This window comes from Arachis ipaensis, chromosome B5, assembly GCF_059453495.1.
Source record: "Arachis ipaensis isolate K30076 ecotype BB chromosome B5, ASM5945349v1, whole genome shotgun sequence".
NCBI classification, from domain to species: Eukaryota; Viridiplantae; Streptophyta; class Magnoliopsida; order Fabales; family Fabaceae; genus Arachis; species Arachis ipaensis.
Genome location: NC_142440.1, coordinates 130,985,386 through 131,057,474, shown reverse-complemented (window position 1 = coordinate 131,057,474; position 72,089 = coordinate 130,985,386). Strand labels below are relative to the sequence as shown.

Below are 72,089 nucleotides of genomic sequence, written 5' to 3'. Positions count from 1 at the left end.
AACGGCGCCATTTTGATAGTGAGAATTTTTGTTGATGGTATAGAATTTCACAAATGAAATCTCGTTGCAAGTATAGTTCTACACCAACAAACAATCCTCCCATTCAAAAATTTGGTTGTCACAAGTAACAAACTCCAAATAAGAATTAACTGAAGTATTTAAACTCCGGGTCATCTCACAAGGAATTGCAATGAAGTGATCAATTATTAGCTATGAAGAATAAGGGGGTTTGATTGGTAAAAGGCAAGAAAATAAATGGACAAGAAAGTAGATGGCAAGAAAAATAAATCAAGTAAGCAATTTAAAGAAAGCAATTAATAAAGAAGACTTTCATGGCAAGGATCAAGAACATAGGCTTTCTATCCTAGTCATACAATGATTAATTCCTCATATTTAGTCAGCTTTGGCAAATGAAAGAAGGTATCATGTTATCTTCACATAGGGAGAATGTCAAACAAGACTAATCAATCATATCAAAATAATAAACAAGAATTTATATTATTACGTCATCCCCGACGATGGAGGAAGGTATCATGTTATTCTCATACTCGAAAAAAGTCTAATAAGACTAGCTAATCTCAATCCAAATATCCTAATCACCTACTAATTGAATTAGCAAAAGATTAGAGTCAATGGAAACAATATTAGCTAACAATTCTAGATCACCAACATAAGTTGGGTTTTCATGACTCAAGATTGCCTAATTACTCTTTCCAAGCCAAGAATGCTCAAGGTCTACTCTAAAGCCCAACCAAGCATTTTGTCAAACACTTGGTGGGTATAAATGGAAAGCATGGTAAAGGTGCAAGAATAATAAAATCTAACAACTACCAATTGCAAGGAAAGTAAAATCCACAACTCAATTCAACAATAAAGGAACATCAAATATCAAAATTCATTAAAAGAGATCCAAATCCATCAAGAGTTCATCATCATAAAAGAGAGCAAAAAGGAAAATTAACGAAAGAGCAAGAGAGTTATATCACTAGAGCATAAAAATGTAGAAGAAACAAGATGAAAGCAAAGAATTAAACATGGATCTATGATGCAATTAACCCTAGGAACCCTAATTCTAGAGAGAATAGGGAGCTTCTCTCTCTAGAAACTAAGCTACATGATGCAAAAACACAAAACCATTGCTCTCCTCTTGCCCAAGCTTGAATTCTGCATGAAATAGTATCAGAAATGAGTTGGATTGGGCCCAAAATGCTTCAGAAATCGCTGGCCACGAGTTGCCTTTAATGAGTCACGTGTAGCAACCCACGCGTACGCATGATGCATGCGTACGCATCTCTCAACGCCAGGAAACTATGGAAAATTTTATATCATTTTGAAGCCCCAAATGTTAGCTTTCCAACGCAACTGAAACCGTCTCATTTGGACCTCTGTAGCTCAAGTTATGATCAATTGAGTGCAAAGAGGTCAGGGTTGACAGCTTTGCAGTTCCTTCATTTCTTCATGAGTTCTCTCACTTTGCATGCTTTTCCTTCATTCCTTCAATCCAATCTTTGCCTTCTAAACCTGAAATCACTTAACAAACATATCAAGACATCGAATGGATATTAAAGTGAATTAAATTTAGCTATTTTAAGGCCTAAAAAGCATGTTTTCACACTTAAGCACAAATTAAGGGAGAATTACAAAACCATGATATTTCATTGAATAAATATGGGAAAGGGTGATAAAACCCCCAAAAATAAGCACAAGATAAACCAGAAAATTGGGGTTTATCAGACATGCTTTGTTGAGATCGGTGAAATCAACACACATGCGCCATTTACCGTTATCTTTTTTCACCATGACGACATTCGCTAGCCATGTTGTGAATCTGATTTCCTGGATGAAGCCGGCGTTGATGAGCTTCTTGGTTTCTTCCAGAGAGGCTTGTTTGCGGTCATGGCCGAGGTTCCGCTTTTTCTGTGCTATAGGTCGGACAGACGGATCTAATGCCAGCTTGTGGGATATGATGGATGGATCAATGCCTGGCATATTAGCTAGGGTCCAAGCTAACAGGTCGGCATTTTGTTGTAAAAATGCTCAGAATAAGGCCTTTTCTTCTGAGCTTAATGTGGAACCGACGTAAGTGAATTTGTCCGAGCTATCTGTGAAATAGAATTTATGCAAGTCTTCTGTCGGGGTTGGTCATTCAAGGGTTCCTGCCCTGGGATCAAGGTCGGCCAGGGCTAGTAGGTCGTCTTGGTTGCCGATGTTGTGCACATGAGCTTGTATGTTTTGGTTAGGTCTTTTAAAACTGTTGTTGTAGCATTCTCTGGCCTCTCGGGCATCACTGTGAATAGTTGCAATTGTGTTATCCTGCGAAGGGAACTTAACACATAGATGAGTTGTAGAAACTATGGCGCCGAACCTATTTAAGAAAGGTCGGCCAAGTATCAAATTGTAAGGACTAAAATAGTCAACAACTAAATATTGAATATCTGAAGTTTTTGATAAAGGGACCTCACCGAGTGTGGTTTGTAACCACACAGAGCCCATAACCGAGACTCTCTCACCTGAGAAACCAACCAGGTCTCCATTGGAAGGTTGGAGGATGTTACTGCTCAGTTTCATCTTTTGGAATGTGGAGTAAAAGAGAACATTGGCACTACTCCCAGGGTCCAGTAAAACCTTTTTGACTAGGAGATGTCCGAGCTGCAGGAAAATCATGACCGGGTCGTCTAGATTTGTTACGTTGGTGTTATGGTCGGATGTCTGGAATGTTATCTGAGGAAAGTGTGGAGGTGTCTGCTGTTGATGTTGATCAATTTCTATGGAAAGCATAGCTCGGTAAAACCACTTTCTTGCCGAGCTTGTGGCCCCTCCACCTACAAAACCTCTAGAAATACAGTTAATAATACGTCTTGGTTGGTTGGAAGGATTGGTGTTCGGTCGATCTTTATCTCGGCCATGCTGGGTTGTCGAGCTTTGGTCACCAGGGGGAGGTGCGCGTCGTTGTATGTGGCCACCGATATACTTATCGAGATAACCTTGTCAAGCTAACCGCTCCAAAAGGTCTTTGGCGATGACACACTCATCAGTAGTGTGTCCGTGCTTTTGATGAAAAGAACAGTATTTTGATCTGTTTGCGCTTTTTGAATCTGGGTAGCTGCCGGCTTTTCTTGGTGGCTTGATCAACTTTGAATTCAAGATCTCCTTGATGATGTCGTCGCGCTTGGTATTAAACTGAGTATAAGAATCATATTGAGGAGTTGGTTTGAAGTTTTTCTTGTTATCTCGTGTTTTGTCGTCGTCTCTGTATTGTGGTTTCTTGGCTTTCCGAGCTTGTCAGAGCTCTTCGATGTCAATCTGACCTTTCGCCTTTTCACGGAACTCGGCCATAGTTTTAGGCTTGGCTACGGCAATAGTCTCCTGGAATTTTCCTGGTCGGAGTCTGCTTTTTATTGCGTGCAATTCCACCTCGGGATGGAGGTCAGGTATACTCATGGCTATCTTTGTGAAGCGCGTCATGTAGTCTCTAAGGCTTTCATGCTGGCCCTGTTTGATTGTGTTCAGGTAATCGGAGACATGTAGATAGATGGATGATCTAGCAAAATTCTCCTCAAAGGGTTTTGATAGGTCTCGAAATCGAGAAATAAAACCTGCAGGCAAAGAACAAAACCAATCAAGTGCAAGACCGTCTAAGTAAGATGGAAAACAACGACATAAAACTTTATCAAATGCACCGTTTACTATCATTATGGAGGTGAACTTTTTTATATATTTCTTTAGATCACCAAGCCCATCATAGGGCGTTAGTGTGGTCGGCAAAGTGAACCTTCTAGGCAACACGAAATTCATCACCTCGGCTGTGAATGGCCCAGGAGAGCTTTCTAGGTTGTCGTCCTCGTTTTCTGGCCGAGCTTCTTTATCGTGCTCGGGTTGCTCTTCTTTGTGCTGAGCAGTTTCAGAGACATGCGTCGGCCCTGGCTGATTCTCGGCTTCTTCCATTCGTTCTTGTCGGTTATTATTGTTTTCAATTCAGGTGTTATTCAAATTGGCAATCTGATTTGCCATTCTTTGGTTCTCTTCCGCCATTCGCTGGTTGGCTTGCCATAACTCGGTCACGATCTGAAGAAGTTCAGATGGTGTGGGTGGAAATTGCTCAGCCATGGCTTCAGGCGAGAACATCGAGGCCGATGATATAGAGAAAGAATTATATTCTCGGCCCCACGGTGGGCACCAATTGTTCCTGTGTGGATACCTGGAAGGGAGCTCGGCTTCTGGGAGTCGGCGCCGAGTCGTTATCTTTGGTGCCGATCTATGAGCCTTGAGAAAGTCCGAGCTTCACACGTTGGGGGATGTCCAATCGTGCAGAGTGTGAACAAGAAACAAGGGGGGAGTGTACCTGCAAAGGCACTCCGAAGTTTAAGTTAGTATTGAAAATTCAATATATCCTTTAAGGGTCAGATATCATACCTTTATAGGTGGGATAGGATAGGTCCAGGGACGGACATAAGGGGGGGCGAGTGGCGGCCTCGGCCCCCCAACTTTTTTTAATAGTAATAAGTTATCATGTATAATTTAATTTTTTTAAAAAAAATATTTAGTATTTAGTCTAATATAAATAAAAGTTCAGTCTAATTTAAATATTAATAATTTTTAATATCTAAAAAATAAGTAACAATATAAAAAAATCTAAAAAAGATATTATTACTAATATTTTTTAATTAAATAAAAATTTTTAAATCTCATAAAGTGAATTCTTTTTCTTCTTGTGGCCTTTTTTTATTCGTTTGGTATTAATTCTCTCTGTTTCAACTGCTACAATTAAGAGATCTTTTTCAACTATGAATATTGTGAAAAATAACTTAGAAACAAAATAAAAGATGAATTTCTTGCTAATTGTCTTTTAATTATATTGAAAAGAAAATTGTTGAAAATTTTGACACAAATTCTATTATCGGTGAATTTTATGATACAAAGAATCGACCACTTTGTTAGTAAAAAGTATACACATATTTTTTTTACTTTAAAATATATTCTCTATCCGTATATTTTTATAATACATCTTATATTATATAATTTTTTTACATAATTTTTAATATTATATGTGTTATTGGCCCCCCCATAATATCATTTCTGGATCCGTCCCTAGATAGGTCGGTTATGCTTGCTGCTAGTCATCTGTATTGAAGAGTGGTTATTAAAGTTTAATGCATGATCGGACGTTTTTATTCCAAAAATGTAGTCTGTTGTATTTGATCATAACGTACGTCGCCGAGTTATGAGGTGTGGAGCCGAGTTAATGACCATAATGCCGAGTTATGAGGTTGGATTGGTAACGGCCGGATCAAAAGTTATAAAAGAGTAAATTAAAGAAAAACCAAACAAAAGTAATTAAACAAAACTTTGTAATTTTCCGTGCAAATAAATAACTACTATATATCAGGGTTAAAGATCGGAAGAATATTGCTTTCTTGTTCATCATGCATTGAGCAAGCACACGCACCGAATAAAATCTTGGAGAAATATTTACCAGAAGGAAAAGCGACAAACAAAAAAAATGTTGATAAAAGAACTGCGACGAAGACCGTCAAAGATGCTGCTGCGGCAACGAAAGCAGGTCGGAGGCAGCGATGTTCAAGACGAGGGAAGATGACGACGATTCTGATATTAAGATGGGGCTGGTAAGTTTCATTCTCTAAAGAATAAGAGAAAATTATTCTCTATCTTCGTTCTATATATATCAATAAATCTAGTTTAATTTTATATGTACATTTTAAAATGTAGCTTCAATTTTAGATGTGTTCATAATTTATTTTGTGTACAATTATATTATTTTAGGTGCGCTGCGAAGATTTAATGTAGTATTTTAAATGTGTTTACGATACATCCAAAATAACAATAAATAATAAAATTAATTTATCAACTAAATAATATCACTTTTTCTCTTCCGTATCCAATTATATTTTAGTTCTATATGAATATGTTTGAACATTATTTTTTCTTTTTTCCTTGAGTGATTATTTTTTGTGGTAGTTTTTTAATTATTTTATATATATTCATCATTACACATGTAACACCCTACCACACAAAGCTTTACGCTTAAGTCGTAAAACAGAGGTGATGTGGTATTACGACCTCTAAAATAAAATAAGTACATATAATAGCAGAAGAGTTATAATATACTAGGAGCCTTGAAGGATAGGGGAAATAAAAATCGCGAGATAAAAGCGCAACGCTCAAGGAACGAGTTAACTTGCATGCTAAGAAAACCGTAACTGTCAAACATAAGATAACAGAAGTAGGAATAGAGTGCCAAAGATACAAAATAACAAGCTCCTAACTCAGCCTGCGAAGTCAAGACTGGCCGGAGAATATTTACACATATATACATACATATCCAAAACCCAAAAGTACATACACACAATCCTGCCTCTCCATAAACCTCTAAGAGGATCAAAAAGAATAAGTCATGCGGAGAGAAATCTAAGTACATATATATACATCATAACATAACAAAATATCCCAGTAACCACTCCGCTTCAAGAGTCCAGACGCCTAACGAGATGCCTCTCGACCTGCATCTGAAAAATAACAACATAGTATGGAATGAGAACCGGAGGTTCTCAGTATGGTAAAGGTGCCACACACATAATATATAAGGTCCTGGGAATGCCAGAGGCAATCCTAGAACGCCGACACTCAGATTGTAGAGCTTAAAGTATTAAACAGAAGCCTTAAAAGGTGGTTTCCTAAAAATATTTAATCCTAACTTAACTTAACCTTAAATCTAAGTCCTATACTGCCATTCCTCCATACCTCCAATTCCATCATGCATTTTCACAGACAAATAAACAGATAAAGGCAAACACAAGAAAGTTACAATTACTGCAGGTAACAAATACACATTTAGCATGGCAAATACAGATAGGCACACCCAATTAGAGCATAAGCAAGTAATTCAAGTAATATGCATATGATGCATGCCTGTCCTATGGCTGATGAGGCTCATCTGTCGGTTATCCAGCCAACCCGACAAGTCTGAATTGTCCTTAGACGGTCCCCCGACGTGCATCCCCAAGAGTCTATGCATAGATTTTTCTCAAATAATCAATATTGCTCAATGGGGGTAACATTCCCGGGAATTTATATAGTGCCCGGTCACACTTACGTCGTAGGGTCAACAGAGTATCGAGTTTTCAACCTGGTACACGTGGTGGCAAGCCACGGCACTTAATCCAGGGAATCTCGTATCTCAGATTATTCAAATTCACAAGCCATATAAATAATTCAATTAAAATTCATCAACATCCACATCATTCTCAATCACATCTCATTCATCATTATATGTCAATCATATTCAATCATTATCCTTCATTATCACACCTCTCATTCCGTCCATCAATAGTTCCAATTCAAAACATAATTCATTCTTTTCCAAATGAACTAAACTTAAAACATGCTCATTTTCTTAATAACTCAAAATCAAACCTTTAAATCTAAATCTTTTTAGATAATCATATAAACAAAATCTCTAATTTTTATAAAATTTCGGCAGCATCTCCTCTAAAAGTCGGACTTTGCCACCCTGTTCGGGTCCAAACCTGTATTCTTTTCAATTCAACATACCCTTTCTCATCATCATAACAACCACCACAATAAATCTACCTCAAATCAACAATTAAACTCATACAACATTCAAATCCAACAACCAAAATTCAACTAAGGATCATAGTTCACAAATCCTAGGCTTTTAACACAAAATACCTCAAATCAATAATTCACCAAATCATTAGTTAATCAACAATAACATTCAACCATAATTCTCTCCAAATTAACATAACAACATTCACCATCCAAAATTAAAAACTAATTATCCAATAAACTTCAACCAAATATATTCATCGATAAATTACTAAACATTAAACATACACCTGCATTCCAACTTATCCAATGGTCATCTAGCCTAAGTTTTCACAGAACATTATATATTAAATGCAAGAAACCTAAACCATACCTTAGCCGATTTCCACGTAACGACCAAAGCTATTTATTCAAAACCAAAACAGCCCCTCAAAACTCAACTAATCCGCTTCCTCCAAGTTCCAGTATTCACAATTTCAAGCTCCAATTATTTATTTTCAACCTAATACACATTCATAATACATATATACCCAATTTAATACTCAAAGCTCAAATTTAATGAAAATAAAATAGAATTATCGTATCCTCACCTTACCCAAGCTTCACATAAGCAAGAGTGAACGTTTTTCTCAAGCTAATTGGATCCTAAAACATCAAATATCAAAGAAATTCAACATTCCCACTTAAAATTCCAAAATTGGGGGAAATGAGAGGCTGAAGTGGAATATCAAGTTACCTATGAAATTGTTCCGGTAGAAACGTAGAGCTCGACGCGGTGAACGCGTGGCCGCAAACGGTGCGACGATTGGAGCTCGAACGGAGGAATTACGGGATTTGGAACTTTGCCGTGAAGGTTCGGCGTTCCTTTCCTCTCCCTGGAGCTCAGCTGCGTCCTTGAGGAAATGAGGGAAAAAGAGCCCGTGGCTCTTTTTAATGGGCTGGTCCGGTTGGACCGATAGCCCGGTTCGGATTCGGTTCAACCGGTTCGGTCCTTTCGGTCCAATTTTGGACCGTTTTCTTCGAAATTAGTGTCAAAATTCTCGTTTCGATGAGCTCTACCCTAATTTAATATAGCATTCACATTTCTAATCCTCCTTATTAAAAACTAATTTATTGACTAATTATCTACTAATTTAACCGGGGTTTACATCCTACCCACCTAATAAAGAATTTTGCCCTCAAAATTCAAATCTAGTTACCTGAAAAGAGATGTGGATAGTCCTTTCGCATATCTGATTTGAGCTCCCAGGTATGTTCCTCGATACCAGCTCGACTCCAAGCCACTTTTACCAATGATACTTCCTTTCCGCGTAATCGTTTAATATTAGTATCATCAATTCTCACTGGAATCACTGGAAGTGTTAGATCTTCTCTCACTTGGATTGGTTCTGGTTCTAGAATATGACTTGCGTCAGGAGTATACTTCCGAAGCTGTGATACATGAAATACATCGTGCAAATTCGAAAGGTACGGCGGTAAGGCAATTCTATAAGCCACTGGTCCAATTCTCTTCAGAATCTCAAACGGTCCAATATAACGGGGATTCAGTTTCTTGGTCTTAATAGCTCTTCCCACTCCAGTGGTTGGTGTTACTTTCAGAAAAACATGTTCTCCTTCCTCAAATTCCAAAGGCTTTCGCCTCTGATCAGCATAACTTTTCTGGCGGCTCTGGGCTATAAGCATTCGATTACGAATCTTCTTTATCTGCTCAGTCGTTTCAACTATCATCTCAGGCCCTAATAAACTCTTTTCTCCAGTTTCATACCAACACAACGGAGACTGACATTTCCTGCCATACAGAGCCTCATATGGAGCCATTCCGATGCTCGCATGATAGCTATTATTATAAGCAAACTCTACTAATGGCATATACCGGTCCCAGCTTACCGGCTGGTCCAAAACACAAGCCCTTAGCATATCCTCCAAGGTCTGAATAGTTCTTTCTGACTGACCATCTGTCTGAGGGTGATACGCGGTACTCAAGCTTAACTGAGTCCCAAATGCACGCTGAAAAGCTCCCCAGAACCTTGATGTAAAACGGGGATCTCTATCAGATATAATAGTAGAGGGCACACCATGTAATCTGACAATCTCTTTGATATACATTCGAGCCAATTCCTCCATTGTGCAACTTATTCGGATAGGAAGAAAGTGAGCTGATTTCGTCAATCGATCTACAACCACCCAAATAGCGTCATAACCTGATCGGGTTCTAGGCAACCCTATCACAAAATCCATTGCGATACTCTCCCATTTCCATTGTGGAATCTCTAAAGGCTGAAGGGTCCCTGATGGTCTCTGATGCTCAATCTTAACCTTCTGACACGTTAAACATTTAGATACATGCAATGCCACATCATTCTTCATACCTGGCCACCAGAACATCGCTTTCAGATCCTGATACATTTTAGTGCTCCCTGGGTGAATTGAAAACCCGCTCTTGTGAGCTTCCTTCAAGATACTTTGTCGTAGGTCTCCAACATCAGGCACAATAATCCGGTTCTTGAACCTCCATAAACCATCATGACCTTCTGACATTCTCCACTGTTTTCCCTGTTCAACTGCTGGTAATACCTTACGTAACGCTTCACTATCTTGATGAGCCTTCAGAAGTTCTGATTTAAAATCACTTGAAATCTGTAACTGACTCAAACATAAAATTCCAGATTCTTCTCTAACTCCCAAATTCAAACCTTGAAATGCCTTCAGTAACTCTTCCTCCCGTAGCATCATCCAAGCTGCATATAAAGACTTCCGACTCAAAGCGTCCGCTACAACATTCGCTTTTCCTGGATGATAATTCAATTCAAAATCATAATCTTTCAGAAGTTCCATCCATCTCCTCTGATGCATATTCAATTCTTTCTGCTCAAAAAGATACTTCAAACTCTTATGGTCTGAGAAAACATGAAACTTAACACCATAGAGATAGTGCCTCCAAATCTTTAAAGCAAACACAACAGCGGCAAGTTCTAAATCATGTGTCGGGTAGTTCATCTCATGCGGCCTTAACTGCCGTGAGGCGTATGCTACAACATTCTGGTGCTGCATCAGAACACACCCCAACCCTTTCAGAGATGCATCACAATACACTTCAAACGATTCACTTGGTTCAGGTAATACCAATACAGGTGCAGTAGTCAACTTGTGCTTCAATGCCTGGAAGCTCTCTTCACATTCCGGAGTCCAGATAAAAGGCGTATCCTTCCTAGTCAACTTAGTTAAAGGTAAGGCGAGTTGTGAAAATCCCTTAATGAATCTGCGATAATACCCTGCCAAACCTAAGAAACTCCTGATCTCTGTCACTGAAGTTGGTCGCTCCCAATTCATCACTGCTTCCACCTTAGCAGGATCCACAGCTATCCCCTGCTTACTCACCACGTGGCCGAGAAACTTCACTTCACTCTTCCAGAACTCACATTTAGATAACTTAGCATATAACTTCCTATCTCTCAGAATTTGAAGCACAATCCGCAAGTGATCAGCATGTTCCTCTTCAGTCTTAGAATAAACAAGAATGTCATCAATGAAGACAATAACAAACTTGTCCAGATACGGTCGAAAAATCCTGTTCATATAATCCATAAATACTGTCGGGGCATTAGTTAACCCAAAAGACATCACTGTATACTCATAATGACCATAACGGGTCCTGAAAGCAGTTTTCGGAATATCCTCGTCTCTAACCCTTATCTGATGATATCCGGATCGCAGGTCAATCTTAGAAAACACACTGGCACCCTGTAGCTGATCCATTAGATCATCGATTCTAGGCAACGGATATTTATTCTTCACAGTGATCTTATTCAATTGCCGATAATCGACACACAGCCGCATACTCCCATCCTTCTTCTTTACCAGTAACACTGGCGCTCCCCACGGAGAAACACTTGGTCGGATAAAATGCTTACCCAACAGATCTTCCAGCTGAGCTTTCAGTTCAGCCATTTCTAAAGGCGACATCCTATAAGGAGTAATTGAAATTGGACCGGATCCAGGTACCAACTCAATTGCAAATTCAACCTCTCGGTTAGGTGGGAATTCATTAATATCATCCGAAAACACATCTGGAAATTCACATACAACCGGAATTTGCTCTAAACTCTGATCATCACCTGATACTCCCGCAGTTAATAACATAGTACCCTGACATTTGGTTCAAGAACAGTTTACTATCATAGAATTCAAATAGTAACTATTCACCACAACCGGTGCTTCTGACCCTTCCGGCATAAACTGTACTGACTTTTCAGAACAATCAAGTAAAACATGATTCTTGGATAACCAATCCAATCCCAAAATGAGATCAAGACCAGTCATAGGCAAACAAATCAAATCATGCACAAATTCACGCTGTTGCACTCGAAAAGGAACTTGTGGACATTCTATCCTAGTCACCATAGCTTCATGAGTAGCATTATATACTTTCAAATCATAACCTAGAACCACCATTCTCAATCCTAATTCATGGGCCTTTTCAAATGCAATAAATGAATGACTTGCTCCTGAATCAAATAAAGCATTTAAGATTTTACCAGCCATTTCACAATTACCTCTAATCAGTGTCTCAGATCCCTCAGCACCAATGGTAGAAGTGGTGTATACTCTCCCCGGCTGCTGCACCCTACCAGTCTCATACTTCTTCTTCTCAGGGCAATTACTGGCTATATGCCCGGGCTGTCCACAGGAATAGCACACTCCAAGTCCTAATCTACACGGAACTCCAGGATGATATTTTCCACACTTCTGACAATTCAGATCCTACTGTGGTTGCTTCCCAAACCTTTTTCCTTGATTAGCAGTAATATTCGGCCTTCTATAATTACCCTGACCCTGAGTCTGCTGCGGAACAAAGCCTCCACGCTTGAAATTCCTACCTCTCGGAGCAAAGTTCCTCCCTGAAGGCCTCTGAAAAGGCACCCTCAAACTTCCTTTCTCTGCTGCCGCCTTCCTCACACAATCCTCAGCCACCCTACTCTTATTCACCAATTCAGAAAACACCCTGATCTCCATTGGGGCAACGAAGCTCAGAATATCGCTCCGAAGACCTCCCTCATATTTAATACACTTCCATTCAGCAAAATCTTCAGGCGCACCTTGACAGATACGAGAAAAGCGACATAACTCCTCAAATTTGCTAGTATACTCAGCAATAGTCATCTGTCCCTGCTTTAACTGCATTAATTCAAGTTCCTTGGCATTTCTGGCTGAATTAGGAAAGTATTTCTTATAGAACTCTGTCTGGAAAACCTCCCAAGGAATCGCAGCACCATCAGGCTGCAGGATACGTCGTGTTCCCTGCCACCAATACTGAGCTTCACCTTGCAACTGATAAGTTCCAAATTCAACCCATTGCTCTTCAGGAACCTGTTGTGCCTGTAATGCCCTTTCCATAGCCTGAATCCAATTATCTGCATCAGTGGGATTTGAGGTTCCCCTAAAAGTCGGAGGGCAAACTTTCAGAAATGTAGCAAGTGTCATAGGACCGTCCTCATCATTATTGTTCCCATGATTACCCTGATTTATTTGATTACCCAGTGCCTCAGCTGTTGCCTGCATAGCTGCAGCCATATTTCCCAAGGCAGCCATAAAGTCTACTGGATCAGTCCCTGTGGGTACAGGAGTAACGGTGCCTGTCCTACCTCTACCTCGCCCGCGACCGCGTCCGCGAGTCGACATCTGGTCCCTATACACACCAAACAAGTGATATTAAGTTGATCAGTCTCAATATCGCAGGTCTAATGCTTTAAGTTCCAAATGCATGCTCACAAACGTTTATGCCATATATATCAATCAGATATCCTAATAGCACATAAACACATATACAGAGAATGCACAGAAGTACAATCAGTCCGTCTTTCAGGCTCTATAGGAACGAACTGCTCTGATACCATTAATGTAACACCCTACCACACAAAGCTTTACGCTTAAGTCGTAAAACAGAGGTGATGTGGTATTACGACCTCTAAAATAAAATAAGTACATATAATAGCAGAAGAGTTATAATATACTAGGAGCCTTGAAGGATAGGGGAAATAAAAATCGCGAGATAAAAGCGCAACGCTCAAGGAACGAGTTAACTTGCATGCTAAGAAAACCGTAACTGTCAAACATAAGATAACAGAAGTAGGAATAGAGTGCCAAAGATACAAAATAACAAGCTCCTAACTCAGCCTGCGAAGTCAAGACTGGCCGGAGAATATTTACACATATATACATACATATCCAAAACCCAAAAGTACATACACACAATCCTGCCTCTCCATAAACCTCTAAGAGGATCAAAAAGAATAAGTCATGCGGAGAGAAATCTAAGTACATATATATACATCATAATATAACAAAATATCCCAGTAACCACTCCGCTTCAAGAGTCCAGACGCCTAACGAGATGCCTCTCGACCTGCATCTGAAAAATAACAACATAGTATGGAATGAGAACCAGAGGTTCTCAGTATGGTAAAGGTGCCACACACATAATATATAAGGTCCTGGGAATGCCAGAGGCAATCCTAGAACGCCGACACTCAGATTGTAGAGCTTAAAGTATTAAACAGAAGCCTTAAAAGGTGGTTTCCTAAAAATATTTAATCCTAACTTAACTTAACCTTAAATCTAAGTCCTATACTGCCATTCCTCCATACCTCCAATTCCATCATGCATTTTCACAGACAAATAAACAGATAAAGGCAAACACAAGAAAGTTACAATTACTGCAGGTAACAAATACACATTTAGCATGGCAAATACAGATAGGCACACCCAATTAGAGCATAAGCAAGTAATTCAAGTAATATGCATATGATGCATGCCTGTCCTATGGCTGATGAGGCTCATCTGTCGGTTATCCAGCCAACCCGACAAGTCTGAATTGTCCTTAGACGGTCCCCCGACGTGCATCCCCAAGAGTCTATGCATAGATTTTTCTCAAATAATCAATATTGCTCAATGGGGGTAACATTCCCGGGAATTTATATAGTGCCCGGTCACACTTACGTCGTAGGGTCAACAGAGTATCGAGTTTTCAACCTGGTACACGTGGTGGCAAGCCACGGCACTTAATCCAGGGAATCTCGTATCTCAGATTATTCAAATTCACAAGCCATATAAATAATTCAATTAAAATTCATCAACATCCACATCATTCTCAATCACATCTCATTCATCATTATATGTCAATCATATTCAATCATTATCCTTCATTATCACACCTCTCATTCCGTCCATCAATAGTTCCAATTCAAAACATAATTCATTCTTTTCCAAATGAACTAAACTTAAAACATGCTCATTTTCTTAATAACTCAAAATCAAACCTTTAAATCTAAATCTTTTTAGATAATCATATAAACAAAATCTCTAATTTTTATAAAATTTCGGCAGCATCTCCTCTAAAACTCGGACTTTGCCACCCTGTTCGGGTCCAAACCTGTATTCTTTTCAATTCAACATACCCTTTCTCATCATCATAACAACCACCACAATAAATCTACCTCAAATCAACAATTAAACTCATACAACATTCAAATCCAACAACCAAAATTCAACTAAGGATCATAGTTCACAAATCCTAGGCTTTTAACACAAAATACCTCAAATCAATAATTCACCAAATCATTAGTTAATCAACAATAACATTCAACTATAATTCTCTCCAAATTAACATAACAACATTCACCATCCAAAATTAAAAACTAATTATCCAATAAACTTCAACCAAATATATTCATCGATAAATTACTAAACATTAAACATACACCTGCATTCCAACTTATCCAATGGTCATCTAGCCTAAGTTTTCACAGAACATTATATATTAAATGCAAGAAACCTAAACCATACCTTAGCCGATTTCCACGTAACGACCAAAGCTATTTATTCAAAACCAAAACAGCCCCTCAAAACTCAACTAATCCGCTTCCTCCAAGTTCCAGTATTCACAATTTCAAGCTCCAATTATTTATTTTCAACCTAATACACATTCATAATACATATATACCCAATTTAATACTCAAAGCTCAAATTTAATGAAAATAAAATAGAATTATCGTATCCTCACCTTACCCAAGCTTCACATAAGCAAGAGTGAACGTTTTTCTCAAGCTAATTGGATCCTAAAACATCAAATATCAAAGAAATTCAACATTCCCACTTAAAATTCCAAAATTGGGGGAAATGAGAGGCTGAAGTGGAATATCAAGTTACCTATGAAATTGTTCCGATAGAAACGTAGAGCTCGACGCGGTGAACGCGTGGCTGCAAACGGTGCGACGATTGGAGCTCGAACGGAGGAATTACGGGATTTGGAACTTTGCCGTAAAGGTTCGGCGTTCCTTTCCTCTCCCTGGAGCTCAGCTGCGTCCTTGAGGAAATGAGGGAAAAAGAGCCCGTGGCTCTTTTTAATGGGCTGGTCCGGTTGGACCGATAGCCCGGTTCGGATTCGGTTCAACCGGTTCGGTCCTTTCGGTCCAATTTTGGACCGTTTTCTTCGAAATTAGTGTCAAAATTCTCGTTTCGATGAGCTCTACCCTAATTTAATATAGCATTCACATTTCTAATCCTCCTTATTAAAAACTAATTTATTGACTAATTATCTACTAATTTAACCGGGGTTTACAACACATCTAAAATAATAAGATAACATACAAAATACTTTTGGTACACATCCAAAATTTATTTAAATTTGTATGTTATATTTTTCTTAACATAAATTATTTTTTAACATATTCAAACTAATAAGATAATACACAAAATACTTTTAGTACAATTCAAAATTCATTCAAATCCGTGTTTATATTTTTCTTAATATAAATAATTTTATAACACATCGAAAATTACAAAATTGCACACTAAATAATTTCTTAATACATGCAAAACTCATCCAAAAATAATTGGGTTAATTTGTCTTATTAATTAGAACCGAAAAAGTCATATATACAAATCTTAAAACCGAAAAAATTGATTTTGATAATATTATTTTAATTTTAATTTGTTAGAGTTTAATTTTGATTTGTTATTTTTTGTTTTGTTAGGTTTAAATTTAAATTTAAATATTCTAACTTTAAAGAGATATAATATGTGAGAGAATATTTAAGACATAATATTTAAAAATAATTATTACAATAGATAATAACCGATTAAAGAATGAATTATATGGATACCTAGTTGCACCGGTAAAAAAACACAAAGAGAACGGTACTAAATTAAATACCCAAAACATGCTCTACAAGAAATTGGACTCGGTGTACTCAAAATATATATAATAATACGAGTATATTTATTTGTATTGATTTTACACCATCTCAGATATATTTAAAATTTTAAATTGTTAATTTTTAATTAAAAACTTTATATTTTTATTTTTTTTAAAATCGAATATATAAACATAATTAACAAAACACGTACAATAATAAGAGTACGTTTATTTGTGTTGAATTGAATTAAATTATTAATTTAAATTATATTTATTTAAATTTTAAATTAATATATTATTATTTTAAAATTTAAAATTATTTAAATAAAATTAAATAAAATAAAAAATAAAAATAAAAATAAAAATAAAATGAATACAATACTATTCAAAATATTATATCGATTTTGAAATAACGTACTTATATAATTAATTAAGAATACTGCTTAAAATGATAATTTTTCTCCACGTTATAAACTTCAATAAATAATATATTTAATTAATTTAAATAAAAAATTCTTCGTTTTAATCTAGATTGTCATGGGTGAGGGCAAATTTTGGAGAACGATCGACTCCAATCAGCTGGACTTCAATCATTTTAAATTTATTATTATTATTATTATTATTATTATTATTATTATTATTATTATTATTATTATTATTATTATTATTATTATGTTGTTGTTGTTGTTATTGTTGTTGTTGTATTATGATATTTTGATTTTTGTTTTTATATTTACTTTCAGTCGTGAAAGAATAGTTTATTGGATAAAGTATTAAATTGGTCGTCTACGTTTGAGTGTAATTCTATTTTGGTTTTTAAGGTTTAAAGTGTTTTATTTAAATCTAAAAAAGTTTTATTTAGCTTCAATATAGTCCCACCGTGAGGTCAAAGTTAAATAATTAACAGAATTGTTCTATATGATAGTAGTACAAGAATAAGGTTGATAATCTGGAAAACAAGTACAGGCTCCATAGGTACAAAATCAATCGTGAATGCATCAATATATATATTTATTATTTTTTATAATTTAAATAAAATATTTTCTATAGAATTAAGGAAAATCATAAATAAATGTATTGATGTATTCACGGTTTTTTTTTCAAGGTAAATTATTTTATTCAACTGGATAAAATAGACATTGTCCATAACTAGGACAGCAAGACATGAATTGAGGATCTCCCAAAAGCTCTTTAACGAGCTAAAACACCAAAAAGCTTAAGAAAAGAAGATGAAGCACTCCAACAGAAAAATTAAGGTATGTGGTCTTAAATGTCTTGAAGAAGGTTGCTAGTTGAAGTAAGAATTTGTTTTATTTCTTCAGTATCATTTTCAAAGATGAGCCGGTTTCTTGATTTCCAGATTTGCCAACACATAATCGCCAGCATCTGAAGTCACGGTTGTTACTTCTTCGCCTCTTGAGCTTGCCTACACTTTCCGACCACGTTCGCCAGAAGGAGAAGGACCCATCTCCACAAACCAATCCAGGTAATGAGCTTCTAAATCATACCTCCTTCGATTTTTGGCAGAAGAATAAACAGTGACTAATCATTTCTGGGCTGAGATTCCAGTGCCTACAGAGAGGAGAAATTGTGTGGATGCGGCGGTGGAGGTTCTCTAGAACCGGGAGCTTCTCGTGCAAACATCGCCAGAGAAAAAACTTGATTTTTGGGAGTAGGGGCATTTTCCAGAGCTCCAACCATGTGTCTTTGTGCTGCATCAAATCAGGGCAGTAATCAATTGGAGAGTGATAGAACAGGTAGGCAATTTGGTATCCTGAGCTGACTTCATATTTTTTGTTTTTGGTTCTGGGACAAAATAAATGATCATCACCTTTCTCAATTTTTGTTAGCAAAATATGATTAGCCATGTCTAAAGAGAAAATACTGTTGATTAATTCCAGGTTCTAATGTTTGCTAGGCATGATTAGCTCATTCACCTATGCTACTTCCATAATCTGATTGCTGATGACTGAGTTGTGTAGGACAAGGAAAGGTTGGGATGTAGCTACCCATAGTTCCTGGAAAATGTGAATGCTGTTCCCATTGCCCACCTTCCAACATATGCCTTTTTCTAGAACTTTGCGGCCCTCCAAAAGGCTTCTCCAGCCCCAAGAAGGTTGGTTTCCTGTCTCTGCTCTCATGATATTGCTGTAAGTCTGTAACGGTAGTACTTGCCTTTGAAAATTTTGGATAATAATGATTGAGGTTGCGTAGTTAGTTTCCAGCATTGTTTAGTGAGTAGCGCTAGGTTTTGAGCTCGCAGGTCTTTAAAACCAAGGTCACCCTCCTTCTTTGGTCTAGACATGGTGTCCCAACTAATCCACGCCATCTTTCTTTCTGTTCCTTTTTGCCCCCACCAAAATTGGGTGAGAATATTGTGAATCTCGCAAATTAATGTATCTGGAAGCCTGAAGCAAGAGAGTGTGTAAATAGGAATGGCCTCCCCGACTGCCTTAATTAGTACATGTCTACCTGATGTAGATAGTAAGTGTCGTTTCCAGCCCTGGATCTTTTTTCTCACTTTTTCTTTAATAGCCCCAAATGTCTCCTTCTTCGACCGATTAACCGTTGAAGGGAGCCTAAATACTTGTCCTGTGCTCCTATGTGTCTAATGTTGAGCCTGTTAGCCAAGGCAGTTCTCTTTTCCCCTGGGGTATTGTTGATAAAAAACATAGCTGATTTAGATAAGTTTACTTTCTAACCACTAAAGCTCTCATATAGAGTAAGGATCTTCAGGATATTATAACAGCCGTCCTCCGAGGCCCTACTAAATAGAATAGAGTCGTCTGCGAAGAGTAGATGATTGATGGGAGGGCATCTTCTATTGATCTGGACACCAGAGATAAGACGGTTTTGCTCTGTCTTGTTCGGCAGAAAGGATAAACTTCTACACAAAATAGAAACAGATACGGTGATAGAGGGTCTCTTTGTCGGATTCCTCTATTTGGCTTAAAAAAATCAAAGGATTGACCTTCAACAATAATAGAGTAAGAAACTGTAGTCACCACCTCCTGAATCCAACCTATCCATCTATGATCAAATCCTAACTTTCGAAACATGAACCATAAAAAATGCCATTCCACTCTATCGTAAGCCTTACTCATATCAAGCTTTACGGCCATTTCAGTATTCAAGCCCGTCTTCTTGGTTTTCAAGTAGTGCATACATTCATAAGCTATAAGTATATTATCACTAATTAGTCTTCCTTTTAAGAAAGCGTTTTGATTAGGACTAACTAGTTTATTCATGATACTCTGTAGCCTATGAACAATCACTTTAGAAATAAATTTATAAACCACAGAAGATAAACTAATCAGCATGACCTGTGTCATGTTTATAGCATTCAAAACCTTTGGGATTAAACAAATCTGTGTGTGGTTGAAACTCCTGAGTATTCTACCTCTAATAAAAAAGCTTCTCACCGCTCGAATACTTTACCCTACTAAAAACTAAACATACACCTTCTAAATTTGTATCTGCCAAAAATCAAAACATGAGTCCATGTCTGAAGACAACAATAACAATTTTTTTTATTAAAATTAACAAATTCTTAATACTACATTATTACCAGATCTCACACCGTAATTAACCCATAAAGGTTTATAGTATTACTTGTCCTTCTCTACTAACGTCAACTCCTTTCAGTAGATACTAAAATACTATTGTTTTAGTACCGTTGTCAAACTTTTTTTTACATTATGAATCCTTCATAAGCAAATACAAGTACAAAACCTATTGAAAGCCAAGTCAACTTTTCATCATTAAATATAGTTCAACATAGTTACATAGCAAACAATTATCATTATTTAGGGTTAATGCTATAGAACTTTTTATTCTCTTTTGATTTAAAAGCTATTACAAATTATGCATACATTTTAAAAATTTTTAAATTTATAATATGTAAAAGAAAAAGTTTTGGGAGCCAACTACAATTTAAACTAACTAACTCAAATTAATCTTTTGTATTTTTAATTTTGAAATTCAAAAAATTAGAATAGTGGGAGGTTGTTTATATATATATATATATATATAACAAATTTCTTATTTTTCAATTAATTGACTCTAGTTGATTACCTCCTAATTAGTTTCCTAGCAAAATCGTATATAAAAATATCTTCTGTATATTCTTTTAGAGTTATATATGTCAATAATAAAAATTTATTTTTTTTGTCAACTTTTGTATTCGTCAAAAGAACATATTCAACCATATGTTCAATATTTTATTTTTGAAATATAATTTCACAGCTTCAAAGTTAACCCATCTAATCTTCTCATGATGAGCTGGTCAACAACCGCTGCTATATATTCCATATGATGCAATGCTAAGAAATTAATATAACTATATGAGATTAAGAAAACTTTTTTACCTCAAAAGTGAATAGATACTAATTTTTAAAAAAATTGTCCATTTGAATTCAAAACAAAACAGCTGAATAGTATGATCATAAAAATAAAATTCCATAATAAAATGAGTTAATTTACGTGTTTGACAATAATGATAGAGAACTAGAGATAATAGTCAACTTGATCAATTTACAAACTAACAGTAGATTTTAATTCGATAGGTTACAAAATTTTGGTGAAAGCAAAAGAGTTGTTTAATCGACGTATATGAGAGAGGGCAAGAGCAGAAGTGAGGGAATGAGGGTGAAACCAGAGAGGTCGACGACCATGCCATTGGAAAAGATAAGGGGCAGAGCGTAGGAGGGTGTGCATCCATTGTCAGGGAGGGTTCTTTTTCGGAGGATTTCGAAAAGCCACGGGTCTCTTTTAGAGATAAGGTCATTGATACAGAGTAGTCTAAGGCCTTTGTTTTGGTAGGATCTTTATCTAGGGATGGTATTGCAACGGTAATAGGCAAGCAGAGTGACTCGCACCTACTGAGTATCAGTTTTACAGAAGAGGCGAAGAGCTGTTTGGCCGAAGGTGCTGGATAAGCATTATGGTTACATGGCTCTTACACATAAGCTTTGGATAGTATGGCGCATCAAAGGAAGGTTTGATCTGTTGGACATAGGATTTGAGTATTTTTTGGTAAAATTCAATATTGCTAAAGATCGTGTGAATGTCATGTTTGGTGGCCCGTGGTTGATCGAGGGTCACTATGTAGCAGTAAAGCCATGGGATGTGGACTTTAGGCCATGCGAATAATCCTTCGAGTTAACGTTAGTATGGATTTGAATCTCGAGACTTCCAATTTGGTGCTACCAAGAGAAAGCAATACTGCAAATTGCATATGCAATAAGGGTTTCGGTCAAAGTGGACATGACCACTAAACTAGCGGAGAGGGGGACTTGTGTTCAGATTAACATGGCATTGCCGGTAATAAAAAATATTATCATTGAGGACATTACTCATGAAGTAGAGTATGAGAGTTTAAATTTGATTTGTGCTACTTGTGCACGGTATAAACATGATAAAGCAATGTGCTCAGAGAAGGAGTTCTCGGAAAGGAAGTATGGTGCTATGGGTGACGGCAAGTTCAATGAAGCCCCGCAGCCAATGCCGAACAATGATCAGGAAATTCAAAAAGAGGTTTGAAATGGAAATGTATGATTTAGGCGAGGAATTAAGAGTTGATAAAGCAGACTCCTTGGCTCCTAACGTGCATGATATTCACGTTAATGAGGCATGCAATGAAGATGGGGAGGGCTTGCAACAAGTATTGCGTAAGAAAAAAATTTTCAATGGGACAAAAGCAAGGTTTAAAGGCCCAAGATGGATAGAAGCTCAAGACTAGTTCGAAAAGAGTTCCAAAGCCCAAATCAATTAGAATCAGGATGGGACAGCGAGGGAAACATGAAGGCATGCTATCTCCTTCCCGTATAACTCTCGCACGCAAGGTTGCGAGAACCGGACTGGTCATTGAACCGGTCAAGTGACTAGTTCAATGGTTCAATGGTTTAATCGGGGTCCAACAGTGGTTGAACCGGTTTTATTAAATATATAATAAAATTGTTAAAAATTCAATACACAATTTTAAATATACAAATTCAATAATTTCTTAACTAATAAAATTCAAATTTTTTATAATTTGACATAATAATTTATTCATGTTTTATCATTAAAAATTTATAAAATAAAAATTTATTAATTAACTTCTAAATTATAAAAAAATAATTAGTAAGAATACTAATTGCAATAATTTTTCTTTTCGATACAAACATATCCCTCTCAGACCAAGGAGAAAAATAAACCAGAAGTACAAACTAACAATCTACAAAAAAAAAAAAGCAATAAATAAGCAGGCAGAACTCATAAAGGGCTAAAATTATTCATGAATCCAAGATTAATCGACAACAATAATCAAAGAACTCACTGCGGCAGAGAGTAGAGGAGGCCTAGAGTCCACAGTGGCAGAACAGAAGCTCGGCAGGACAGAGGTGGCCGACAACAGAAGCTTCGAATTGACCAGCCACCGCCGACGACGACAGAATCTTCAAACTCTGCTTCCGACAACCAGACAACACCGATGATAGAGGATTTAGAGTTCAGACTATGATACCATCGACAGAAGCTTTGACCCGCGATGGTGGCAACTGCTGGTGGTCACTGCCGGCGTCACTTGTGGTAACGATGGTAGAGTGTCTTCTCTCGTTGGTTGGAGGAAGAAGAAATTAGGGTTGAGTGAGGGAGGAATGGTGTGTGTCTTTGTTAGGGGAGGAAACATTAGGTTAGGTTAGTTTTTGTTTCAAAAGTCAAAATGATGCCATTTTAAGGAAAATTAAAAAACCAGAGCCTTTAAAAAATCTGGCCGGTTCACCCAGTTCATCGATTAACTATCGGTTCGACCGATTTTTTCATCGGTTTTTTACAAGGCAGTTCTGGAGGTCAACTGGATCGGCCAGATGACCGATTTTTGGTTAATCTGGTTGAATTGACTGGTCCAGTCTAATTTTTAGAACAATTCTTGCACGCCATGGCTCTTTTCTCCGGAAACGCCCACAACCTTCGTCCTTGCAAAACTCGTCGGTTGATAAAAATAGGGGCACGACAAAGGGCACAGCTGGAAGCATGGCGGAAGGTGCAGTGTTGGGGGACCGAGGGAGACAAATCTTGAGAGTCAGAATGTTCTAGCGCCGCAAGGCAAGCCTTCTCTTGAGGTCGGTGATTCAGTTTAGAGTCTTTTGTTCTTTTTTCTGTCCCTGTTTTTATGGATAGTTTAAATATAATTGTTTGGAATGTTAGGGATACTTCTGGTAAGTTCGTTTGGATGTATTGTAAGGAACTTGTTAGGAAATTTAGACATGTCTTCTTTATTATGGTTGAAATTCACTCCCCTTTTCAACATTTGAAATTGTTGAAGCGAAAGGTGCTTGTTAGTATCATGGAAGCAAAGGGGCATAAGGGGAGAATTTGATTTCTATCCTCGATGCAGGGTGCTTGTTGTAAATTAATTGATGCTTTCAATTAGGGTATTACGGTTGAGGTTCAGTTAGATAATTTGATTTGGAGGTGTAGTGATATTTGTGGTAGTCCCAAATTTAATATGAGGGTTCTCCTTTGGGAATCTAGTTGCATAGTCCTTGGTTTTCCAAGGGCGTTGGATTGTTCTTGATGATTTTAATGAAGTCATCTTTTCTCATGAATATAAGGGTTGTCACTTTTTGAGTCTAAGAGCAGATCGGTTTGCTTCTTTATTAGGGATAGTAATTTGTTTGACCTGAAGACTATTAGAAGAAGATTCTCTGGGTACAGGAGGGTGAAAAATAATATTGAGGTGGCAAAAAAGCTTGACTGGGTTTATATAAATAGTGGTTGGTTATCTCTTTTTTCAGAAGCCTGTGCAGAAATTTTAAATAGACTTCAGTCTTACCATTGTCCTATTCTGGTGCATTAAAAAGGTCATCCTCAGCTTAAAGGGAGTAGACCTTTCTGGTTTGTTGCAGCTTAGGCTATTCACCCCGGGTATAGGGATATTGTGAACAAGTCATGGTGGTCTGGCTTAGTTGGATTCATGGCAAGCTGTCGAAAGTCCAGAAGAATTCCTTAGAATTTAATTCAAAGGTGTTCGGTAATATTTTTGTTAAAAAATGTGAATTAAAGTGCCAAATTAATTCTTTACAAAGGTGTTTGAAAGTGATGGATAGCATTTATTTGCGTCAGAAAGAGCAACAGTTGATTGAAGATTATAATAATACTCTAGTGCAAGAAGAGCTCTTGTGGTTTCAAAAATTCAGAGAGCAGTGGGTATGGTTTGGGGAGAGGAATACAAAACTCTTTCATGTTCAGACTCTTGTGCGACGAAAGTATAATAAGATACATGGCCTTTTGCTCAAGGATGGAGTGTGGGAGATTGATCCAGAGGTTCTAGCTCGGGAAGCAGAGTCTTTCTATAAAAGCTTATTCTGTTAGTTGAATATTGTTGATTTGAGTTATCTTGGTGATGTGCCTCTTCCTTCTCTAATTGAGGAAGCTTGATATGATCTTACAGTGCCAGTTACTATGGAGGAAGTTAAGACAGCTGATTTTCACATGAACTCTTTTAAGTTTCCAAGCCCAGATGGGTTTTAAGCTTTCTTCTTCAAGGAATATTGGGTGATCATTGGTTCGGATGTTTGGAATATGGTTAAGCAGGCATTCTCCAGTGTTGCCGTTAATCCGAGGATGATGGAGACTTTATTAGTTCTGATTTTGAAGGTTAAAACACCGATATCCATGAAGAATTTTAGGCCAATGAGCCTTTGCAACATGGTTTACAAGATCATCACGAAGGTCCTTGTTAATAATCTCTATCTTTATCTTGCGGATATTGTTGGCCTTCTTTAAGGAGGGGTTTATTTTGGAAAGAAGAACTCCTGACAACATCATTATTGCACAAGAAGTCTTTCATTTTATGAAAAAGACTAAGTTAAAAAAAGATACTCTAGCCTTTAAGATTGATCTAGAGAAAGCGCATGACAGAGTTGTCTTGAGGGTTTTGGCCAAAACCCTCAAGAGATTTGGTTTTCCCAGTCCTATAATCAATCTGATTATGAACTGTGTCACTGTCTCCTCTTTGTCTATTCTTTGGAATGGGAATCGACTGAATGGTTTTACTCCTAGCCTGAGTCTACGACAAGGAGATTATATATCACCATATCTTTTTGTGTTGTGCATGGAGAGATTGGCTTGCTTTATTAATCATCAAGTTGAAATGGGCTTATGGGAGTCGATTGTTGTTTCTAGAGGAGGACCAAGAATATCTCACTTAATGTTTGCAGATGATTTACTTCTATTCTGTAAAGCTACAAAGAGACAAGTGCAAAATGTGATGATGGTTTTGGAAAATTTCTGCAAAACATATGGGATGAAGATTAATGTGGAGAAGTCTAAAACACTTTGCTCCAAGAATGTATCTGCAACAATAAAAGAGATATTCACTGGGATGTTCTCCATCAGATTTTTCTAGGACCTGTGTAAGTACCTTGGGATTACTCTTAACCATTATAGAGTGACCCAATCAGTTTTTAATGGTGTTCTGGATAAGATTCAAAGTAGACTCTACTTGGTCAATTCAGTAGTAGCTGCTATTCCTATGTACCAAATGTAGATCTCTATTTTCTCCAAAGGGATAGTCAGTAAGCTGAAGACTATGATGAGAAATTTTCTTTAGAAAGGTCAAGCTGATGGTAGAGATTTGGATCTTGTTAGTTGAAAGGTGTTGGTTACTCCAAATAAGTATGGGAGTTTGGGTATTAGAGATTCTTATTATAATATTGCTTTACATGGGAAGCTAGTTTGGACTTTTTTCCATTAGGCAAAAATAAGTTATGGGTCTAATTATTGAAAGCCAAATATCACTCCTCTCAAGATGATTATTTTGATTGTTCTAGGGACATGGACTCTTACTTTTAGAAGAGTCTATGGAAGGCTTGAAAAGTGTTGAAGAACGGGTTTGCTTGGTGTATTGGAATTTAAACAAGAATATTTTATTTTCTAACTGGAGGAGAGAGGAGAAACTATCTAATGAGATATATTATGTTCACATTTCTGATTCAAATCTCCAGATAGAGGATCTTTGGTTGTTTGGTAGGTGGCACTTGGAGAACCTTTATTCCCCTCTAAATCAGGGTCTGATAGGTAACATTCTTTCTTATAATCCAGATGTGCAAGTGGGTTCGTAAGTGGGTTGGTGTTAGTTCGGGTCTGCTTCAAAGATTTATGACTCACGCAATGGTTACTTGTGGTTATGTAAGAAGCAATTTGGTTGGGAGAAGCGGGGGAAATTGGCTTTGGCTTTGGCGACAACTTATTCTAAAGAAGCACAAATTTTTGGCTTGGTTTTGTCTTAGGAAGGCTCTGCCTACTGCAAGTTTTCGCTTCATGAGAGATATGTCGATCTCAGATAGGTGTCCAAGATGCCTTTCTTTTCAGGAATCAGTTTTACATTGTATTCGGGATTATCCGAAAGCTCAGCTTGTGTGACACAGGTTAGATATTTCTTGTTAGCTTCTGGATTTGAAGAATTGGATCTTGTCTCATAGCAAAGAGCATCATTTTAGATCCTTTTCGAGACTTTGTTAGATATGACGAGTAAGGAATAATAACATCTTTAATTCTCATGAGCCTTGGCCTCCGAAAAAAGTGATTCAGGTATCTTTAGCTTTAGAAAAGGAGCTTATGAGTCTTTTTGAATTGCAATATGTGTTTCTCTCTTCTACATTAAATGGCTCTTGGAATCCTCCATATGTGGGTACTTTCAAGATTAATTGTGATGCTAGTTATCCTAGTTCTAGTGATAGTGTTGATTTTTCTTGCATTATCAGAGATTCTAATGGGAATTGGCAACGAGGGTGTTTAGGAATAACTGAGAGTAATAGCATTCTTCAAGGGAAATTGTTTGTTATTTGGAAAGAATATTCTTAGCCTGGAATGTGAATCAACGAGATGTTATTTGTGAGACGGATTATATGGAGGCGTTTAATCTTGTTTCTAATAATCAAGATGGTTTTGAATTTATTGATCTGTTGGTGCTTAAGATAAGGGATATCATGAATTGGAATTAACATGTTGACTTTTGTTTGATTATGAAACATGCAAATAAAGTGACGGACATCATGACAAAGATGGCAATAAAGTTATATTATCACCAAGTGGAGTTTTTTCTCCTTAAGAGAAATTTAAAAGTAGTCTAAAGTACCACTGTACCCTATCGAAATAGTGTTTGAAATTTTAGTTTTTCTTTCTTGTTATTTGTTTAATTTTTTTTAAGTCACACAAAAAAAAACTCAATAAAATAGAGACTAATCCGTAGTTGATGAAAGTTTTATTTAAAATTTTGCAAGTCGATAAGTTGTTGTAGGTATATAGTAAGATCGGAACTTTCACACTTACTTAAACAATGAGTAACTACTCTTATAATTCAAACTAGTTAATTAATTTAGAGAAAAGGACAAATTAGTCCCTGACCTTTTACCCCGAAGACATTTTAGTCCCTAACCATTGGAAAATACTTTTAAGTCCCTGACGTCCTTAAAAATTAGACGAATCAGTCCCTCCGTCCATAAGCCACCGTCAGACCCAACGAAAAAGGCTGATGTGGCTCCCCCTTTGCTTACCTGGCATCACAGCGTCCCACGTAGCACGTTAGTGGGATGGAGCTTTTCAAAAATGGACACATAAGTCCCTGTCACTCAAAACGACGTCATTTTGTGTGCTGCCCTAATCTTCAAATTCGTTTGGGTTGTTCGTTTATGGTGGTAGCTGGTGGTGAGGAGAAGAGTTGTACAAGGCATAGTGGAATGCCCAAAGTTAGACAATTCAGCATGAAATTCAGAAAATACCAAGTTCTCTCAACATCTTCTTCTCCATTCATGAACCCTAACCCTCAATTTCACAATATCAAATAAATCATATCATAGCTATTAGCAAAACCTCATTCTGCCATTTTCAGCACCATACTTCAAACTTCACATAGTCTCAATCATGCCATGGAAACTTCATGTTTGGTTAGATCTAAGCAAACCCCATGGATTGGAAATCTAGCATTAGCAACATAAGAGCATAGATACTCCTAGATCTCTGGAATCTTGTCTTAAACTACAACTACAACTACAACAAATCCAATCTAATTCAACGAATTTTCCTATCTCCCTGGCAACACAATACAAGCTCTCCACAACAGTTAACAACAAAAAAGGATATAGCTCTCAAAATTTGCCTAGCTGGAAAGGAACCAGCCCCAGATCTCACAAAGTTACCTTCTTTTACTTCCACTTAACAACCCCAGAAACTAAACTAAACTACACCAAAGATATCTATTACAATCCTATAATAAAAATAGAAACTTTGAGCTATGTTCTTAATTCCCATCAAAACTCATTATAGGAATTGTCAATACTCTCAAGACTCCCCATAAAAGAAAAATAGAAAAGTAGAGAAAGAAGAAATCAAGAAACTCACAAACTGTGAAGGGAAGACTCCATCTTTAGTGATGGTGGCAGATTTTCCTTACATTAAGGGTGAAGCACCAAGACAATAATAGTAGCAGCAGTAACCTTGTGAAGACACAACTCAACCACCCTAAACCTTCACCATTTTCCTGTGCCCTTCTTGAAATGTTAGAAAGCGATAGTGGAATGCCCAAATTTAGACAGTTCTTCATTTCTTTGGAGTCATTGTTAAAATCCGTACAACTCTCTCCTCACCACCAGTCACCACCATAAACGAACAACCCAAACGAATTTGACGATTAGGGCAGCACACAAAACGACGTCATTTTGAGTGACAGGGACTTATGTGTCCATTTTTGAAAAGCTCCATCCCACTAACGTGCTACGTGGGACGCCGTGATGCCAAGTAAGCAAAGGGAGAGCCACATCAGCCTTTTTCGTTGGGTCTGACGGTGGCATATGGACAGAGGGACTGATTCGTCTAATTTTTAATGACGTTAAGGACTTAAAAGTATTTTCCAATGGTTAGAGACTAAAATGTCTGCAGGGTAAAAGGTTAGGGACTAATTTGTCCTTTTCTCATTCATTTATTATTTTTTATATAATTTGAGTATTTTTTATTTTATTTTTTTTTTATTTTTTTGGCATTCGCATATACTAGGATTCCTATTCGAATTTGGTATCTTCTGATTTGAAATCTGATATGGCTTTCACTCCAAGCTTTGCTCAGCAAAGTCAGAGCCAGATAAGATCGTAAGGAGCTCGTGCAAACTCTTAGGATCCCGCGCTCCTACTCCTTCTACACTTCCAACCTCATCCTTCTCAGATTCGTCGGACACAGCGGCACCGCAACCAACCACGCTGCAAATTTTAGTTTCCGCTTCACCGCTTCTGCGGATCTGCACCTGAACCTCTCCTCTGTGCTACACTGCTACTGCTTACTGCTCTCGTGCTCTATATTTATCTGTTCTTACTTGGTATCACTTTATCTCTATTCTTTTAATTTAAATTTCAAGTAGAGCAATGCCGTTCAGAACTTGTTCTTAATTAACATCAATCAACAACATTTTACCGAAAGTGATGAATGCAACTCCTCTAAGCTACCTTTTGTCTCACCCAAACTCTTTTTAAGCTGATTTAGAGGCTTCAAATCCCAGAATTTGATCAAACAAAGCTTTGAGGATATGGGGAGCTCGGAGAAGGTTGTTGCTGTGATCATGGTGGGTGGACCCACCAAAGGTACTTTGTTTTTTTCTGGAGATTTTTGGTATTGAGGAAAGTTAGAGTCTTTTATCACAATTGGTATTCGGTCTGGGTTCCAATTTTTGTTTGTTATGGTGCAGGGACCAGATTTCGGCCTCTTTCATTCGCCATTCCAAAACCCCTTATCCCTTTGGCTGGCCAGCCAATGGTTCATCATCCTATATCAGCTTGTAAGAGGGTATGCTTGATGCTTCTTTTTTTTTTTTTTTTATGTGTGTGTATGTTGTTGAGGATAGTAGTTGTTGTTGGTTCTTTTTTAAAAAAAATAAAAAAGAAAAAAGAAAAAAAAACTATATTTCACACTGTTGTTCCAACCAAATTGAGAAAACCCTAAAAAAGGAGGAACCTTTACTTTGAATTTCAATGCTGACTTGCTAAGAGAACAGGAAAAAAAATTGGATTTCTCAATGTAGGATACTGATGTATAGAGCAGAGCTGGGTCTAGGTTGATTGAATAGTAGACTTGTGTTTCTATATTTTTAGGAGAAAGAAAACAAAAAGGAAATTGAATTTCTCAATGTAGTTGCTGATGTATTGACTAAGTCTGGGTCTATAGAATTCAGAGAATCTGGAGATAGAGATAGAGATTGAGTGAATCTGAATGGATATTGTTATTCTGAGAATGATATGTTGTACATGAGTTTTGTATAGGGGATACAGAGTGGTATTAGGGTCTCTTATTACTTAGTCAGTTATGAATCTGTTAGTGACTGTTGTCACTTATGTTTGGTTGGAAGGAAAGAAATAGAGAGGAAGGAAATAGAAAGGAAAGAAAGGAAAGAAAAGAAATTGAGTGGATTTTTATTTTCTTTAGATGTGTTTGGATGGAAGGAAAATAAGAAGGAAAGAAATGTTATAAAAAGACAATTTTACCCTTATATTATAAAATATATTGAAAAAGTGAAGGGGTGGTATTGGAAGTAGAGAGGGAAAAATTAGTTTTCTCTCCATTTTCTTTCCAATGTTAGAGAGAAAAAAATTAGTGGGCCTATCCTACAGCTTCACTCTATTATGATCTTGCTTGGTTGAGTGGACCTGTGTTTGTTGAGTGGTAGGTGAATTCATGTTTATATATACACACACATACACTCACTCAATGTAGATATTGATGTATAAACCAACATTGGGTCTGGATTGATGAGTGGTAAGCATACTCAATCACTTCCCACTTCCCAGCATGCTGGGAGAGGCAGTCACAGTGCTAAATTAGTCATATTCTTGGTATTGGGATCTGAACACCGTGGTAAAGGTTAAAAAAAGAAAAGGAAAGAATGAAGATACTGATGTATAGATTTTTATTCGCTAATTTAAAGACACTATTGGGTTGTCCAATTGAAGTAGCTGACTCTATTTATTGGTACAAGGCTTAGCTAATGTTGTAATCTAAAATTCAAATTGTCTAAAATTCAAATTGAGTTTCCAGATTGATAATGGATGAAGCAGAGATGATATGAATGAAAAGTTTTAAATTATTTCTACTTAGTTTTTGTCTTCTACAGATACCCAATTTGGCACAAATATATCTGATTGGATTCTATGACGAGCGGGAATTTGCACTATATGTCTCTTCGATTTCAAATGAGCTGAAATTACCAGTAAGGTGACTACTCCTTACTTATATGGCTCCTTTTATCATATAAAAAAAATTAAATAAATACTTAAGGTATGCTTTGAAGCCCTGTTAAATTGCTGAACTGGCCATGGTGTGTTATTGGTATTTTATCTAGATACTTGAAGGAGGATAAACCACATGGTTCAGCAGGTGGTCTTTACTACTTTAGAGATATTATCATGGAAGACAGTCCGGTTAGAAACACATCTCCTACGACCTATTTTACATTATTTTGCTGGTTAACTTTATAAATGCTTTATGTCGAAGTTCTAACAGATGGACTGCATTTTTGTATTGCAGTCACATATCTTCCTCCTAAATTGTGACGTCTGCTGCAGTTTCCCGTTAGCATCCATGCTTGGTTAGTATGTGGTTATTAAGACAGTAGTTCTCCAGAGGTTCGACACTACTGACCTCTTTCTTTATTGTCTTTTGTAGAAGCACATATAAAGTATGGTGGTATGGGGACAATGTTGGTAATCAAGGTCGGTGCTTGAAACTATATTGCATACATATCCACGTCTATTTAAAGGAATGCAGATGCTTGTTTAATGCGAAACTATTTTTTACATTTTCCTTCTGTGGTTATATGGATTTCATGTGTAGGTTTCGGCTGAATTAGCCAGCGAGTTTGGGGAGTTGGTTGCGGATCCAACAACTAATGAATTGCTGCATTATACTGAGAAGCCTGAGACTTTTGTTAGTATTCAGTTTGGCTCGTATCTCTTTATTTTATATGAAAATAAAAATCCAATGCTGTAGCGTGCTTCTGACTATGCCTAGTGTAGACTAACCATTTTACAATATGCAGGTTAGTGACTTAATAAATTGTGGAGTCTATATTTTCACGCCCGATATTTTTTCTGCCATCCAAGATGTATCCACAAATCGAGAAGGCAGAGGTTGGTCTCTTTCTGTCAAAGTTTTGAAGGCCTCGATTTTAAAAGTGTCGTGTTCCATGATTTAGTTCCCTAATCAACAATATTTAAACAATAAATACCACATAGAACAAGCATGGTTTCTTTTATGGCTGGTTCACATCTTCAAAAGCACCACACAAACAAACATGTGTGCAGTCAAAATGATGCATCTTGTCCCCTGGTTTTCCTCATACAATACTTTCTTTTACAATATATTATTACAGGTCTCAAAATTGTTTACATTTTATTTTTTCCTTTATTATTTCTTTTATAGCTTTTGTCTTTGCTGAGAAAAATTAGGACTAAATTAGTTACCATGTCCAACCTTTCAAATTCCAAACATCCATATCAATTATACTCCTTTGCTCTTCCAAATTCCAAACATCCATATCAATTATACTCCTTGGCTCTTCGTTAGAGTATTGGCCTATATATTGCAAAATGGGAACGTCCTTATTTTTTCAATTTATGTAAAAAAAAAGGGGGGATAGTTAGCCTATGTGCCACATTTATCAAGACATGTACACAAATGTCTTATCAATTAGATATTTATATTGGATTTCCTGTTTGAAGGTAAAGGGCAAAATGGGAGAAAGAAAACTATTTGGAAACAAATAGAAGGACTTACCCTTAGCTGATTTTGTAATGAAGTCCTTTCTATTATTCATGTAAGAAAAAATATGGTATATTTTGATATGACACGATGGATGTCTGCATAGTAAAGCATTCTAACAATTAGACTTTCAAGGAAGGTCTATTTGTACTCGTTCTTTCAAACTCTTCTGCACTATATTTGATGCATGCATAACATTGAATTCGATGTGTCTATAACAAGCAAGTTTGAGAACAAGAATATCTGAATGCTTTCCTTTGATTTTCCCCCTCTTGCTCTGTCTGCTAGACTGCTAGTTAACTTTGTGCTCTGTGTAATTTGGCACCAGTGAAACTTTATTTTTCGTTATTTATTATTTCTTAAAAATTTCAGCTATTTCCTTTTGTTTTGACACTGCAGCCAATCTACGTCGTGTCTCCAGCTTTGAAGCACTCCAATATGCCACAAGGTTGATTAAACCCCCCTACTTTTTCTTTGTTTTGGTGTGTAGCAAATTCGAGGCAATTTTTTCAATGGCACTAATTGCTTATAAATATTTGACTCCATTGTTCATTCTTGATAATTCAGTGAAAAACCAGATGCAGCAGATTGATTCCCAAAACTTTTTTATTGCACATATTTCTTCCTTTGTAAAACTGCAATATCTTCAAGGGTTTTGAAATATGTTTTTCCTTCAGGAGTATTCCTCCAGATTTTGTAAGACTGGATCAAGATATATTGTCACCCCTAGCTGGAAAGAAGCAACTATATACATATGAGACAAATGATTTCTGGGAGCAAATCAAAACTCCAGGGTAGGCTTGTGCACTATCTTCATATTACTCTAAGCTTAAATTGTGGAATTTTTGGGATTTCACTCAGTGTGTATACATGGCATCAACAGAATATCCCTGAAATGCTCAGAGTTGTATCTTGCACAATATCGGCATACTTCACCTCATCTTTTGTCCAGTGGAGATGGTACAAGAAGTGCGACCATTGTTGGTGATGTATATATTCATCCATCTGCGAAAGTTCATCCATCTGCAAAGGTAGTCCCATTCTTGCCTGTATAAGATCATAAATCCTTTCCATTTTTAGACAAAAATAATAAGATTGAGGTAATACATTAATACATTTTCTGCTATATTCACTAAAGACCTGCTAAATGCCGAGGGATTAACCAGCTCTCCGCATTTTTGTTGAGATATGTTCCTATTATACGTAGGGTGTGTTTGCGAGTTTCGAGGTACTAGAAATCAGGATATAATCATATCATATCATATCATATCAAAGAGTATCAAATATTTCTCTCAGGAATCAGGATTAGCATTGATATTTATCATCATTCTCTTAGTAGTATCAGGGTTTTACTATTGTTATAAATAGATGCTAGTATTACTATCAGATAAGACACATCACATAGAGTAATATATTCTTTTACTAGGGATGAAAAGGTAAATTAAATTAAATCTCATAAAACCCCCCAATCTGGGAGAACTTGAAAATTGGGAGTTGGAAGGGTTTGGAGGGTTAACAAAATTTTCCAAAACCCTCGCCCTCCTAATAATAAAACTCGTGAACGAGGTTTAACCCTGCAAAGCCTTTCCCTCCCCTCCAAAATCAAACTTGTGAACACCCCCTTATTGTTTTCTATGGATATAACCAGTTATTATAGCTTCTACATTGAGAATTCAAGGTGTATCTTTTATCATAATGGGACATGTTCCTAAATCTGAAATGCAAAAATGCTTACCTAGAGTATATGATATTTCCAAATACTATGAGTGAATATATTATGCTAAAGCTCTTCTTGAGTCCATACTATTTACTATTCTCTGGTGTCTTGCCAGGAAAGGGTCTGAGAATTTTCAAAGGTTGTTCTTTGCTTTCAACAAATATTAGTACAAGGTTGTCCTTTTTGCTTTTCTTAGGTGTGTTCTCCTTAGATCTATTTCTTTGGTTGATTGACATGCCTTGTTATATGGCACAGTCTATTATTACCTACATGCTTTCTATTTCTTTGAGAATACCTTACCCTCTTTCCATTCATTCTTTTCTTTCTCATGATAGATTCCTTGTTCTGTAAAAAGAACTGTAAACTAATTTTGTTTATTCAGCAGATTGGTCCCAATGCTTCTATCTCGGCAAATGTTCGTGTGGGTGCTGGTGCCAGGTTAATCAACTGTATCATCTTGGATGATGTTGAAATTAAGGTACGGAACTGAATGCCTAAGATGTGTCTTCTTTACTACCTATAAACATTATGTATGTGTTATTTTTATTTTTTTATTCTCTTGACAGGAAAATGCAGTAGTTATAAATTCTATTGTTGGATGGAAGTCATCAATTGGAAGATGGTCACGAGCGCAGGCAAGTTCTGTGCATTTCTAATAGTATTGATAAAGTGGATAAAGCTATAATAGAGACAATTGGAATATAAAGGAAAATTTTCAACAATCAAAATTTCCATTACATTCGCAATTTAAATTGCCAATTAAAAAACTTATATACCATCCATTCAAGCTTTCTGTGGCTGACTTATAGTGGAATTGAGTGGTTCAGGCTGAAGGTGACTACAATAAAAAGCTTGGTATAACCATTCTAGGTACACTTCACTGCTCACTTAATTGCTTATTCCCTTAGTTTTGTTTTATTGGTTATTTTGATTTTGTAATGTATCAATGTATCTGGATACAATCTTGTTTCTGGGTAAACTGATACAAAAGTTACCAAATTTTTATCACTAGTTCTCAAATTTTATGTTTGTTGCATTCTCAGTACTACTAACCTTCTCTTTGTTCTTCCCTTCAATAATAATTTAGGAGAAGCTGTGACAGTGGAAGATGAGGTGGTGGTGGTTAACAGCATTGTTCTTCCCAATAAGACTCTTAATGTCAGTGTACAAGAAGAAATCATCTTATAATCCAGAGAGAAAGTTTATGTATAATGGACCACTAAGAAATGCTCCATTTGAAATATCATATCCTACTAGAGGCTCCTGGAATTTTTGGCTTATATATTTGAAAATTTGGCTGAGCAGGTAACAATGTAATATATTATAAAAGAAAACTGAGTGTTATAATTTTTGTTAATCTTGGGTATGCTTGTTAGTCCTATTGGCTGATATGTTTGTTGTTTGAATGAGATGGTTTTTATCACTGATTCCGTAAAAAAAATTATCATAGTAAAAGTTGTATTTCAGTTCAAAGGGAGAGGGAGAGAAAGCAAAAGTTTACTGTAAATTTCATACTATAAGTTCATTTCTCTGGCTTCCCCTTCAAGCTTCAAAACAAAATGTTGTCCTTGACTAATAGAAGATTACATAGAACCTCAACAAAATGTTTGGTAAGGACCATTTCCACTTTACTTAGTTAGGCTTTGTTTGTGAGTTTGGAGGGAAAGAAAGGGGAGAAAGTAATGAGTTTCCTTCTCATGTTTGGAGTATAAAAGCTGATTATAAAGGAGATGAGGTTTCGACATTCGTGCTAAGTGAGGTTTTGACAAATGCATGAAAACAAAACTCAGCTTTGAAAGAGAAAAAAGCTTCTATAGGAAAATGAACATGTAAATTACATAACACTGAAACGTGTATAAAATTATATGGTGCCCATGCTGAATGTTGCAGCTTAAATTCCTATGGTGCAAGACACTTAGGAATTTCACTGTGTAAAACTTTGCTTTAGAAGAATGTTATTACACTTAAAGGATAGGATACTACTGGAGAACAATTCTGCCTCAATATGAAAGAAAATTTTGTTACCAACTTCAATCTTAATAGAAGTTTTTAAGAATGACAATCAAATTAGTCATTAGCAAAATAAACAGATAAATAACCTTTAATATATTAAAAAAGTAAACTAAGTCTTAATTTTCCTATAAAATAATGTAATTAACTAATTGAGAAACGTTTAAAATTTTAAGAAAATAAATTAATTTATCAATTATTTTATTAAAAATTAAGTTATCTAATATTCTAAAAGACAGCATTTTTTTCTTGGGCTAAAGTCTGATTAATTAGATACAAAAAGTTTTATAACCCAAATTTTAATGTTGTAGAATATAGTACAAAAATTGTCAATTGTAGCCATAGCGGCAATGAATGTAGACTTGTAGAGTCTCAATCAAACAAGAGTCTTCCACTCTTCCGTCATTATTTAACAGAGGACGGGGAAAACACAAAAATATTGTATACACAAATTTTGGGCATACCCCGTATACACTTTTACTTACATCATATGATACAAATATAACATCTGGATATAAATTATTACATTCTCCAACTTTTCCATTTTTCCTCATCAATTATGAACACTATGCAATCATTCAAATTACCTAATATACTAAACACTACTTTGGCATAAGAGCTCTTGAAAAGTTATATTGATCAGTTTCAACGACCCTCAGGCGTTGATGACAAGGTTGTTTACAGAAGGAGGAGGATTGGCCTCAAGAAGAGTCTCAAGTGACCTGGCTTTTGTGCTGCGAACTCTACCTGCTTCCTTCAATAGCTCATTCAACCTTCTCTTCTCTTCGTCGACATCGGGGTTCGCTGTGCCGAGTTTTTCCTCCCTCATACCAACAACATATTCCAGAAGCTGAATTGCATCCTCCAGCCTGAAACAAAATATCAAACCTCTTAAGGAGAATGGAAGAATTATATCACCCCAGTCGTGGAAAGTGCAAAACTATTAAAGCCGTAAACAATTCATTTACTCCCAAAATACCCTTTTGAGGGTATGGTGTTAATATAGGGAGATATAGCTTGTGGTGTTTGTTTCATTTTTGTTTGTTTTTTCACTTGAACTATGCTCCACATTGTTGTTTTTCAATGATTTTCATAAACATATCTAATCAGCATCCAAATAGACATGCCAAGTGTTATAATTTAACCATTAACTTCAAAAGAAAATGTTGCCACCAAAGATATAGAAAAATGTGACTATGACGAAAAAGTGCAAACTACCGCACCGAAAATGCAGTCGAGTGCAATATAATTGCAGACTGGAGATAATAGCGTCAACAAAATTCACAATCAAAAGGCGATTACCTGCCAACTGCATCATAGGTTCCAGCAAGATTACTATATACCCCAAGAGTGTCAGGATGATATGGTCCATACTCATGCTCCAAAACATCCTTTGCTTCTTCAAATAAAGTTGTAGCCTCGCTTAAGGCGTACCGCTGCACACAAGCAAGTCCCATTTGATTAAGGACAATACCGAAGAATGCTGATCTCTTCTCTCCAATAGCACGGAACTTGGAGATAGCATTCTTAAAAGTACTGTAAGACTCGGCATAGTTCCCCATCATGTAGTGCATTACCCCAATTTGAGCTTCAATCCCTGCAATTGTACTTTGTTGACCGGGGGTGTCATTGTATATCTCCAGTGCCTTCCTCAGTAGCTTGAGTGCCTGCTCGGGCTCATTCATCGACTCATAGATAGTTGAAACATTTGTAAAACCACTAGCAATCTCCTCTGGAGGAACTCCAGCCATTGGATTCTCGTATATCTTGAGTGCACTCTCACAATATGATTTTGATTCCCTTAACTTTCCTGTCCTGTTGTACAAATCTGCCAAGCGCACAAAGACTGTTCCCACAGCTGGATGATTCTCTCCTTTGTAGGTCTTGAAAATTGTTAACGCTTTTTGATAAGAACAAATAGCCTCGTCGTATCGTGACAAGGATAAGTATGTGTCTCCAATACTGCAGTCAACAGCTGCTACATCTACTTCTTGGCCATTTGCTGCCATTGCCATGCTGGCTAAAACAAGATGCTCAAGAGCCGCTTCGTGGTTTCCCTTTGTTTCACATATAAGGGCCATGAGCCGCCTATCAGCAGCCTCTTCAAGAGATGGGGCCAAACTATTTGCTTTATGAATGTCAAGAGCCATTTGGCATAGCCTTTCAGCTTCATCAAATTGCACTGCTTGCACATTAGCTTCCGCCACATACCGACAAGTTTCACCAACTCTTGGGTCTGTTTCCCCAAGAACCTGTCTCTGGATTTCAAAACCTGTTGTGTAACACATAATTGAATTTTCAAGCTGACCCAGCATAGCATAGGTGTCACCTAGCTGCATGTAACCGGCAAATTTAGCAAGAGCATGCTCTTGACCTTCGTCGATAACAGGAATCTCAATTGAGCGCTCAAGCATTGGAATTGCCTCATTATATTGACCCAAGTTGCAGTATATTGCTGCCGTAACATGTAAACACATAACCAGCTCCAAACTAGGTTTCTCATCACTGAAATTCTCGAACAGTCTCAGTGCTTGTAGAGCTAATTCAAGAGCTTTCTGTGGATTATCCCCAGACAAAATCAGATTTCTTGCTTGTTTCAGCAATATTGGTGCCCTCTCTGGATTAACCAGCACCGACTGAGCTGAATCAGATCGGCTATTCGAAACCAACTTTTTCAGTGGAGAATTGTTCGCTTTCTTCACCCCAGTAACTCCTCTAACTGGTTTAGGGCTAGCAGGAGGTTTGGTGGCAGGTTTGGCAGGAGATTTTGCAGGAGACTTTGCAGGAGATTTTGCCATACTTTTTCCCTTGGGTCTTGATTTTTGTGAAGCTTCGGCGCCCAATGGCGGGTTTGATGTTTTGACTGATTTTTCTGAAGAAACAGAACTTGTGGTTGCAGATTGGATCTCAGGATTCACATCCAATTTCTTATCATTGGATACACTACTGGCCCTAGAAGACATTTCACCACTAGAATTACCTCGCTGCCTCTTTTCCTTTTCCACTTCCTCTTCCACTTCCTCCTCCATTATCTCCACTTCCCTCATCCTTCCACCAACTAAATGGTGCAACTCCGAATCAATTCTAGACTCATCGGCATCAGATCCAAAACTTCGTCTTGATGGTGACTGATCCGAACTCTGCATGTCACAAACATTTTCATAAAGCTGCTCGATCGAGGGCTCAACCTCAACCACCCGATCAGCCGGATGATGCTGACTGGAACTTTCATGTCTTGGAGGACTTCGGGAACTCCTTGGAGACTTGACAGAAGTCAAGTTTTCCTTTGAGGGTGACTGATTCCCATTCATCTCATTAGTCTCCCCATCTTCATGAACTCCATTCGTAACAATTCCCGGCATCTTTAATTCTCTCTAGAACTAAAACTCACTGAACAACCTATACAAAACAAACAATCTACAAAGAAAAAATAAAACTATTTGCCATTTAACATTCTCAACAGATCAAATAAAGAGGAAGAAATCCAAAAGGAGATCCAAGTCCTCCTAAAGATATTTGACAATCATGATAAGCAATAAAGGAAAAAAAAGGAGATGCAACCGACAATATTAACAAGCTAGCAATAAATTCATGCCTTTTTACCATTCAAATATTATAGAAAAACACAGAAAATAAAACATAGTTACTAATCCAACTTCAACTTTTACACAAAACTCAAGCCGAAAAAAATAAAAAATGTACGAGTTAAAACCTTCATCTTAAGCCGCTTTCAATTTCCATCCTTTCAGAGATAATCACACAACTGCTATGGAACTTGGATCTCAGACAAGCTCAATTAACACAAACACATAAATCAAAAAGCAGTTAACCTTATCACAAAAGAAAAAAAATAAAAAAAAAATTTATCATGGCACAAGAATGAAGTCAAACGAGCACGAGGAACCTAATTGAACAAAAACCAAATAAGTTAAATGAAATTAACGTGTCTCTTTTCTTTTTTATTTTTTCTTTTTCTTCCTTGTTCGGTTTCAGAGGCATGAAAATTAAGCAAAACAAATAGAAACAAACTTTTAAACAGAAAAGAAATGAAAGCATAAATACCTTAAGCAGAGGAATTGTCTCTTGCAGAGAGACAAAGATTTCAGTATATATTTATATAGAAAATGAAGAAGAAACTCAAAGACCCTTGTTGGTGAGATTTATGTGCGTATATAATGTGACAAATGAATGAAACAGAGGTACCAGAATGGTAATGGAGGAGGTGAGGGGCAAAATCGAGAATATAGGGATAAATTAGTAGTAAGTAACGATATTGTTTTTAAGGATATGAAAAAAGTTAAAAATAGAAAAGGGGGAAGTAGAGGAATTTAAAGAAGAATGAGAAAAGGGATTGTGATTGGAGAAATGGAATGAAGTAAGAGAAAAAGGAGGGAAGAAAGAAGAAGATGAAGGAAGAGGACTTCTCCGCTAACCGTGCTTACCGTGATGTGTTCGGTGTGTTTGTAAAAAAGTGTTGTTTTCTTTGCTTGTCAATTTTACATTTCGCATTCTGCCACGTGCATTTCAGCAGCTTTCTTTTCTTTGTTCATATTGGGATCATACTTGTGCCGGCCTTTCAAAATAGGTATTTTGAAAAAATCGCTTAAATAATAAATAATTATATTAAAAGTAATTTATTTTAAATTATTTTGTATTTAAATTTTTTATTTTAAAAATATTTATTTTATAAAAATATAATAAAAAATAGTAGTATTATAAAAAAATTATTTTTTTTAATTTTTTTTATAAATTTTTAAATAATTTTTTAAAAATTTGTATAAAAATTGTTCTAGACATTAACACTACTATTTTTTATAAGTAAAAAGTTTAAAAAAATTACTTTTAAAAATTTTTTAAATGGATTAGAGTAAATTTATTTAAAGTAAAAATTTTGAAAGTCTTTTCTTCAATAAATAAATTAAATATCAAGGTTCTAAAAATGGAGGTATATAGGTTTAATTGATTCAACCGAATTTCGATAAAATAAAATACAAAATAATAAATAATTACACAAAAGTACAAGCGTTCTCGTATAAATCCAAAAATCATATTAATACTTGATTGATAATCTTGCCCCATATTTAAGAATTAATTAAACATAAGTCTAATAAGATTGAATTATTGACCATAAGTTAATACCATAATAACAAAGCAATGATATCATAAGTTCATAACATAATACCAGCAATAACAAATCAATAGAAATTTAACAATTCCAAAAATAATTATACTACAAACAATTACAAAATGCAATTAGAAAATTACACGAGTAAAATTTTAAAATGATTTTTGAAATTAGTTGAGTGTACTGAAATAGTTTTTAGATTCTAATAACAGCAAAGACGTCTATAAAATTAAAATAAATTCTACCCAATTTTTTTTTAAAATAAGAGATAAGCTACCTTTTATGACATGTTTAATTATTATTAGATAAAATAAATTAATTTATCATAATTAATATTAACTCTTAGTATAACCTATTTTATGATAATTAAAAGTTTTATTTTAAATTATAAATATAATATTAAATATAAATCATAATCTTTCTATGATTTTATTTTACAATTTCATGCACATAAAAATAATTATTAAAAAAACTTCTAGTGATAATGACCAAAGATCAAAGAATATAAATTAATTATTACTGATGTCAGTTAAATGTATTCGGAAATCTCATCACTATTTTTCGTCTTTATTTTGCCGTTGAAATTAAATTTTAAATGATTTTATACTTGAAAATACTAGATAAATATATTTACTAAAAGTTCAGAAAACGGTTGCAAAATAACCAAACTCAACTTTTGACTGACTATTATATTACTATCTTCGGTTCATAATCATAAGGAATAGCAAATTTTAACCCTATGTAATTACTCTTCATCATAATTATAAAATAGAATTTTCTAACAATTATTATAAATTAAAAAAAAATTATACTTTGATTAATTAGTTAGGTTATCATCATTTAAATTAAATTAAAATTAATATTAATCATGATAAATCAATACATTTCATCTAATGATAATTAGACATATTATAACGGATAACTTATCTTTTATTTTAAAGAAGGTTGAATAGAATTTACTTAAAAATAATGTACCTTAAAATTTTTAAATTATACTCACCCTTTATTTTCAACTTCAACTCCATCACCATATGTTCTTTCCTAAGTTCCAAACTTTTACAACTCTCTTGTAACTTCTATTATAGAACAAATTACCATTATTACCTTTCACACCATCCTCCACCATCTCAAATGTTGAGTCTCTCTTCCTTTCAAACTTAACATCACCACCATTCTTCATTTTCTTTGAACTGCAAACCTTGTAAAGAAGCTGCGTCTTTGGCGCCTCCTTAAACCTGACAACCTCGTACCTCAGGTAACACCTGCTCAGCTAGATCCTTGTTGTCGCCACATCATTGCCACAAAGTTTTTTCAAGAATGTTTGAGATCTTGCTCACAGAGTCATAGCAATTGGAGTTTGCTAGGTCGTCTCTGCATTGGTAGGCTTCGGTGACGACTGGCGGCAAAGTTCTTCTGCGAGGACTATGGGACGAGTGAGTTCATGAGAGTTTTAAGGTTTTGAGAGGGGGCGCCAAATGGGTCTTGAAGCTTTTGGTTGGGATAACCTTTGTAGATTAAGGTTGTGGTGTTTGAAGAGGAGGTTTGTCTCAGACTTTGAAGGACGAAAAGGAGGAGAAAATGGAAGCGAAAGAAAGAAGAGAAAGTTTGGAATTTGGGGAAGAGAGATAGTAGTGGAGTTAAGGTTGAAAATAAAGGGTGGGGTGATTTAGAAATTTTATTGAAAAGTCAACAAAAATTAGTATTTGGTACTTTTGTCACACAGAACCTATCATTCATGGGTACAACCTTAGTTTTCTTGTTTGTTAGGTACTTTTGTCAGCGTTCGCAAAGTTCATGGGTACAAATGGTTGTTTTTCCTTTTTAATTCTAAAAAGAAAAAAGAATAAATTACCATTTGTACTTATGAAGAATACAGACGCTGACAAATGAACCTATATAAGAATAAAACGATAATTGTAACCACGGAAGATGGCTTCCGTATGCCAAAAGTACCCTAACGAACCAATTACGTAACCAATATCTGGATACTCTTGGCACACTGAAGCTATTTTCTGTGGTTACAATTGTAGTTTTATTCTTATATGGGTACATTTGTCAGTGTCTCTATCTTTCATGAGTACAAATGATAATTTATTCAAGAAAAAATCTATTTAAAAATAGACTAACATTAGCAGATATAACTTTAAAGTAAAATATATTCACACAAACTACATATCATATGAATAAAATTTATATAATGGTGGACCTATCACAAATATCTAGCACAACATTAATATTTAGTCTTTGGATAAAAATATTAATTTATAAATAGTATTTTTAATACAGTAGTCAAATATTGATAATAAATCATGTCAAACAATAAGTCTATCTTTGGATAAATTTATTTTTCACATGGAATCAAATAACTATCACATGTTTACTACAACAAATGTGTATATAATTTGGCCAAGTACAGAACTTTCTTTGGGTCGATCCATACCTGCATACCATAAACTATGTACACATAAATTCATTTAGTGCAGTTTAAATATTTTCAATCCATAGCATCAATCAACACACAATTAAACAATTAATTCAAATTTCACTCAAAATCTTATAAAAATGTCAATAGAGTCTCTTCTAAAATTTAGATTTCTCCACTTTTCAAGGGTTTCATCACAACCAAATATCTATCAACCATTCTCAACCATACCCAGCATAATCCATAAAAAAAAAAAAATAATGAGAGTCCTTTATTAAAATGATGAGACCCGTACAGGTAAATACTTTCAAGTTCTAAATAATTGTCTATTATCACCAAACAAATAGAAAATAGGAAAGTAGGCAAAATTCACTCACAAATGTGATGACGATGGAAAAATGCATGCAAATTTGTCGAAAAATTGATGCACTAAATTAAGAATTGACAAGTGACAATTTCAAAACAAGGATTAATCAAGTTATGGCGAGTCACAACAAGCAACAACAAAGTATATAATGCAGACAAGTCCAACAGTAAATTTTCAGCAAAAATGATCTTAACGCAGTGAATGAACACAATTAAAATTATCCAAACAATTCCTATATCAAAATTAATCAAAATCAGCAGTAAAACAGCGACTCATCAATACAGTCAAGCATTTTCCAAACAATTCAGCATAGTAAATCAGCAAACAGCTCAATAATTCAACACTTTCCAACAATTTCAGAGCTTAATCTAACCTATTCTAACCTATCATAACCACATAAATCCACTAAATCAGAAAACTAAACTAACTAAACTCTACTAAGTAATTAATTAACTTGAAATAACAGAATTTGAAATAACAGAATTTGAAAGAAACAGAGTTCAAACAAAAAACTTTAAATGCAGAACAAGTAAAAACGGAAAACAGGGTGGAAGTGCAGTGGCAGCAGAAGCAGAATCGACAGGGAGTTTGCAGTAGCGGCAGGGGCTATTGTAGGAGCGGTGTTCCAAACGGCAGCGATGTTTGCAGCAGCGGTAGCGGCATTCCAGACGACGGCGGCGTCTGCAGCATCGGTGGCAACGGAGGTTGACGGAGATGAGAGATGAGAAGGTTAGAGAGAGTGTGGGAGAGTGAGTGGCTAGAGAGAGAGAGAGAGAGATGAGATGTTAGAGAGAGAAAGCAAATTTGAAATGAAGAAGGAGGGGTTTACGGTTCACTTTTAGGACATGGTTACCATCGGATTTATCGGCGGATATTTCTGACAGTAACACAGTTTGGATCACTAAAACGCAACGTTTCATTAAAAGTGTCTATCATCGAATTTTTTTTACGGTAACTCCGACGCTAAGTTTGATGCCTCTTTGGTTTGTTTTCTCGCCAAATATTACCGGTGACTTTTTTCGTCGGAAGAGGCTATCCGCCGATAATTATTTGGCATGACAAATTCCACAATAAAACCATCACTAAATCTCCTGAGTAAAACTGACGCTAATGTACGATGCTAAATCCGACAGTACTCAACGTTTTTTTTGTAGTGTAAATCTTAATACCCAAATAAAATAATTTTTTTAGTTTTATTCTCATTTAGTTTCGAATAAAAAATAATAATAACTTATTCAATTAACATTTATGACAAATGAGATCACTGTCATATAAATTATTTAATATAAAATAACTTAATTTATGATTATAATTAATATATATTATCCATAATTTGATTAAAAAATTAATATTTTTCTAATGTATCAATTTCTAATTTGTGACATAATTTAAGGGTTTATTCTTTTTTTTTTCTTTTCTTTTTAACTAACAGTTTAAAACTATTTTATTGGTAAAGTTATTAAACTAATAAAAAAATTCTTTATACATTAAAATTAATAATTATATATATATATATATATTAATTTATTTTATTTTAATATATATTTTATATTTTAATATATTTAAATAAATAATTTTAAACTGATTTTAATATACATCTATCATTCTTATTACCCAATAATGCGTTTGTTGTGTGGTTGGAAAATATGTTAGTCCGATAGACTAACCATCACACTCGGAAAGTTACTTGCCTCCTTTATAACCCCATTCATTATAATATCTATATAGTATTTCTTTCTCTAATAATATAAAAGATATTTTTATCCAAAATTTTGTTGAACAATATAATTTGTTGAATTAACTAATTTAATAATATTTTAACGCATTTTTTCTTTTATATACCCATATTCATTAATTATAGAACAATTCATATGTATACTAAATGTTGAATTTAAAGAGAGATAAGGTAAGATTATTTATTTTAATAATTGTTGTTTGTATGATCTGTTAAGTGATAATGTGCTTGATGTGAATTGATTGACACATCAATATTTTAGTTTATACCGTTATTATTTTACGGAGTAAACTGATTTTGAAGACAAAAATGGATCATTTAAATTTTATTAGAAAAATTGTTATTTTTATAAATATCAAAACAAAAATTTATAATATTATATGAGAAAAAAATATTCTTAAACAATCATTTTTTTCTTAAAAAAGTTTTTTATATTGGTAAACAATATTATGTATACATAAAAAATTAATGATTATGTAAGAATTCGATTTTTAGTAAATAGATTTTTTTAATTATTTTAAAATTTATTTTACAAAATTTTGAATCACAACCCAATAAAAATTAGTGAGACTGACTCAATGATAAAAAACAAAAAATTAAAAAAAAGGAAAAAAATTAAAAAAATAAAATTAAAAAGAAAAAGGCCATTAATATGGTCATAATTGACTTTACGAGGATACTTAATCCTTTTAAGTCAAGTTTGACTAATAAATAATAAATATTAACTAACCATTGGTTTATTTTTCTCACTAGAGACTTTTTGAATCAGAAATTCATTTTTAGTGACAGTTTTGTGTATGTGAAGAAAAACTCTAGTAACCAAAAACTTCAAAACCAATAGTAAAAATAATTTCTACCTTGGTAATTGTGTCCCAAATCTTCTTACTTGCTACCCAAGTAACTTGTCTCTCCTTCTCAGCCTCTGGGTCGAGACTATCTCAACCTTTCATCCTCTCTATTGTGTTTTTAACCTCGAGTAACTAACTGCAATTAATTGTGGATAATCTTGACATGCAAGCGCTGACCAAGCTTTCTCGTTTTCACGCCCCTTATTCATTGAAGCCCAGCTCTTGACCACGAAAATTTCAGCCTCTTTTACCATCATAAATTCATCAAGACTTTGATTTTTTATTTAAGAAAGCATTGGCCACAAAATTCACAAAATACTTTACACATTTTTATACTCTTTTGTCCGAATTCTTGAGAGAGAAAGAGAGAAAATTCTTACATTTGTTCTGTGCATTCCAGCCCCTATTTCAACTCTTCTTCTGTTGTTCTTCATGTGTTCTTCAAGTATTCAATCCATACAAACACAAATTCTTGCCCGTTTTCACTAATTCTTGCGTTTATACCAAAATTTTGGCTAGGTAAACTCTTGTTCTTTCTTCTTTTCTTTTCTTTTTTAAAAACAGTAGCCATGATGAATTCTTACTCTCCTCCATGTATAGAGAACTCCTCTTAAAGCACCCATGGAGCACGTCTAAGGAGTTAGAGAGATTCGAGTTCAAAGTGGTTGAATTTCGACGTTTTTGCGACACTTTCGGCCAAAAACGAAACTGCACCATCACCAGTTGTGCTCCTGCCCTTGTGTGCACGTTTCCTAGTGTGTGGAAGGTTTAATAATAGAATGACATAAGAGACGGGTTAGGATTAGTTAGAGTATGTTTGTGCTTGTTTTCGGTGTTTATATGAGCCACTTTGTGGTGATTTTGTGCTTGGTTCTTAATTCTGAAAATTCAGTGATGCTTCTCTGTTTTTGGACTATTATTTGAGTGATACATGAAGCTTATTTGTCTTTGAAAATTATATGAAACTACTGAAATTATTTAAAACACTTAGGGTTTAAGTTTCAAGACTTAAAAGTCACTAAAAGTGGATCCAAATGAAAAATTACATCCTTTAAAATTCAGCCTCTAAATGATCATCTAATAAGTAGTTAGAAAACTGATTTTAATCCTATAGAACAAAGGTGTAAAAATAAAAAGGGTGTTATGGTCATTTTTGAGTAAAAAGAGGGTTAAAAATATAATTTAATTGAAAGATAAGTAAAATTTTGAACTTAGTATCATCAAGGATAAATTAATAATTATATAAATTAATTGGATCAAAATTATAATTAAAATAAAGTTTTATACCTAAATAAAAGTTTTAGTAAAAGTTAGAAGTAAAACGGTAAAAAGTGGTAACTAGAATAAATAAATAAATAAATTAATAAAGGGTGAAATGATTTTTTAGGTCTTTAAGAGTAGAATTGGTATTAATTAAAATTATTATGGATAATTTGGTCATAAAAAATATTAGGATTAATCCGGTAATATTTTGATACTAAATCAGGTTAAACTGTAAACTAGAGTACTTAGGGGCATATTAGTAATTTTAGACATAAAGTCAAATTAAAAAATGATTAATTAACTTAATGGAAGGTAAGAAGGCCTTTAGTAAAAAAATGAGGGTAAAATGGTGAAGTAATAACACTAGTGGTAAAAGCGTCACTAAAAGCCTAAAGAAAACTAGAAAAATGAAGTTATGTACAAAAATGATAAAATTATAAATGTACAAAAATACCTAAGACGAAATAGTAAATGTGACAAAGGCTGAGATTTAAAGAGTAGAGACCGGGCACAAGTTTTACTTAAAAAGAAGGGGAGAGATAAGTCCCTTAAAGATAAAGTTTATTGAGATGTGCCGCAGAAAAAGAACTGTAAACCCTAAGGTGCTAGAGGTTATTTGGAGTCGGGTATTACACACTGACTGCTAAAACTATGTTTTCTCTTTGTGCGTATATTGTAGCATCAAGTTTTGCAACGATTGCCTGTTGTCACAGACTGGTGGTATGCTTAACCACATCGACACGTATACACGGACGGACGCAATTGGAAAACCATATCTAGGCCTAGTTCCTAGGTAACATCGGGTTGCGGGTAGTCAACCGACTCATGAGCTCATGGCTTGCATAGGACTAGACATGCATCATACTTGGTTGTTGCATTATCTATGTTTGTGATTGCTTACTTGTACTTGTGATTGTATTTTGTCTCTACTTCTTGTATTCTATGCTTGGTTACTATTCTGCTATATACTTGTACTTGTACTTGTTTATGTGACTTACCAAACTAACTGCGCAAAGTCTTAGACTTAGGCTGCAGAACCCCTTAGATTTTCCTATGTAGTACCCTGCTAGGAATCGTAGGTTCTTACCCCTTACTTTCCCACTCCGTAGATGCAAACCGGCGAGATCTTCTTTGAGTTTTCAGCCTTGGGACTAGCGAGCAGCAGTAACATTATCAGAAGATTAGAGCGACTTCTCTTACTTCCACACAATACTTCCGTATTTTTTCAGTTACCAAGGATCGATGACCAGCAATAGTTATAATAGTAGCAGTAGTAGTAGTTATCTTTGTCCTCGCTTTGTATAGACTTTTAGAGGGATAGGTACTTTTATAAATACCTATATAAACAAGTTAAAATGGGTCTCAAACTAGGGTAACTCTTGTGAGTCGAGGCCTGTTAGTATAAATATGGAGTTTGTAAATATTTTCATAAATAAGCAACGACATAACACAGTGTGAATTATGATGTACTAAATGAACGTTCGGACATATATGTATGATATTACTATATTTTCTGTATTTTTTATGCTTCATGTATATATTAGGCTGTGTTTGGTTCATATATGGGTTTAAACATAGACACAAGAACATAGACATTGAAGACATAGACATAATGAGACAAAATTTTTACTTTGTTTGGAAACTTCACATAAGACATGACACTAAATTACAAATATCAATATTATCCTTATAAAAAAAATACCACTATCACCACTTTTTTTTTGTCATCACTACCACTTCTCTACTGCAATTTATAACTATTAGACTAATCAAATAATTCAATCAAATAACATAATACAAGATCATAATGTGTATTAATCTAATATCACTTTACATCTTAAAAAACAAACAGGACAAGAGTTTAAATAAATCAAATTTCCTTTTTTTACAAACAAATTCCAAATAAATTGATAACAATCTCCAACAAGAAAAAGGAAAAAAGACAAATTGCTAAACTAGCTGCATGCAGCAATGAAAACATCAACTCATGCTAACGTACTCTTCAAAGACCGAACCAAATCTGAATTTATAATAATTTTTTTATGGTCAATCTCTACAATAATAAAAAATTAAATATACATTAAAAAAAGAGTACATGCGGTGAAGAATAGAGGAGAAGGAGACAGTAGTGAGGAATAGAGGTAGATCTGGAAGACGACAATGAAGGCAACACGAAAATAAACGTAGATCTAGACATCGACGCACGATAGTATACAGAGGAGGCTGCAGCAATTTTTGTTGCAGAGGCAACAATGGCAGAAAAGGGCGAAAAAAGGTATAGGCAAAGATGAAGAAGAGAAAAAGAGAAAAAAGATCATGACGGTGTCGGTGACGGTAACAGAGTCGGCGACGGCTACAACAATAGAAGATCTTGATGTGGAAGGGGAGATGGAAGAAAGAAGACCTGAGAGGGATGAACTGAACTGGAAGGGAAGGGAATGATGTAAAAGGGAGGGCAGATTTAGGAATTTTATAAATTTATCAAGGGTAGCATTGTCCAAAAAACTATTATAATCTGTGTCCATTTAAAAAGATTCGTGTCTTACCATTTTGAGAAGACACAAATTACATGTCTCTAGTGTGTAACCATGTGTAACCGTGTCTTTCTTAAATTTATGTCTTACAAAATAAACACTGGACATGTACTACCGTGTTTGTGTCTTTGATGAACATGGACATCAAACAAACACTGTCTTTTATATATATATATATATATATATATATATATATATATATATATATATATATATATATATATATATATATATATATATATATATAACATAAAGTTTAGAGTTTTTAAGAAAAGTCGTGAAGTAGCGTCTGACGGCTAGCATCGGTCATGACATGCTAGAAGGTGGATTATTATATATTAAATTAGTTATTATATATTTTTTTATAAATATACACATTTTAAAAATATAATAATAAAATTTTTTTAATATTTTTGATGTATTCAATGCATTAAAAATATAAAAAAATAATTTTTATAATAATTTTATAAAATATTTTTTTATAATATACTTAATATATTTTTAGAATACAAATTAAAAAAATTTTTATTTAATTTTTTTAATTTATATTTTATATTTTAATATATATTTTATATTAATAATTAATTTAATAGTTGATTTTTTATATATACTCATGGATGGTGATTGATTTGTAAGTAAACTGAAGGAGTAATAATAATGGCAAAGTGCTTGTATGACTGAAGCCATTCATGAGTAGTACTGTGTACTTGGTTGATTGCGGGAATGGATCTTTTTAATAGGGGTGTTCATGGATCGAATTGTATCCGTTGATTCGCGGTAAATATCTGTATCCGACATGAAAATTGCGGATACGATTCGATCTGCATATTGATTGGATCGGATTGTGGATATCTATTGTACATCCGCGTATCTTATCCACGGATTCGCAGATTTGCACAATAATATATATATATATATATATATATATATATGTTTGGTATTATATTTACTTGTTTGTATGTTTTAGTTAGTAATTATTATTCATATATTGTATTATTTTATTTTTGTTATTTAGAAAAAATTTTATTAAAAATATTTTAGGAATAAATAAGTTTAAAAATATAAAAGAAATATTTTTAATGATTTTTTACATAAAAATATTATTAAAAAGAGAAGGTTCAATTATGCGGATATATCCGATATCCGATATCCAATCCAACACTTAAAAATGCGGATATCATATCCAATCTGATGCGATGGGAATTGTGCGGATCGGATCGAATTTTTGGCCATATCTGATTCGATCCCCATATCTGATTCGATCCAATTCGTGTACATCCCTATTTTTTAATTGTTAAAAAAAATTAAAAAAATAAAGTGTCATATTTAACTCTTTAATACTTTCTTTTTTATTTTTTTATTTTACTTATAAAATCAATAATAAAATATCATACTTTATTTCTTCAATTATTAAAAAAGAATTAAAAGGATCCATTTCAAAGTGATTGCTATCTCTGAATTCGTGGGAGGGAAGGAAGGAAGTGAAATTGTGGTGCATTGAGTGAGCAACCCAATATAGCATGTGAAAGGAATAAATACACCTAACAGCTAGGTCTTGGTGTCCCCCAACCCAAGAACTGTTGGGGAAGCATTAATGTAAGGTAATTGGTGAATCATGATTTTGATACCCTATGGGGAGAATTATGTTTTAAGATCCTTGGACTATTATTACCATTTGCCTACTTTTACACTTGAAAACGAAGTCCTACTTTAAAATTCTGTTACACCTTTAACCAACATCATGAAATAATTACAGGGGGTAAATGAGTTTACACTTTACAGTATTGAAAAATTAATTAAATCTAATTGATGATGATATAGTATCCAAAGATTCCTATTTTGTCAATTGACCGTAAAAAAACGAGGGATTTTGTTTTTTTAAACTCCTTTATTCTTGTCCCATGGGGCATGGGCATACCATACGAGTACTTCAAATAAGTTACTCAATTATAAATTAATAAATTATGAAAACACAGTAAAAAGATTTAAACACTTTAAGCTATTTTGCAAAAAGAAAAATAATTTTAACAAAAAATTGTTTGGTATGTTTATCTATTAATTAGTCTTAGTCCTTTAAATGTTGTAAAGTTAATTAACATTTGTCGTTATTCAATTTTATTAGTAAAAAATAAATCAACTTGCACCATATTAGAATTATCATGAAATTAAAAGTTACAAGAATTATAAGTGATAAAAATAGAAGCTAGAAGAATCACAAGTTAAACTTTATCTCCTAGTCAAAATTGGAGGCTACAAATCAAGTTGGAAGAATCATAAAACATATATATATATATATATATATCACCTTCATACTAGAAGAATCATGAATTGCATTGAAAAATTTTAAGATTGATGACTAAGTTTTGAAGAATTTTCAAGATGTGCTAGAAATTATAAGATGCCAACTAATAAAGTTAAGAATATGTAGAAGTTACTTATTTGAATAGTCAAAGTAAAAAGCAAAATTGGATAAGTATGTGTATTAAGAAGCTAGTAGAGTCATGAATTATTAGTATGAAGCATTGCCTATATAAAGGCACATATGCCTTGTGTATTGTGCATGTTCCATAAATGAAATGAATATGTTTTGAAATGTTAGAAATTCTCTCCTTATTATTATGAGTATTGGTGAGTTTGAGAGATTGAAAATATGATAGTATTACTTATGAGAGTGAGTGATCTTGGAGCCAATTAAGTGTGGGTATTATACTTACATTTGGTATCAGAGCTGGTTAATCCAGTGCCTGGTGTTTGAGGATTTGTGAGGTGTGAGAGAGTTCTCACATAGTTACTTATTCATAGAGTCGGTATGACAAACACTTTTAATATTGTGTGGTCCGGTCCCAAATTAGATGGAAAACTTGATTATAGTTACTGGGAGACTTTAATGTCTACCCATTTAAAAGTTCAAAATTTGTGAAATTTTATTGAACCGGATTTGCAAGAAGAAGTAGATGTTACCCGAGGAGAGATCAATTGGTACTATCTCAAATTTATTAAGGTGTAGATTATACGATGTTTGGCAAAATAGCAAATGCCAAGAGTGCAAAAGAAGCATGGAACACGTTGAAGCTGTCATATAAAGGCGTAGTTAAAGCTCAGAAAGCAAAGCTATAGTCTTTCAGAAGAGAATATGAAAGGTATGAGATGTCTAGCTCAGAAACTGTTGAGAAATATTTTACTCGTGTTACAGATCTTGTCAATAAGATGAAAGTCTATAGAGAAGATATGTCCGATAGCAAAATGGTGGAGAAAATTTTTCGCACCATGCCGATGAAGTATGACCATGTAGTGACTACGATACTAGAGTTCCACGATATGGATTGTAAGACCCGGTTAATTAATGGCTAATTAACCCATATATGAGAATTTATTCTAGAAAGCCAAAAATGATATTTTTATGGCTTAATATGATAGAGAAAATTGAGACGAGAATTTCGGTACCAATTTTATAGAATTCGGACCAAGATTGGACCGAACGGGCCAAACCGGGCCAACCGGACCCAAAGTGGGCCCTTGGCCCAACATAACTAAACCAAAACCCTAGTTTTCAGCACTCTCTCTCCTCACAACACACTCAAACACGCTGAAATTGAAGAGAGGGGAGGAAGAACACTCTCTCAAGTTCTTTCTCTCACTTGATCTTCAAACCACCATAACTTTTGATCTAGAGCTCCGATTGCCGCTCCGTTTGCGGCCACGCGTTCACCGCGGAGAGCTCTACAAAACCTATACAACTAATCTTGAGGTAAGCCACGTGTTTCTGTTCGAAATTCCAGCCCTTATTTTCGAGTTTCATGGGTAAAATGTTGAGATTTTGGGTTCTTTGATGTTATAGGACCCAACTCTCTTGAAGGAGAAGGTTAATGTTGTCTCCTTGGACCTTGGGTGTGGTAAGATTCTCAACCCTAGTGTGATTTTGTTGTTCTATGATGTTTGGGTTTTGAGATGTTGTGTATGGGTACGATGGTTGTGGCTTAGGTTGTGTATATGTGAATATTGGAGCTTGATTGGTGACTTTGAAAAGCTTGGAAAGGGTTTGGTGGTGAAAAATCTGTTCTTGGAGGTGTTGAGGCCTTGAGAGCTTGTGGATAAGTGGTTTGGAAGTGCTCCGGGGGAGCTTGGGAAAATCGGCTAAGGTATGGTTTCGGTTTCCCGTATCTAATATGTAATGTGGTAGGAAATACTTAGGCTAGAGGCCCTAAGATAGGCATTGAATTGTTGATGTTGTTGAATGATTGAGATATATGATGTGGTCATATATGTGATGATGATTATTAAGGCCTTAGTGGTATGATGTATGAGAAATATGCATGTTGTGATATATACTTGATGATTGGTTATGGTTGAATTGTGGGTTGAACCATGTTGATGGTGAGTATGATGTTGATTGTGTACAATAATAATTTATTGGAATTGGTGTTGTTGAGAATTGGCATGAGGAATAGTATATGATATGTCAATGTGTTTGAGTTTGAGCCACTTGGGTGAAGTGGGGTAAAATGATGAGATAGTGATTTTGGTAATTTGTGGTAATGTGTGTCAATGTGTGAGTTGAGGAGGCTTGATGTTGAATTTGATATATTTTGATTGATTTCAAAGAAAAGGGATGAACCTAGCATGTTTTGATTGGTTTTGAAAAGAGTTGGAAATGGCTTGTTTTGAAATTGGCACTTTGTGGTTTTGTATGAAAATATGGTTTTTGGGCACACTTTGGCGGGACATAACTTGGACTACGGATCTCCGTTTTGTACCAAATCTGTTTAGAAATGAAATTGGATCCGGGATGTCCATGCCGTTCAAAGAACGGGTGAAAAACGATTTAAAATGAGGAAGTTATGTCCGTTGGAAGATTGGGGTTTAAATCTGTGAATTCTGCAGCTTTTAACTTAGAAAATTTTTAGCAGAATGACCCCTTGCGCGTGGGCGCACCTGGCGCGTACGCGCCGATCTTCCAGAAAGCGCCATCCACGCGTGCGCGTGATGTGCGCGGGCGCGCCGATTGTGCTGCACCCAATGCCCAGCCATTTTCCAGAGAGTTATGCCAGAACTGTGCCAGTGTTGTGCCTGGGGCACGAGAACACCCACGCGTACGCGTGGTTGGCGCGTGCGCGTCGATTGGCAAATCTTTAATCCACGCGTTAGCGTGCATGACGCTTGCGCGTCGATGAGTTTTTGAGGCCATCCACGCGTGCGCGTACGCGTGGCCCTGTTTTCATCCCAAAGTTGATTTTTGAGTTTTAAAAGCCAAATCTCATACTTCTAAGCCTCCGATCTCACCATTTATGTCTTAAATCATTATGACATGCCTAGCTATTAAAAAGGGGCTAGTGAATGAGGTAACTTGCGAGTGAAGCAAGGGAAAAATGAATGATCAATGAGGATCAAGATGATTATGTGAGATGCGGAGGATGGTGGTGGAAGTGCTTGTTAAGCCATGGGCCGAAAGGCTATAATTGCTAATGAAACGGCTGGTTATGGATTTAACCGTGAGCCGGAAAGGCTGTGTATAATATGAATATTGGCTGGTTCTGGACTGAACCGTGAGCCGGATGGCTGATATGGATGTTGATCCATGGATGAGAATTCATGCATGCTTATGCTGAATTATTGATAATTGAGATTTGCACTTCCACTATCAGAGGCACGAGATCCCTGGGAGGAAGCAGTGGCTAGCCACCACGTGCTCCAGGTGGAGGCTCGAGACTCTGTTGACCCTATGTCGTAAGTGTGGCCGGGCACTGTGAAAGACCCGGATGAGCTCGCCCCCGAAATATTCACCAGTGAGGGTGATGGATATGGATCATGTTTATGATCAAGTTTATAACGAGTATAACTCGAGTTGGGGATGCGCGACAGAGGGACAGTCCAATGGTTAGCTACCAGGACTTGTCGGGTTGGCTCTATAACCGACAGATGATATCATCAGCCACTAGGGACAGGCATTCATCATATGCATACTATGTGAATTGTTTGAGATTGCCTATTTGACTGCATATTACTTGCTAATTGTCTAAATGTCTTAACTGCTCCTATTTGTATATTCTTTGTCTGATATAACTGTGTTTGCTATAATATACTCCTGCTGGTGGTTGGGAGGTTTGAAGGAATTGGAAAGGGAAGTATTAGTTAGACTGAAGAATCTTTAGTCAGATACCCTTATATGGTTTAGCTTGTTTATAAGCTTTGATATTATCTGGAGGAAGTTCTAGGATTGCCTTTGGCTTTCCTCTATTATTATGTATTATATATGTGGAAGCTGTTACCGTGCTGGGGACCTCTGGTTCTCACCCATGCGGATTTTGTGGTTTTCAGATGCAGGACGCGAGGCTTCTCGTTGAGGCATGCTGGAGACTTCTGGATTAGCGAAGATCCTTTGTTCTTGGGACTCTGTTTTGGTTTATATATCTTGTTTAGATACTTTTATCTCCATTAAATAATACAAACTGTGATGACTCCTTCTAGAGGGGATTTTGGAGAATAGGTTGTATGTATTTGTGTCCCTTTGGGTTTCCTTTGGGGTTTCCTTATTTTATTATATGTATATATTATTATGCTCGGACCGGTTATCTTCGCAGCCGGATTTTGAGTCTTGATATTCCCGTTTTTGATACTCTTTATATATATGATCTTGCGTTAGCTTATCCTTTGCTCGTTACGTTATCGATCGGAGTGTTGCGCGTTCGAGTTACGGTTTTTGTTTACCCCTTTTTCTACAAAGGCTCCTAGTTATAATCAATTATTCATACTACTATACGTACTAAATTTTTGTTTTAGAGGTCGTAATACCTTGCCATCTCTGAATTATGACTTAAGCATAAGACTCTGTATGGTAGGGTGTTACATTATGGTATCAGAGCAGTTCGTTCCTATAGAGCCTGAGGGATGGACTGACTATGCTTCTGTGCATTCTCTGTGTGTGTGTTATGTGCTATTAGTATATCTGCTTGATATAATTGGCATAAACGTTCATGAGCATGCATTTGGGACTTTGAAGCACTAGACTTCCGATATTGAGACTGATCAACTTAATATCGATTGTTGGGTGTGTATAGGAACCAGATGGCGCCTCGTGGACGCGGTAGAGGTAGTGCGAGAGGTCGTACGAATGCTCGTGCACCGGAGAATAACCCTAATGACCCGGTGAACTTTATGGCTGCGTTGGAGAACATGGCTGCTGCTATGCAAGCCACTGTTGAGGCTCTTGGTCAACAGATGAACAACCATGGTAATGATGGAGGTGGAGTTCAGGGTCCGATGACCTTGGCAAACTTTTTGAAGGTTAATCCGCCTAAGTTCAAGGGAACTACTAGCCCGACTGAGGCTGATACATTGTTTCAGGCTATAGAGCGAGCATTACAAGCACAAGTGGTACCTGAAGGACAGTGTGTCGAGTTTGCCACTTATATGCTCACCGGTGAGGCGTCGCATTGGTGGCAAGGCATCCGACGTCTTCTGCAGCAGGGTGATGACTATATCACCTGGAATGTCTTTCAAGAAGAGTTCTATAAGAAGTACTTTCCGACTTCTGCTAGGACGGCTAAGGAACTTGAATTGTTACAGCTGAAGCAGGGTACTATGTCCATATCAGAGTATACTGACAAGTTTGAGGAGCTGTTCAGGTTCTCTCGTATGTGCCAAGGGACTCCGGTGGAATATGAGGAATGGAAGTGTGTTAAGTATGAAGGAGGACTCCGGAGTGATATCTTCAGTTCAGTAGGACCAATGGAGATTAGGACTTTCTCCGAATTAGTGAACAAGTGTAGGGTTGCTGAGGAGTGTGTGAAAAGGGCAACCGCTGAGAAAGGGAGTCACAAAGGTTCATTTCCACAGAACCGAGGGAAGGGCTTTGCACCTAGAGGTCCGTCTTTCAAGAGGGGGAGCTCTTTCAGGAGGCCCAACAACAACAACAATTTCCAAGGGAAGAAGTTTGGGAAGCAACCTCAGAATGAACAAGCTTGTACTAGGTGTGGGAGTCACCATCCGGGAGTACCATGCAAGGCTGGATGGGGTTTGTGCTACAATTGCGGAAAGGCGGGGCATAAAGCCGCAAGTTGTCCAGAGAAGCAAAAGCAAGGTGCTGGGAAAGCACAACAGACGGGTCGGGTGTTCACCACCTCAGCTGTGGGTGCAGAGGGATCCGAGACACTCATTCGAGGTAACTGTGAAATGGCTGGTCAAACTTTAAATGCTTTATTTGATTCGGGAGCATCGCATTCATTCGTTGCATTTGAGAAAGCCCATGAGTTAGGGTTGAAGATCGTAACCTTAGGTTATGACTTAAAAGTGTATAATGCTACCCATGAAGCTATGGTAACTAGACTAGGATGCCCGAAAGTTTCGTTTAGGTTCAAGCAGCGTGATTTTGTCCATAATCTAATCTGCTTACCGATGATCGGTCTTGATCTTATCTTGGGATTGGACTGGTTATCCGAAAACCATGTCCTGCTTGATTGTTCTACCAAGTCGGTGTACTTTATGCCGGAGGATACAGAAGGGCCGGTTGTGGTGAATAATTATTACTTGAATTCAATGATGGTGAACTGTTCTGGAACCGAATGTCAGGGTATCCTGTTGTTAACCGCGGGTGTTTCGGGTGATGATCAAAGGTTGGATCAGATTCCGGTAGTGTGTGAGTTTCCGGAAGTGTTTCCCGATGATATTGAGGAATTTCCACCTAACCGAGAGGTCGAGTTTGCTATTGAATTGGTGCCTGGGGCGGGACCAATCTCAAGTGCTCCTTATAGGATGTCACCGTTAGAGATGGCCGAGCTAAAGTCTCAGTTAGAGGAATTGTTGGGTAAGAACTTTATCCGACCAAGTGTTTCCCCGTGGGGGAGCTCCAGTGTTACTGGTAAAGAAGAAAGATGGAAGTATGCGACTCTGTGTGGATTACAGGCAGCTGAACAAGGTCACCATAAAGAATAAGTACCCATTGCCGAGGATTGATGATCTCATGGATCAGTTACAAGGAGCTGGGGTTTTCTCTAAGATTGATTTGCGATCCGGTTATCACCAGATAAGGGTGAGGGGTGAGGATATCCCTAAGACCGCTTTCAGGACTCGTTATGGTCATTACGAGTACACTGTAATGTCCTTTGGGTTGACGAATGCTCCTGCAGTATTCATGGATTACATGAATAGAGTATTCCGTCCGTTTTTGGATAAATTCGTTGTTGTCTTCATTGACGACATACTGATTTACTCCAAGACTGAAGAAGAGCATGCGGAACACCTGAGGACCGTGTTGCAGATTCTAAAGGAGAAGAAACTCTATGCGAAACTGTCTAAGTGTGAGTTTTGGAAGGATAAGGTGAAGTTTTTGGGTCACGTGGTGAGTAAGAAGGGAATAGCCGTAGATCCAACCAAGGTAGAAGCTGTGATGGATTGGAAGCAACCAACCACAGTAACTGAGATAAGGAGTTTTCTGGGTTTAGCTGGCTATTACCGAAGGTTCATCAAAGGCTTTTCGCAATTAGCTTTGCCGTTGACAAAGTTAACTCGCAAAGACACTCCGTTTGTTTGGACTCCTGAGTGCGAGGAGAGCTTTCAAACATTGAAGAAAAAGTTGACCACTGCACCTGTGTTAGTGTTACCTGAGCCGAACGAGCCTTTTGAGGTGTACTGTGATGCATCGTTAAAGGGCCTAGGGTGCGTGCTGATGCAGCACCATAATGTGGTGGCGTATGCCTCACGACAGTTGAGACCTCATGAAGTTAGTTACCCTACGCACGATTTGGAACTCGCTGCGGTTGTGTTTGCCTTGAAGGTGTGGAGGCATTATCTCTATGGGGTTAAGTTCCAAGTTTTCTCTGATCATAAGAGCTTGAAGTATCTCTTTGATCAGAAAGAGCTTAATATGAGGCAGAGAAGGTGGATGGAATTGTTGAAGGACTACGACTTTGAGTTAAATTACCATCCTGGAAAGGCGAATATAGTGGCGGATGCGTTAAGTCGAAAGTCGTTATATGCGTCTTGGATGATGCTTCAAGAGGAGAAGTTGCTCAAGGGATTCGAGAGTCTAAAAATTGGTGCTCGAGAAGTATCTGGAACCTTGTGTTTGAGCCGATTAGAAATCTCGAGCGACTTTAAGTCCGAACTCCTAAAGGCTCATGAAAATGATGAAGCGTTATGGAAGGTGTTACCGGCTATCGAGCAAGGAAAACAGTGGAGAGTGTCGGAAGAGAAAGATAGGTTATGGAGATTCAAGGGTAGGATCATGGTGCCGGATGTTGGCACTTTGAGGCAAGATATCTTAAAGGAGGCACATAAAAGCGGATTCTCCATTCACCCGGGAAGTACTAAGATGTACCATGATTTAAAGGCGATGTTTTGGTGGCCGGGTATGAAGAATGATGTGGCGGAATATGTTTCAAAGTGCTTAACTTGTCAAAAGGTAAAGATTGAACATCAAAGACCTTCTGGGATGTTGCAACCCTTAGAGGTTCCGCAATGGAAGTGGGAAAGTATTGCAATGGACTTTGTGTCGGGATTGCCAAGGACTAGGACTGGTTTTGATGTTATCTGGGTGATCTGGACCGACTGACGAAGTCAGCTCACTTTTTACCCGTTCGGATGACTTACACCCTTGAGGAGCTAGCTCGGTTATACATAAAGGAGATTGTGAGACTCCATGGTGTACCTGCTACTATAATCTCTGATAGAGATCCTCGTTTCACTTCGAGGTTCTGGGGTGCATTTCAGAAAGCTTTTGGAACTCGATTAAGCTTGAGTACAGCGTACCATCCTCAAACAGATGGTCAATCCGAGAGGACGATCCAAACACTAGAGGATATGTTGAGAGCTTGTGTTTTGGACCAACCAGCGAGTTGGGATCGGTATATGCCGTTAGTAGAGTTTGCATACAATAATAGTTACCATGCGAGCATCGGAATGGCTCCGTATGAGGCTTTGTATGGGAGAAAATGTCAATCTCCACTATGTTGGTATGAAGCTGGAGAGAAAGGCTTGTTGGGGCCGGAAATGATAGCTGAGACCACTGAACAAGTTAAGAAGATCCGAGATAGGATGCTTACGGCGCAGAGTCGTCAAAAGAGTTACGCCGATCAAAGGCGGAAGCCCTTAGAATTTGAGGCAGGAGATCATGTTTTCCTGAAAGTTACTCCGACCACAGGAGTAGGTAGAGCGATTAAAGCAAAGAAGTTGAATCCTCGATACATTGGTCCATTTCAGACCTTGGAGAGGATTGGGCCAGTGGCGTATCGGGTGGCTTTACCACCCCATCTTTCAAACCTGCACGACGTATTTCACGTGTCGCAGCTTCGAAAGTACACTCCTGATGCTAGCCATGTGTTAGAACCCGAATCGGTTCAGTTAAGAGAAGATTTGACGCTTCCAGTGGCTCCAGTCAGAATTGATGATACTAGTATCAAACGGTTGCGTGGAAAAGAGGTTTCATTAGTCAAAGTGGCTTGGAGTCGAGGCGGTGTTGAGGAACACACTTGGGAACTTGAGTCGGAGATGCGAACGGATTATCCGCACTTATTCTCAGGTAATTGAATTTGAATTTGAATTTTGTGGGCAAAATTCCCAATTAGGTGGGTAGAATGTAAGACCCGGTTAATTAATGGCTAATTAACCCATATATGAGAATTTATTCTAGAAAGCCAAAAATGATATTTTTATGGCTTAATATGATAGAGGAAATTGAGACGAGAATTTCGGTACCAATTTTATAGAATTCGGACCAAGATTGGACCGAACGGGCCAAACCGGGCCAACCGGACCCAAAGTGGGCCCTTGGCCCAACATAACTAAACCAAAACCCTAGTTTTCAGCACTCTCTCTCCTCACAACACACTCAAACACGCTGAAATTGAAGAGAGGGGAGGAAGAACACTCTCTCAAGTTCTTTCTCTCACTTGATCTTCAAACCACCATAACTTTTGATCTAGAGCTCCGATTGCCGCTCCGTTTGCGGCCACGCGTTCACCGCGGAGAGCTCTACAAAACCTATACAACTAATCTTGAGGTAAGCCACGTGTTTCTGTTCGAAATTCCAGCCCTTATTTTCGAGTTTCATGGGTAAAATGTTGAGATTTTGGGTTCTTTGATGTTATAGGACCCAACTCTCTTGAAGGAGAAGGTTAATGTTGTCTCCTTGGACCTTGGGTGTGGTAAGATTCTCAACCCTAGTGTGATTTTGTTGTTCTATGATGTTTGGGTTTTGAGATGTTGTGTATGGGTACGATGGTTGTGGCTTAGGTTGTGTATATGTGAATATTGGAGCTTGATTGGTGACTTTGAAAAGCTTGGAAAGGGTTTGGTGGTGAAAAATCTGTTCTTGGAGGTGTTGAGGCCTTGAGAGCTTGTGGATAAGTGGTTTGGAAGTGCTCCGGGGGAGCTTGGGAAAATCGGCTAAGGTATGGTTTCGGTTTCCCGTATCTAATATGTAATGTGGTAGGAAATACTTAGGCTAGAGGCCCTAAGATAGGCATTGAATTGTTGATGTTGTTGAATGATTGAGATATATGATGTGGTCATATATGTGATGATGATTATTAAGGCCTTAGTGGTATGATGTATGAGAAATATGCATGTTGTGATATATACTTGATGATTGGTTATGGTTGAATTGTGGGTTGAACCATGTTGATGGTGAGTATGATGTTGATTGTGTACAATAATAATTTATTGGAATTGGTGTTGTTGAGAATTGGCATGAGGAATAGTATATGATATGTCAATGTGTTTGAGTTTGAGCCACTTGGGTGAAGTGGGGTAAAATGATGAGATAGTGATTTTGGTAATTTGTGGTAATGTGTGTCAATGTGTGAGTTGAGGAGGCTTGATGTTGAATTTGATATATTTTGATTGATTTCAAAGAAAAGGGATGAACCTAGCATGTTTTGATTGGTTTTGAAAAGAGTTGGAAATGGCTTGTTTTGAAATTGGCACTTTGTGGTTTTGTATGAAAATATGGTTTTTGGGCACACTTTGGCGGGACATAACTTGGACTACGGATCTCCGTTTTGTACCAAATCTGTTTAGAAATGAAATTGGATCCGGGATGTCCATGCCGTTCAAAGAACGGGTGAAAAACGATTTAAAATGAGGAAGTTATGTCCGTTGGAAGATTGGGGTTTAAATCTGTGAATTCTGCAGCTTTTAACTTAGAAAATTTTTAGCAGAATGACCCCTTGCGCGTGGGCGCACCTGGCGCGTACGCGCCGATCTTCCAGAAAGCGCCATCCACGCGTGCGCGTGATGTGCGCGGGCGCGCCGATTGTGCTGCACCCAATGCCCAGCCATTTTCCAGAGAGTTATGCCAGAACTGTGCCAGTGTTGTGCCTGGGGCACGAGAACACCCACGCGTACGCGTGGTTGGCGCGTGCGCGTCGATTGGCAAATCTTTAATCCACGCGTTAGCGTGCATGACGCTTGCGCGTCGATGAGTTTTTGAGGCCATCCACGCGTGCGCGTACGCGTGGCCCTGTTTTCATCCCAAAGTTGATTTTTGAGTTTTAAAAGCCAAATCTCATACTTCTAAGCCTCCGATCTCACCATTTATGTCTTAAATCATTATGACATGCCTAGCTATTAAAAAGGGGCTAGTGAATGAGGTAACTTGCGAGTGAAGCAAGGGAAAAATGAATGATCAATGAGGATCAAGATGATTATGTGAGATGCGGAGGATGGTGGTGGAAGTGCTTGTTAAGCCATGGGCCGAAAGGCTATAATTGCTAATGAAACGGCTGGTTATGGATTTAACCGTGAGCCGGAAAGGCTGTGTATAATATGAATATTGGCTGGTTCTGGACTGAACCGTGAGCCGGATGGCTGATATGGATGTTGATCCATGGATGAGAATTCATGCATGCTTATGCTGAATTATTGATAATTGAGATTTGCACTTCCACTATCAGAGGCACGAGATCCCTGGGAGGAAGCAGTGGCTAGCCACCACGTGCTCCAGGTGGAGGCTCGAGACTCTGTTGACCCTATGTCGTAAGTGTGGCCGGGCACTGTGAAAGACCCGGATGAGCTCGCCCCCGAAATATTCACCAGTGAGGGTGATGGATATGGATCATGTTTATGATCAAGTTTATAACGAGTATAACTCGAGTTGGGGATGCGCGACAGAGGGACAGTCCAATGGTTAGCTACCAGGACTTGTCGGGTTGGCTCTATAACCGACAGATGATATCATCAGCCACTAGGGACAGGCATTCATCATATGCATACTATGTGAATTGTTTGAGATTGCCTATTTGACTGCATATTACTTGCTAATTGTCTAAATGTCTTAACTGCTCCTATTTGTATATTCTTTGTCTGATATAACTGTGTTTGCTATAATATACTCCTGCTGGTGGTTGGGAGGTTTGAAGGAATTGGAAAGGGAAGTATTAGTTAGACTGAAGAATCTTTAGTCAGATACCCTTATATGGTTTAGCTTGTTTATAAGCTTTGATATTATCTGGAGGAAGTTCTAGGATTGCCTTTGGCTTTCCTCTATTATTATGTATTATATATGTGGAAGCTGTTACCGTGCTGGGGACCTCTGGTTCTCACCCATGCGGATTTTGTGGTTTTCAGATGCAGGACGCGAGGCTTCTCGTTGAGGCATGCTGGAGACTTCTGGATTAGCGAAGATCCTTTGTTCTTGGGACTCTGTTTTGGTTTATATATCTTGTTTAGATACTTTTATCTCCATTAAATAATACAAACTGTGATGACTCCTTCTAGAGGGGATTTTGGAGAATAGGTTGTATGTATTTGTGTCCCTTTGGGTTTCCTTTGGGGTTTCCTTATTTTATTATATGTATATATTATTATGCTCGGACCGGTTATCTTCGCAGCCGGATTTTGAGTCTTGAGATTCCCGTTTTTGACACTCTTTATATATATGATCTTGCGTTAGCTTATCCTTTGCTCGTTACGTTATCGATCGGAGTATTGCGCGTTCGAGTTACGGTTTTTGTTTACCCCTTTTTCTACAAAGGCTCCTAGTTATAATCAATTATTCATACTACTATACGTACTAAATTTTTGTTTTAGAGGTCGTAATACCTTGCCATCTCTGAATTATGACTTAAGCATAAGACTCTGTATGGTAGGGTGTTACATGGATACCATGATGATTGCAGAATTGCAAGGAACCATGGAAAGACACATCCGTAGAATACTGGAGGAGCCAGAAAAATCAACCGAAGAAGCTCTTAAAAGCCGAATGAATTTAAACAATGTTGCAGAATTAAGCCGTACACAAGAAGGACGAGGTCGTGGTTTTAATTTTCAAAATAGAGGCAGAGAAAGTTTCAAAGAAAGAGATCGTGACAATTAAAACCAAGGAAGTTATAATAATTTTACAGCATCTAATCAAGGAAGAGGTAGAATAAATTTTAGGCTTGTCAACCGAGGAAGAGGTCAAGGAAATTTTTAACAAGAAAGAACCAATTTTAACTGCTTTCATTGTGGACAGCATGGACACAAAGCAGCAGATTACAGATTCAAAATGATGAATAACAATCAAGCAAACGTTGCAGAAAATCAGCATAAAAATATTGATGATAATTCGGGTACTCAAACTTTATTTTTTACAAGTAATTCATGTGCTGAAAATGAAAATATATGGTACTTGGATAATGCCTGTAGTAATTATATGTCTGGTAGAATGGAGTTATTTTTTTCACTAGACGATTCAGTTAAACTATTATTGAAGTTTGATAATAGTACAAAGATCCCTATTGAAGGAAAATGGCACATACCAATTAGATTGAAGGATAGTTCTCTGAGTTATATTTCTGATATTTTCTATGCTCCTGAACTTGATTACAATTTACTGAGTATGGGACAATTATCTAAGAATGGATATAAGATGATAACTTATCATGGATATTGCACTGTATTTGACAACAATAAAAGATTCATAGATAAAGCAAAGATGACTTCAAATAGAATATTTCCATTAAAAATTCAACATGTTAATCTCTCTTGCTTGAGTTCTATGATACTTGTGATAACTGGTTGTGGCACATGCAGTTTGGACATTTTCATTTTTCTAGCCTAAACTACCTATCAAGAAAAGGACTTGTTTTTGGTCTACCACGAGTTTATATTTCCAATTGTGATTGTGAGATTTGTCAACTGAGAAAGAAGCATAGAGATCCATTCCCTACAAAAATGTCATGGAGAGCCAAAAGATTACTTGAAATTGTGCATTCAGATTTCTGTTCTGTTAAAATTTCAAGCAACGGTGGTAGCAGGTACTTTATCATTTTTATTGATGAATTTAGTAGATATACATGGATATTCTTTCTGAAGCAGAAATCAGAAGCATGTAATGTCTTTAAGACATTTAAGGCATTTGTCAAAGTGGCTGTAAAATTAAAATCCCCATAACAGACAGAGAAACTGAATATCTTGCATGTTCAAAATACTTTAACCAACACAGAATTCAACACCAATTAACAACTAGATATACTTCTCAACAAAATGAAGTTGCTAAAAGAAAAAATAGAACCATCAAGGATATGGTCAGATGCATGCTCAAGTAAAAACAAATGCCTAAAGTGTTTTGGGCAGAAGCAGTTGCAATGGCAGTTCATATTTTAAACAGGTGTCTAACAAAGAGTGTTTGTGATAAAATTCTAGAGGAAGCTTGGAGTGAAAATGGCCTTCTATTCATCATTTCAAAGTCTTTGGGTGTATCACTTATACCCACGTACCAGATCAATTAAGAAAGAAGTTAGATAATAAAGGTGATAAGTGTATCTTTATCGGCTATAGCACAGGCTCAAAAGCATACAAGTTGTATAATCCAGAAACAAAGAAAGTAATCATCAGCAGAGACGTGACATTTGACGAAAAAGCCATGTGGGAATGGGACACAAAGATAGAAAAGCAGCCGATTGTAATTTCAAATACATGTGATGATGAACAAGAAAGACAATCAGACACAACCGAACAACTAGAATCATCTATAAGACCTCAAAGAGAGTGGAGACTACCTGCTAGATTAGCAGATTATGAAGTTGGCAATGACGATCAAGAAATCATAAATTTTGCTCTATTTTCAGATTGTAAGCTGTTGAACTTTGAAGAAACTTCTAAAGACAACAATTGAAAGAAAGCAATGGATGAAGAGATTCATACCATTGAGAAGAATGACACATGGGAGTTGACAGATTTACCAGTAGATGAGAAATCGATTGGAGTAAAATGGGTTTACAAAACTAAGTACAAACCCAACAATGAAGTTGATCATTTCAAAGCAAGATTAGTTGCTAAGGGATACAAACAAAAGCTAGATATCGATTATTTTGAAGTATTTGCTCCTATTGCTCGATTAGACACTATTCATATGATTATTTCACTCTTGACTCAAAATAAGTGGAAGATACATCAAATGGATGTTAAGTCTGCATTTCTAAATGGCACTTTAGAAGAAGAAGTTTACGTTGAGCAACCTGCAGGATATGAAGTTTCTGGAGAAGAAGATAAAGTTTACAAGTTGAAGAAAGCTTTGTATGGGTTAAAGGAAGCACCAAGATCATGGCACAAGAAGATTGATTCTTATTTCACTCAGAATGCTTTCAAAAGATGTCCAATTGAGCATACGCTTTATATCAAGTTCATTGAACCTGGAGATATCTTGATCGTGTGTCTTTATGTTGACGATTTAATCTTTACTGGCAACAATTTGAAGATAATTGCAGAATTTAGGGAGGCTATAATAAAGTACTTTGACATGATGGATATGGGCTTGATGTCTTATTTCCTTGGCATCGAAGTTCTTCAAAAAGATTATGGAATTTTCATTTCTCAGAGGAAATATGCAAATGATATTTTGAAGAAATTTCAGATGGAACATTCAAAGCTAATTCCTACTCCAGTTGAAGAAAATTTCAAGTTGCTGAGAGAAAATAAAGGAAGAACAGTAAATCCTACATATTACAAAATTTTGATTGGAAGTCTGAGGTACTTAATTGCAACCAGACCAGATATTATATTTGGAGTTGGTTTGCTTAGCAAATTTATTGAGGAGCCTTGTACCAACCACTTGCAAGCGGAAAAATAGATTCTTCGATATATCAAAGGTACTTTAAATGATGGTATTTATTATGAAAATACTAATGAAGTGAATCTTGTCGGTTACACTGATAGTGATTGGGATGGAGATATAGAAACAAGAAAAAGTACTTTCGGATTTTGCATTTCATCTTGGTTCTAGTGCAATTTCATGGTCATTAAAGAAACAACCAGTAGTAGCACTCTCTACAACAGAAGCAGAATATATAGCAGCAGCAAACTATGCAATGCAAACAGTTTGGCTAAAATTTTTTTTTGAGGAATTGAATGAGAAACAAAGTATTCCAACAACAATATTTTGCGATAACAAGTTAGCTATTGCACTTTGCAAAAATCCAGTATTCCATGAAAGATCGAAGCATATTGATATTAGGGTTCATAAAATCAGAGAGTTGGTAAATGAAAAAGAAGTTTTGATTGAGTACTGTCCTACTGAAAACTAAGTTGCAGATAGTTTTGCAAAGCTCTTGAAGACAGAATTATTTTACAAGTTGAAGAAGATGCTTGGAATGATTAATTCTACAAGCTTGATTTAAGGGAGACAATGTTAGTAAAAACTAAATCAACTTGCACCATACTAGAACTATCATAAAATTAGAAGCTACAATAATTATAAGTGATGAAACTAGAAGCTAGAAGAATCACAAATCAAACTTTATCTCCGAGTCAAAATTGGAGACTACAAATTAAGTTGAAAGAATCATGAAGTGTATATATATATATATATATATATATATATATATATATATATATATATATATAAATGTTTTAGGTGCTCCAGTGTACTTTACTGGAAGTATGGTATGCCATGTACGATCCAGTAGCAAGGTTTGAATTTGTCATAAAGTGAAGCTCGCAATGACACTTGTAGCCCTGAAATAACAAAGAAAAAGACTATAATGGGCAGCTAAAGAAATGGAGAATGCACAACTATGAGGGTGGGAAAAGTATATACAAGTCGACTTTAAGTGTGTGATGAGTGTCTGTATGTAATCAAGATTGGGAGGTGAATAGAAATTAGAAGAGGGCCCTTCTGTGTATTAGCCGGGAAGAGTAAAGATCATGGCCGTGAAAAAGGGCGCCATGAAGAGTAAGTGTGTTATGTGCATTTGTGGGACAGATCGAGGGAGGGTGAGAGTGTGTGTGGCACGCACGGTGGCCACGCAGTGGTTATAGGCATCATCGGCAGGGGCATACGGACATTTCGCGAGCGCCGACAAATCAGTGCATTGAACCTGGGCCAGATCTGTGCTAGTGAAAATCACAAGCTATCTCATTTAGGTGGAGGGAATAATAATTATGCGATTGTCAATACAAATTAAATCCAAAAAAAAAATATTACCACCATCCACCATTAAAAATGAAGCAACCAAAATAACTAATAGTAAAAGTTTCCGCATATTTTACTTAATTAGCTAGCCAAAAATTATGTGTTTAGAAAAAGAGTTAATTAAATTATATTCATATATGAATGTAGGATAAAAATTAGACAAGGACATTGAGTGAAGAGGGAGTCTCAATTTGAATGCAGTAGCAGAGGACACACAAACACATGGTCATAAGTAGGAATACTCCTTATACATGAAGAGCCAATAATATTAAGAAATAAACACTCACTCGATAATGTATTTTTACTGATAACTAATTTTTCAAAACTCATGGAATATCTTAAACACTAATCTTTTTATTATTTATCTCAATTTGTTTTGTTTGGCACTCACTCAATACTATTTTAATTTTCTTTTTATATATAAAACTTTAAACACTTCACCAATGACTTTCTTCATAGATAACAATGATACACATACCTATCGAAAACTATGTCATCGACGTTATATATAATAATTTATCTAACACAATCAGTCAGAAATTAAAAATTAGTTTTAGAATCTGAATTAGATGCATTAAGGCAATTGTCAATTTGAATCAGTAAGGGGTGATATGAAATCTGAGGGAGGACACTACATCACAGTGAAGGGGAGAAATGGGACACCAGTGCTGCTGAGAGAGAGAGAGCTCAAATAAAATTCATACCATAGGGAGATAGGCTATCTTTGTGTCCACTTGGACAAAATCAACATTTTCAGTGTCTAAATACCTCTCAACAAATTAATCGGTTGCATTTCTTCCATGCACTCTCTTGGATCATGTCCATATAAAGCTTGTTTTCCTTAATCTGAATCCTTCATATATTTTATATTAAATCTGATTGGTAAGAAAGAGTGGAAGTCTGAAACTCCAACAAAGTACAGTGCCATACCTGAAACGCTTTCTATATATATATATATATATATATATATATATATATATATATATATATATATATAACATCACCTCCATACTAGAAGAATCATGAATTACATTAAAAAATTTTAAGATTGATGACTAAGCTTGAAGAATTTTCAAGATGTACTAAAAATTACAAGATGCTAACTAATAAAATTAAATAAAGAAG

The 72,089-nt window shown here is 36.2% G+C and overlaps 2 protein-coding genes and 2 pseudogenes across 5 annotated transcripts; 1 reads left to right on the top strand and 3 right to left on the bottom strand.

Annotated features, from left to right (window-relative positions):
• Positions 1-11,080: 11,080 nt before the first annotated feature.
• On the bottom strand, positions 11,081-13,263 carry LOC148565794 (uncharacterized; annotated as a pseudogene).
• A 16,544-nt stretch (positions 13,264-29,807) lies between these two features.
• On the top strand, positions 29,808-36,633 carry LOC107643956 (uncharacterized). Of its 4 annotated transcripts, none has more exons than XM_088488715.1 (16): positions 29,808-30,128; positions 30,284-30,390; positions 30,495-30,592; positions 31,914-32,014; positions 32,142-32,220; positions 32,327-32,387; positions 32,465-32,511; positions 32,633-32,725; positions 32,838-32,928; positions 33,959-34,007; positions 34,237-34,353; positions 34,443-34,590; positions 35,662-35,754; positions 35,843-35,911; positions 36,104-36,146; positions 36,364-36,633. In XM_088488715.1, exons 2-16 carry the CDS (start codon positions 30,336-30,338, stop codon positions 36,462-36,464), a joined length of 1,245 nt encoding a protein of 414 aa, XP_088344841.1. In that variant the 5' UTR covers positions 29,808-30,128; positions 30,284-30,335; the 3' UTR covers positions 36,465-36,633. The 4 variants fall into 4 exon arrangements, with proteins under 4 accessions (XP_088344841.1, XP_088344842.1, XP_088344843.1 ...); XM_088488716.1 differs by having other exon boundaries at positions 29,820-30,128; positions 30,309-30,390; XM_088488717.1 differs by having other exon boundaries at positions 29,833-30,128; positions 30,293-30,390.
• Positions 36,634-37,658: 1,025 nt separating this feature from the next.
• On the bottom strand, positions 37,659-41,759 carry LOC107643954 (protein KINESIN LIGHT CHAIN-RELATED 3). Its single transcript, XM_016347713.3, has 3 exons — positions 41,349-41,759; positions 38,589-40,703; positions 37,659-38,155 (listed from the first exon to the last, which is right to left on the bottom strand). The coding sequence occupies exons 2-3, from the start codon at positions 40,646-40,648 to the stop codon at positions 37,942-37,944; spliced, it is 2,274 nt and encodes a 757-aa protein (XP_016203199.1). The 5' UTR covers positions 40,649-40,703; positions 41,349-41,759; the 3' UTR covers positions 37,659-37,941.
• A 1,676-nt stretch (positions 41,760-43,435) lies between these two features.
• LOC148565793 (plasmodesmata-located protein 1-like) lies at positions 43,436-44,008 on the bottom strand (annotated as a pseudogene).
• Between the last annotated feature and the right edge of the window lie 28,081 nt (positions 44,009-72,089).

What these genes read in the sequence shown, in the direction of transcription:
- LOC107643956 (XM_088488715.1), top strand. Translation starts at nt 30,336, where the DNA reads ATGGGGAGCTCGGAGAAGGTTGTTGCTGTGATCATGGTGGGTGGACCC. An exon ending in CTGAGAAGCCTGAGACTTTT is followed by an intron (nt 32,726 to 32,837) that starts GTTAGTATTCAG and finishes TACAATATGCAG; the next exon opens with GTTAGTGACTTAATAAATTG. An exon ending in CACAAATCGAGAAGGCAGAG is followed by an intron (nt 32,929 to 33,958) that starts GTTGGTCTCTTT and finishes TTGACACTGCAG; the next exon opens with CCAATCTACGTCGTGTCTCC.
- LOC107643954 (XM_016347713.3), bottom strand. Translation starts at nt 40,648, where the DNA reads ATGCCGGGAATTGTTACGAATGGAGTTCATGAAGATGGGGAGACTAAT. An exon ending in ACCTATGATGCAGTTGGCAG is followed by an intron (nt 38,156 to 38,588) that starts GTAATCGCCTTT and finishes ATTTTGTTTCAG; the next exon opens with GCTGGAGGATGCAATTCAGC.